We start from the raw sequence: 72,089 nt of genomic DNA, 5'->3' as shown, positions 1-72,089 counted from the left end.
TCAAATCTCTATCCACACTGATGTACCACTTCTAACATCGAGGCTCATCTTTTAAGTAGCCTAATGCGTGGTACCTTATTCAACATCTTCGGAAAATTCAAATATATTACATCCACTACTTCCTATTTGTCTACCTCAACAACTTGGTACCTCAACAAAGAATTACAATACACTTGTCAAGTATGATTTCTCTTCAGGCGAGCCATTCTGACTCTGCTTGATCATATTACTTCTAAGTACTCTGTTATTGCACCCTTTTGGTAGGCTCTAACATTTTTCCAATAACCGATGTTAGTCTAACTGACCTGTTCTTTGTCTCCTTTGCTCCTTTAAAGGTGTCACGTTGGTAGTTTTCCAGGGCTGTAGGTCTTTTCCAGAATCCAAGCATTCTTGGAACATTACGACTTGTGCATTCACTGTTTCTACCCACTTGTTTTAATCTCCTAGGATCCATTCCATCAGGCCCAGAGGATGTATTGTTCTTTCGCCCCATTTGGTTCCTTTAGGAAAACAACAGACTTGCTGAACTCGAGCAAATGACCTAACAAACTGCAACTCCCAGTGTTGCAAATAGTAGTGATGAAAGGCATCAAGGATGTGCCTGTTGCTGTGATACAAATTGACAGCACAAAGATGGCATATTGTAGAAAGAAAACTGTCATTATCCCAAATTAGTTCAGCGGAGAAATGCCACAGTATATCCATGCAAGCCATCATGCAAGCCTATTGAGGCAAGTCTGAGGAAAGCAAGAGATGTGCTCTACTGGCCGTACATGAGTAACAGTATCAAGGATCATGTCAGCCAGTGCAGTGCTTGTAATGAGGACCAAGCTACATTCACTTTAATTTTTTTCTGCTGCCTGTATCCTTGTCTCAATTCATCCTCCCAGCTTTGTGTCATCTGCAAACTTGGAAATATTAATTTAGTTCACTCATCTAAATCTATATATTGTGAATAGCACTGAACCCTGTGGCATACCACTCGTCACTGCCTGTCATTCAGAAAAGGTCCTGTTTATTATTACTGTTTCCTGCTTGCCAACCAGTTCTCTACACTGTCGGTACACTACCCCCAATCCCTGCTTCTCAATTTTACTTGCTAATCTCATGTGGGACATTATGAAAAGGCTTCTGAATATCCAAGTAAACCCCATTTGTGGACTCCCCCCTTATCAATCCTACAAGTAACAGCCTCAAAATTCAAGTAGATTTGCCAAGCATGATTTCCTTTTTGTAAATTATTGTTTCTGAGTAGTAACTATATCCTCAGTGTGTTCAATAAGCAAAACTACTTTTAGCCTGCAAAGAAACAGCACCTAAATCTGTCTCCTCTGTCGAGAAATAACAAAAACTCCTATTAGGTGTTCCGATTCACGTTTTCCTGTAACTGCTCTCTCTTCAAATTCCCCTTTGGAAATTCTCCAAAGGAAAAGGGAGAAAGTAACCTATAGAGGAACTGAAAAGATGAATCCTTAACCAGTGTGAATGAAAGAGCAAGAATTGTTATATCCATAACCTTGTGTTATTAGCAAAGAATCTGAAGGAGTTTAAAGAAATCTGAAATAAAACTTCTTCAATGTGAGATCCAGACTTGTACATGTCTAATTTTAACCCCCTCCCATAATACTTGTCTCATTGCTTGTTTGAATATGTATTGGAATTTTAACATTTGTTAGAGTTTAAATTATAAAATTATGTATTAGTAATTTCTATATCTTGCTATTGGTTAAAAACAGTTAAATTACAATAGTTATTTTCTTGTTATTGGGAAAAGCGTGGTATAGATATTTCTTGAACCTGAGTTAGAGATGTAAAGTTGGGCAAGTCACTGAATTTCACATTTGTGACAACTCCAGGAAGAGTGGGACTTGATTTCCAGTGCACTATGATAATGAGTAATGATAAAATACTATTGAAGAAGCCTCCGTGAATGGCTGCAGTACAACCAGTTGTTAGTATACACTGCATAATCTTTGGGAATTATCTACCTCAAAGAGCTGTGGCTGTGCTGTCATTGTGTATGTTCAGGATTGGCAATGATAGATGTTTAGACTCTTGGGGATAGGATAAAGATTTCAAGAGGAGATACAAGATCAGCTGTGATTTTATTGAATGGCAGAGCAAGCTCCAGAGGTCATGAGGCCTTCTGATCTATTTCTTGTGTTGTTAACAAGCCACTCTGCACTGATGGTGGAGAAAGTGTATTTTCACTGTGATTGAGATATTTGTGGTTTCCGAGGAAGGGTTACTAGGTAGGCACAATACCCACCCTTAGCTGTTCTTATTTTTGGGAGTTCTATGACTTGCACTAGTCTTCCTGGAAAAGTTGGGCTAATGGTCAAATCAGGAATCAAAGGAGTCTACTGGCATCTTGTGGATAAATGTGGTATTGCATGATATATGGCCCAAAGACGCTATAGTTCAGTTCCTGTGTTATGAGAAAAACACACAATACTAGCACCGTTTAAGCCAATAGGACTGGAATCACATAATAGCCAATCAAGGTAAGGAAAGTTTGCATTCTACAAATAATGATGATCTAAATTCTTCAATCACGTTGTAGCCAATTCACGTTGAAGAAACTCATGTTATAGCAGAACTAACTTAACATTGAAAGGAGTCCTAATCTACATACTGGAGGAAGTCATTCAGCCCTTTGAGTATGTCACTACCTACCACTTTAGAATATAGAACATTACAGTGCAGTACAGGCCTTTCGGCCCTTTGTTGTGCTGACCTGCAAATTTAATCTGATGCCCACCTAATCTGCACCATTCCATTATTATCCATATGTATGTCCAATGCCCTTAACGTCAACGAGTCTACTACTACTCTGAGTGAAGAAACTACCCCCGTTATCTGTCCTAAATTTATCACCCCTCAATTTAAAGCTATGTCCCCTCATGTTAGCCTTCACCATCCGAGGAAAAAGGTTCTCCCTGTCCACCCTATCTAACCCTCTGATTATCTTATACATCTCGATTAAGTCACCTCTCAACCACCTTCTCTCCAACGAAAACAGCCTCCATTCCCTCAGCCTTTCCTCGTAAGACCTTCCTTCCATACCAGACAACATTCTAGTAAATCTCCTCTGAACCTTTCCAAAGCTTCCACATCCTTCCTATAATGTGACCAGAACTGCACGCAGCATTCCAGGTGCAGCCTTACTGGTGTCTTGTACAGCTGAAGCATGACCTCATAGCTCTGAAACTCATTCCCCCTACCAATAAATGTCAACACACCATTATTAACAACCCTATCAACTTGGGTGGCAACTTTCAGGGATTTATGCACTTGGACATCGAGAGATCTCTATTCATCTACACTGCCAAGAAATTTACCATTAGCCCAGGGCTCTGCATTCCTGTTACTACCTCTCTCTTTTCCACATTAAACTCCATTTGCCACTTCTCAGCCCAGCTCTGCAGCTTATCTATGTCCCTCTGTAACCCACAATGTCCTTCGGTACTATCCACAAGTCTGCCTACCTTAGTGTCTCTGCAAATTTACTAACCCGTCCATCTACACCCACCTCCAGATCATTTATAAAAATGACAAGCGGCGGTGGCCCCGAAACACAGCCTTGCGGCACACCACTGGTAACTGAGCTCCAGGATGGACATTTCCCATCAATGACCACACACTGTCTTCTTTCAGCTAGCCCAATGTCTGATCCAAACCGTTAAATCACCTTCAATCCTGAACTCCTTATTTTGTGCAATAGCCTACTATGTGGAACCTTATCAAACGCCTTACTGAAGTCCATGTACACATTAGCTGCCTTACATTTATCCGCCTGTTTTGTCACCTTCTCGAAGAACTCTATAAGGTTAGTGAGGCACGACCGACCTTTCACAAAACCATGTTGACTATCCCTAATCAAATTAATCCTTTCCAGATGCTTATAAATCCTAATTCTTATAACCTTTTCCAACACCTTACCCATGACTGAAGTAAGGCTCACTGGCCTATAATTACCAGGTTCAAAGTTTGGGAGAAGATTTGTAGCTCGGGTGCTCGTTGTTGTGGTTCTGTTTGCTGAGCTGGGAATTTGTGTTGTAGACGTTTCGTCCCCTGTCTAGGTGACATCCTCAGTGCTTGGGAGCCTCCTGTGAAGCGCTTCTGTGATCTTTCCTCCGGCATTTGTAGTGGTTTGAATCTGCCGCTTCCGGTTGTCAGTTCCAGCTGTCCGTTGCAGTGGTCGGTATATTGGGTCCAGGTCGATGTGCTTATTGATTGAATCTGTGGATGAGTGCCATGCCTCGAGGAATTCCCTGGCTGTTCTCTGTTTGGCTTGTCCTATAATGGTAGTGTTGTCCCAGTCGAATTCATGTTGCTTGTCATCTGCGTGTGTGGCTACGAAGGATGCTGGTTGTGTCGTTTCGTGGCTAGTTGGTGTTCATGGATGCGGATTGTTAGCTGTCTTCCTGTTTGTCCTATGTAGTGTTTTGTGCAGTCTTTGCATGGGATTTTGTACACTACATAGGTTTTGCTCATGCTAGGTTTTGGGTCCTTCGTTCTGGTGAGTTGTTGTCTGAGAGTGGCTGTTGGTTTGTGTGCTGTTATGAGTCCTAGTGGTCGCAGTAGTCTGGCTGTCAGTTCGGAAATGCTCTTGATGTATGGTAGTGTGGATATCCTAAACGAACCTAGTCCCACCTGCCAGCACCCAGCCCATATCCCTCCAAACCCTTCCAAGTCATACACTCATCCAAATGCCTTTTAAATGTTGCAATTGTACCAGTACCACCACTTCCTCTGGCAGCTCATTCCATACACGTACCACCCTCTGCGTGAAAACGTTGCCCCTTAGGTCTCTTTTATATCTTTCCCCTCTCACCCTAAACCTATGCCCTCTAGTTCTGGACTCCCTGACCCCAGGAAAAATACTTTGTCTATTTATCCTATCCATGCCCCTCATAATTTTGTAAACCTCTATAATTGTAAACCCTCAGCCTCCGACGCTCCAGAGAAAACAGCCCCAGCCTGTTCAGCCTCTCCCTGTAGCTCAGATCCTCCCAACCTGGCAACATCCTTGTAAATCTTTTCTGAACCCTTTCAAATTTCACAACATCTTTCCGATAGGAAGGAGAATAGAATTGCTTGCTATATTCCAAAAGTGGCCTAACCAATGACCTGTACAGCCACAACATGACCTCCCAACTCCTGTACTCAATATTCTGACCAATAAAGGAAAGCATACCAAATGCCTTCTTCACTATCCTATCTACCTGCGACTCCACTTTCAAGGAGCTATGAGCCTGCACTCCAAGGTCCCTTTGTTCAGCAACACTCCCTGGGACCTTACCATTATGTGTATAAGTCCTGCTAAGATTTGCTTTCCCAAAATGCAGCACCTCACATTTATCTGAATTAAACTCCATCTGCCACTTCTCAGCCCATTGACCCATCTGTCCAAATCCTGTTGTAATCTGAGGTAACCCTCTTCGCTGTCCACTACACCTCCAATTTTGATGTCATCTGCAAACTTACTAACTGTACCTCTTATGCTTGCATCCAAATCACTTATGTAAATGACAAAAAGTAGAGGTCCCTGCACCGATCCTTGTGGCACTCCACTGGTCACAGGCCTCTAATCTGAAAAACAACCCTCCACAACGACCCTCTGTCTTCTACTTTTGAGCCAGTTCTGTATCCAAATGGCTAGTTCTCCCTGTATTCTATGAGATCTAACCTTGCTAATCAGCCCCCCATGCTGAACCTTGTCGAACACCTCACTGAAGTCCATATAGATCACATCTACTGCTCTGCCCTCATCAATGGCCCATCCCTAATTAGCCAGAGGACAGTTAAAGGTCAACCACATTGCTGTGGATCTGGAGTCGCATGTAAGCCAGACCAAGTAAGGATGCAGTTTTCTTCCATACAGGACATTAGTGAACCAGATGGATTTTTCCAACAATCAACAACTCTTAATTGCAGACATTTATTGGATTCAAATACCATCTGGAATGGTAGGATTTGAACCCAAGTCCTTACTTGGCTGTCTGGATTAATAGTCTAGTAATAATACCCTTATGTCATCAATTTCCCTTGTCTGTAGCTGAACTTTCTTCCACCCCTCAATATTCTTCTAACAATATCTGTCTTAAACATTCCAATCGACTCCTTGACTGCGCTCTGTCAACATCCACTGGTTTTCATGGCGAAGACTTCCAGAATCCCCCCTACTTGGCTTTGTCTGGAAAAAAGTGCTCTGATTTCATTGCTAAAGTGCTTAGTTCTAATGTTGAAAGTTTTGGGGCAAGTTTAGAACAAAGCAGAAACAGGGAAAATTGTTTCTTTTTTTAATATGAAAAGAAATTATACAAAGTAGGCTTATTTTCTCTAGAATTCAGAAGGTTAAGGGGTGACTTGATCCAAGACTTCAACATATTAGCAGGAAAAGACGATAGATAAGGATAAGTTATTTCCTGGTTGGGGATTCTAGAATTAAAGGAATAGTTTTTTTAAAAAAATAGGGCCAGATCTTTCAGGAGAGATGTTAGGAAGCACTCCTAGAACAAAGAGTGATAGTTGTTTTGAACTCTTTCACAAACAGCAATGGATACACGGTCAGTTGTTAATTTTTAATGAGATTTTAAGGGATATAGGCCAAAGGCAGATATATGAAGTTAGGCACTGCTCAGTCATGATTGAATTGAATGGCAGAATGGGATTGAGGAGCTGAATGGCTTACTCCTGTTCCTATTCTGAAGTTAAAAATCTCACAACACCACGTTATAATCGAACAGGTTTATTTGGAAATGCTAGCTTTCGGAGCGCTGCTCCTTCATCAGGCGGCTGTGGAGCAACGCTCCGAAAGCTAGCATTTCCAAATAAACCTGTTCGACTATAACCTGGTGTTGTGATTTTTTTAAAAAACTTTGTACACCCCAGTCCAACGCCGGCACCTCTAAATCATATCTCTCTTAATGCTTCGATTACAGGCACTCCCCGGGCTGTGAATGACTCCATTCCTGAGTCTGTTGGCAAAGTAAGTCAGAACACCATGCAGGATATTCAGTAATTGGGGATCTCATTTGGTATGCAAGTAGATCAAGGAGTGTGCAACTTAAGTGAAAACGTGGAGTTAGGATACGGATCGGCCGTAAAGAAATTTCCACTGACCAGGAAACCAAACCCAGAAGCCAGCTGTGTAAGGTTGCCACTAATGAATACATTAGTGAGTTGGAGAGGAACTGTTGTTAAATGTGAAATTTGCTAGGCACTGCTCAGTCATGATTGAATTGAATGGCAGAATGGGATTGAGGAGCTGAATGGCTTACTCCTGTTCCTATGCTGAAGTTAAAAATCTCACAACACCTATCCTAAACATCACTGATGTGTTTAGGATAGATGTACTTAAGGGAAAGCTGGCCAAATTCACTAGGGGAAAGAATATAGTTTCAAGCTAAATGAAATGGAAAGTGAAGATCTTCTTGTGAATACATCAGGCGGGCCGAATAGCCTGTCTGCGGGCTGGACACATACTGCTGTAAAATCTAACACGATGCCGGAGAGGCTGAATAGCCTATTCGTGATGCTTTTGAGCCATTTTTTTTTAAAAAAAACCTGTAGCTGCAACTAGTGCACAAATCCCCTCAGAGCAGCTTGTAACAAACAAAAGATCACGTCCAAATTTTATAAGGTGAAGGTGATTACACTGTTTGTTTTTGCACAGACCTCTCCTGGTGACAGTCCTGTAAATTTCAGTGTCGAGCTGCTTAAGCTTCATAACAAATTAAAGCCTTCAGTCTGACAGCACATCGGTCTGCGTTGGCTTGACGTTGATTCCGGGCCCATTTCCTGCCCAAAAACCTCATTTCAGATTTATCTGGAAGGATGACAAGACTTCAGGTTTTCGTCAGTCCCGTGATTTGTAAACTTGTCAGGCTGAAAAAAACAGCACGGCGCGGTTGATTAGGTCAGTGCTCACTGCGACGGGTGGAAATATTCTGTCAGAGCTTTGTACAAATATATAAAGGTTCTCTTCCAATTACCCGCTTGGCAATAGCAGACCCAGCTTTAAGCAACTGGCCAAAAGTTTGCACAGGCCCTCAGACCCCCCTCCCCAGTCCAGTCCACTGAATTTAGTCAGCAGATCCGCTCCCCATTTGGTGTTTGTCGCTGCAGAGTGGAGGCTGGGAAAGGAATTGCATTCGTTTCCTAAATATCACAACCGCACCCCCACTTCGCCAGCTCATTTCCATGTCAACTTATTGCACGATCAACATCTCTCACGTTGAAGTAATTATAATCAGACCAATACACACACAAACACCCCCTGTATCTCAGGCTCACACCCTCTCCTCCCCACCCCCACCAGGGACTCTTGCTGTCAGGTTTGTTTTGGCTGAGACTTTTTTTTTGTTAAAGAAACTGCACCACGGTGTATTTATTTTACAAATATACATGCTGTGGAGAATTCAGAGCTCACGTTTCTAGTGGTCACTTGGTGAGCAGTCAATGCCAGAAAGTTAAACAATGCCATGAGCATAGTGGATGTAGAAATCAACGTTTTCCCCGCTTTCATCCCAAACCTCCTGAGAAGGGCAACATTTTACAATTAGCGGCAAGCTAAGTTCTTTTTTCCCCAATAGACTGTTTTTAACTTTAAATATTTATTTGCAGTCAGGCACAGCGCTTAGTCAGACTTCATACATTGTCCGCATCAAACACTCCTGGAACAGGTACGGGCTGGGGTTAGATACAGAGTAAAGCTCTCTCTGCTGTTAAACTAAAATTAAACCCAAAGTTTCCTTTACACCATCCCCATCAACAATTCGGAACAGGGACAGCACGGGATTAAATACAGAGTAAAGCTCTCTTCCCCTCTTTGAACTAAAAGTAAACGGAGAGTAAAGTTCCTTGACTATTTTACTGAAACAGGAAGTCAATAATAATAACGAAATAGTCCCTACTGGGCCACGGTACTGAAGTAAAACACAATTTAACAGTCAAATGGAAACTTATAGAGCAAAACGGAAACTTACTAAATTAAAATAACGTTATCTGAGGTGATGATGCAAATCTCCCAATGCCTGAGACATTTGTAGCACTGGGTTAGACAAAGATTAAAGATTCCTCTCTACACTGTCTCTTATCAATTTTGAAAACCTTTGAACTATCAATTGTATGTATTATGATGTTAGGATCCAGGGTTAAAAAAGATTCATTGATCAATATATGACTTTATTGACTCATCTTACAGAATTATTTGCATAACTAACAGATGATCGGATGAAAATAAAATGGTATTATACGCAAGAGATCCTGCATTGAGAGCATGCCTACTGAGGGAGGACAAGCTCATGCTCAGGAAAGCTGAGTTTTCTATTCAGCTGCTAGAGCACATTCATGATAGAATAGACCAGGTCTTGCATTGTAATAATAGACACTTCAATCCTAGTGGGCAGAACAATTGCAGAGAAAAGATCGGATGCTCCTATTGTGGAGGAGATCATACAGATGAAAACAACATAAGGGTCATAGAGATGCACAGATGGAAACAGACCCTTCGCTTCAAACTCTCCAGGCGGACCAGATATCCCAACCCAATCTAGTCCCCCTGGCAGCACCAGGCCCATGTCCCTCCAAACTCTTCCTATTCATATGCCCATCCAAATGCCTTTTAAATGTTGCAATTGTACCAGCCTCCACCACTTCCTCTGGCAGCCCTCTAGTTCTGGACTCCCATGGAAAAGACTTTGTCTATTTATCCTATCCGTGCCCCTCATGATTTTATAAACCTCTGTAAGGTTACCCCTCAGCTTCCGACGCTCCACAGAAAACAGCCCCAGCCTGTTCAGCCTCTCCTTATAGCTCAAATCCTCCAACCCTGGCAACATCCTTGTAAATCTTTTCTGAACCCTTTCAAGTTTCACAACATCTTTCCGATAGGAAGGAGATCAGAATTGCATGCAATATTCCAACAGTGGCCTAACCAATGTCCTGTACAGCCCCAATGTGACCTCCCAAGTCCTGTACTCAATACTCTGACCAATAAAGGAAAGCATTCACTAAAATCAAACAACTAGTGATGACAGTGCCAGTGCTAAAATACTATAGCATAAGTGAAGTCACCCTGTAGTGAAACAGAGTTGGAGCAGTCTCAATGCAACAAGAACAAATGATCACATTTGCGTCTAGGACATTAACACAAACAGAATGTACTATGCACTGATTGAGCATGTGACTGACCATTGTTTTTGCTTGTGAACATTTTCATCAACACCTACCAGGAAGAGACAAAGGGACAGTTGAGACCAACCACAGACACTTTCAAAGCTTTTTCCTTCAGTTGCTACAAATGCTCCAAAGCATCTTTAAAGGTTGTTACTCCAGTTATAGTGATACCATCTGGATGTAAATTACAAGCAAGTGAAGCTGATGTATATTGTGCATATGGTCTTGAAAGTAGCACTCCCAATAAAGAAAATAGAGGATACTATAATATGGAATATGAAATATTCCATATTCGACATCAAGTAGATGTTTGTCATACTCTGGAAGACATCAACCTGACTTGAAAATTACAGACGAGCTGAAATCAAGCAAATGACCCAACTGACTCCCATAGTAAATGACATCACCAACCCAAAGAAACTCAAACATATAAATGAAAGGCAGGAATCATCAGCAGTGCTTCATCCAGAGGCTCACTGAAGATGTTACCTAGTATGGTAATGGAACATCTGAAAATTAACCTTCCAGCTCAGCGAGAAAACCTACATCCAGAACCTCAACTTGAGCTACAAATCTTCTCAAAACTCACTAAGATCCATGTGTGGCAGAAACGAATGCATCGGCATGCTGATTGAGGTAATCCTTCAATCGGTGTGTAGCTCAAAGGAAATGTTGGTATCAAGCCAAAGACCAATTAAAGACCAGTGAAAATCCAGACTTTGGATGAAGCTGGGAGTACACACTTCATTTGGGTTGGAACAGATTTTTCTGCCACAATAGACTATTATCCTGATGTATTAGACCAGAACAGCCCCCTCAATATAGTCTAGACCCTAACCTTTTCTTATTTTAAAGATATGGTGTTGTGTTCCAGGTGTAATTTGATTGTTCAAACTATCAGATTTAAAACAAAGCACACTTTATTCATCCACTATAGTTGAAATACAACAAAAGAAAGAAGGAATTTGAACATTTTAATTCTATTGGTAAACTTAACTGAATAATAACTATTACTAATTAACTGTTCCAATATAGTAACACCCCATAAACATAGCCTTGACAAAAGGCAAATTCAGAAAACAGATTATCTTGCATGCAATTCTCCAATCCAGGAGAAAATAATAACAAAAGACAATTCTGTGAGATAGAGGGAGAGCGCCAGCTTTCTGCTGTGGCAGTTTCTCACAACCCAAGCAGCTTCTGCTGAAAGTTAAATTAAAGATCCTGCTTCTGTGGGAGTTTGACCCAACTCCTTCAGGCTGCTTCTGTTGTTTCAATTTTAAAAAAAAGGCCTCACACTCTGTTGCTCTAATGGTTCTTGTAGACTGCTCTTCACCTCTGCCTCAAAATCTCTCTTCAAAAAACAAGACAGGACAAAGTAATCTCTTAGAGCCACAACACCATCATACTGAACACTGAACGGTGGAAAAGTTGACATCAACCTTTGCTGAAACTGTCAAATACCATGAGGGAAGAATTTAGTTGCTCAATAAATGATTGGGAAATTCAACACCACGCATCATCTTCATAGTCAAAAAGTGTGGTGCTGGAAAAGCACAGTTGGTCAGACAGCACCCGAGGAGCAGGAGAGTCAATGTTTCAAGGTAAGCTCTTCGTCAGGAATGAGACATTCCTGATGAAGAGCTTATGCTCAAAATGACAACTTTCCAGCTCCTCGGATGTTGCCTGACTGGCTGTGCTTTTCCAGCACCACACCTTTTGACCTTGATCTCCAGCACCTGCAGTCCTCTCTTGTTCCCACATCATCTTCATACTTTCCCCAGGCAATTGGAAAGATTGAGATGACAGTGAAAGTTGCCAAAAGAATCATAAAGGAATCAAGCAGATCTCATACAGGTGTATGCAAGGCAATCTTCTATTTACTCTGTCCATCCCTCAGATGGTTTTTGAAACCTTTATCAGTTCCCACCTGCCCACCCTCAGCCGCCTTCTCTCCAAGGAAAATAATCCCAACTTCTTCAATCTATCCTCAACTGAAATTTTTCATTCCTGGAGGAATTATTGTCAATTGCTTCTGAACTGCCTCTAATGCATTCACATTTTTCCTATATTGTGGCATCCGCAACAGTTCTTAAGTATCAAGGGTTATGGGGAGGAAGCAGGAGAATGAGGTTGAGAAATTTATCAGCCATGGTTGAATGGCAGAGCAGACTTGATGGGCTGAATGGCCTAATTTCTGCTGCTATGTCTTATGGTCTTGTACCCTATTGCCCCTATTAATAAATCCAAGGACACTGTCCCCACCTGTCCTGCCACCTTTAGTGATCTGTGCACAAATACATCCAGGTCCCTCTGCTCCTGCACCCACTCTAGAATTGTACCCCGTGTGTTACATTGTCTGACAGTGTTCTGTCCAAAGTGCATCACCTCATGCCTCCCTGCTTTGAACTTTATCTGCCCACTCCACCAACCTGGCAATGTCCTCCTTTTGGAGTTTTGTATTGTCCTCTTCACAATATACCAATCTTCCAAATTTAGTGTCATCTGAAAACTTTAAAACTTTCCCCTGCACAGCAAGATCCAGATCATTAATGCATAGCAGGAAGTCTACCTTTGCCTTGTACAAGTTTGACATCATCTGCATGCTATTGTAATCTGTGCCTCTATTAATAAAGCTGAGAATACAGTATGTTCACTAACTGCTCGCTCAACCTGTTGTGCCACCTTCAATGATCTGTGCACATATACACCTAGGTCCCTCTGCTCCTCTACCTGCTTTAGAATTATATGCCCTATCTATATTGTCTTTCAATGTTTTTCTGACCAAAGTGCATCTTCTCTGCTTTGAACTTCATCTGCCACCTATCTGCCCACTCCACCAACTTGTCAACATCCTTTTGGGTTTCCAACTGTCCTTCTCACAGTATGTCATTCTTCCAAGTTTAGTGTTTTTTGCAAACTTTGAAATTGTCCCCTGCACAGTAAGATCTAGATCATTAATATAGATCAGGAAAAGCTAGGGCCCCAATCCTGACCATGGGGAACTCCTCAGACCTGACAAAAATCCATTGACTACTCTCTGCTTCCTATCCCTCTCCCAGTTTTGTATTCACATTGTTACTATACTTGTTTTCATCATGACCTGGAGCTTTTCTCACAAGTCTGTTGTGTGTCACTGCATGAAATGCCTTCTGGAAATCCAAATTCACCACATCAACGTGCTCTCTACCTATCTGCCAATTCAATGATCTGTGCTACCAAGGTCCCTTTGCTCTTGCACCCTCTATTTTAGGTTGTCTTTCAATATTCTGCTGAGTCAAGTGCATCACCTCACACCTCTCCGCATTGAACTTCATCTGCCAACCATCGGCTTTCTCCACCAAGCTGTCAATGCCCTTTTGGAGTTGCACTTACATGCTCTTCACACCATCACAGGTCAACACCTTCAAGCTCTTGATAAAATAAACATCAGGCCAAATGTCACCCAGGGACCTACATAGGGGACTAGTTGTCCAGATCATTTGTGGTGGAATTACAGCGTTTAAAAGGCATCTGGATGGCTTCATGATTAGGAAGGGTTTAAGAGAGTCAAATGCTGACAAATGAGACCAGGTCAGATTGGGATGTCTGATCAGTGTGGATGAGTTGGACTGAAGGGACTGTTTCCATGCTGTATGACTCTGACTCTTATCAATGACCACATATGCCATGCAACCTGGTGAAACCAGTGTTCAATTTCTGGCAGCTAGTCAGGAAGGTATGAACTCATCATGTGCACAGATTAACCAACAGATCCAGAGGTCCCTGGCAACATGACAATGAAAATGGAACAACAAAAGGTACTATGGCAACAACTGAGGACAGAGTAACAACATTGCCCAGTGAAGAAACATTACTCAGATGAAAAGCCAGCAACAACACTCACACACAAAACATTAAGAGACCATGATGATGAAAGAGTATGTATGAAATGCACATGCAGAGCTGATGAGAACAGCAAACTGCTTCTACATGAGAATTGCTCTGTACACAATGGGTAACTTGGGTAACCCAAAATCTTCCAATTCTTTTGTGTAAAAAGGAGGATGTTTGGATTGAAATGCAATTGTGTACAAATTAGTTTGCTGGTTTAATATGGTCATGTGACCTGTACCGTGAGCCACATACTGCAGGCAGCCATCTTCCTAACTCTTCAATAAAGAACTACTTGTGGCCAAATTGCTATTTGCTGAGCTCAGAACAGGTGTCATGGCACATGTCTGATCTGATTAGACTGGTTTTGCATGTCATTGAATCCTAAACTAGTTAGACAAGGAAAGTTACCCAGCAATCTACTGGGCTAAAATTTAACTTTTGGTGGTGTAATCCAGGTAACATTAGGTCAGCTGCCTGTTATGCACTTACCTAATTTTCAGCTCAGTTGACATGAGGCAGCATGATGGCTCAGTAGTTAGCAATTGCTGTCTGACAGCACCAGGGACACAGGTTCAGTTCCAGCCTTGGGTAACTGTCAGTGTAGAGTTTGCACTTTCCCCCATGTCCGCGTGGGTTTCCTCTGGATGCTCCAGTTTCTTTCTCCCACAGTCCAAAGATATGCAGGTTAGTTGGATTGGCCATGGAAATACATGGTTACAAGGATGGTGTGGGTTGGATGCTCTTCAGATGGGTGGTAAGGGCTGAATGGCCTGCTTCCACAATGTAGGGATTTCATCTAGTATTCTATGTTCATAAACACTCCACATTACATAGGATTACCTGGAGAATGTAACACAGACACACATCATTTGGCTCAAAAGTCCTTGATGCCATTTATGATTCTCTCAATTCTGCATCAATCCTTCTTCAATGCTCTATCAACTTAATCCTTTATTCCCTTGTCTCTTGGATGTTTATCTAGCCTCCCCAGAATCTTCAAACTCTGCCCATCGTAGTGAGTGCTGCAATTTAGACATTCTTTCGGTAAACCTTTTCTCCTGAGTCTTTTCTTAGATTTATTAGTGATGGTGTCTTGTTGGTGGCCTCAAATTTAGTTCATCCCTACAAACAGAAATGCTGTCTCTCTCTCTTTCTCTTTCTCTAGGATTTAGAAGGTTAAGGAGTGATCTGATCAAAGACTTTCAAAAGATCAACAGGAAAAGACAGGGTAGATAAAAATAAACTGTTTCCACTGATTGGAGTTTCTGGAACTAGGGGTTGTAGCTGAGAATTAGGGCCAGACCGTTGCGGAGAGACGTTAGGAAACACTTCTACACATCAAGGATGGTAAGGGTTTGGAACTCTCTTCCACAAATAAAGAACAAAGAAAATTACAGCACAGGAGCAGGCCCTTCGGCCCGCGCTGATCCAGATCCTCTATCGAATTCAGCTATCTACTTTCTAAGGATCTGTGTCCCTCTGCTCCCTGCCCATTCATGCATCTTAAATGGTGCTATCGTTCCAGGCACCCACCACCCTCTGATTAGATTAGATTTCCTACAGTGTGAAAACAGGCCCTTTGGCCCAACAAGTCCACACCGACCCTCCGAAGAGTAACCCACCCAGACCCATTTCCCTCTGACTAATGCACCTAACACTATGGGCAATTTAGCCTGGCCAATTCACCTGGCCTGCACGAGGAAACCCATGCAGACACAGGGAGAATGTGCAAACTCCATACAGACCATCGCCCAAGGCTGGAATCGAACCTGGGACCCTGGTGCTGTGAGGCAGCAGTGCTAACCACTGAGCCACCGTGCTATCTGTGTAAAGAACTTTCCATACATATCTCCCTTAAACCTTTCCCCTCTCACCTTGAACTCATCACCCCTAGTAATTGAGATCCCCACTCTGGGCAAAAGCTTCTTGCTATCCACCCTGTCTATACCTGTTCATGATTTTGTAGACCTTAATCAGATCCCCCCTCAACCTCTGTCTTTCTAATGAAAATAATCCTAATCTACGAACCTCTCTTCATAGTGCCCTCCACATCAGCCAACATCCTGGTGAACCTTTTCTGCACCCTCTCCATAGCATCCACATCCTTGTGGTAATGTGGTAATACACAGTATTCCAAATGTGGCTGACCCAAATTCTTATACAACTGTAAGTCTTATATAACATGACCTGCTAACTCTTGTACTCAATACCCTGTCTGATTAAGAAAAGCATGTCATATGCTTTCTTGACCACTCTATTGATCTGCATCGCCACCTTCAGGGTACAATGGACCTGAACACCCAGATCTCTCTGTACATCAATTTTGCCCCGGGCTTTTCCATTTATCATATAGTTCGCTCTTGAATTAGATCTTCCAAAATGTATCACCTCTCAATTGCCCAGATTGAACTCCATCTGCCATTTCTCCACCCAATCAATCCATATTCTGCTATATTCTCTGACAGTCCCCTTTACTATCTACTACTCCACCAACATTAGTATCATCTGCAAACTTGCTAATCAGACCACCTATACCTTCCCAAGATCATTTATGTATATCACAAGCAATAATGGTCCCAGCACGGATCCCTGTGGAACATCACTGGTCACAGGTCTCCACTTTGAGAAATTCCTTTCCTTTCCAGCATTGGATAGGTATATGGAGGATAGTGGGTTAGTATAGGTTAGGTGGGCTTGGATCGGCGCAACATCGAGGGCCAAAGGGCCTGTACTGCGCTGTATTCTTCTATGTTCTATGTTCTACTGCACTCTTTCTCCTATTGCCCAGCCAGCTCTTTATCCTCGTTAGTACACCTTGGACCCCATGAAATTTCACATTCTCCATCAGCCTTCCATGGGGAATCTTATCAAATGCTGCACTGAAGTCCATGTATATGACATCTACAGCCCTTCCCTCATCAATCAACCTTGTTCTTCCTCAAAGAATTCTATTAAATTGGTAAGACATAACCTTTCCTGCACAAAGCTCTGCTGCCTATCACTGATAAGCCCATTTTCTTCCAAATGAGATAGCTTTAAATCTGAGATAGATGTTTTTTGATTAAGCAAAGGGATATGGGCCAAAGACAGTTATGAGGAGTTAGGCCACAAATCAGCCATGCTCATTTAATGGTGGAACAGGCTGGAACAGGGGCTGAATGGCCCACTCCTTTCCTGTGTCCCCTCTATCTACCTTATCAAACCTTGTATGATTTCTGTGACCCTGATTAGCATCTCTTCAGCTTTATCTTTTTAAAACAAAAGAGCACCATTGGGTGAGACACAGTAATAATTATGCTTGAGAAACATCTATGCATGATAGAGTCATACAGCACAAAAATAGACCCTTAGCTCCAAGTCAACCACGCTGACCAGACATCCCAACCTGATCTAGTCCCATTTGCCAGCACTTGGCCTATATCCCTCCAAACTCTTCCTATTCATATACCCATCCAGATGCCTTTTAAATGTTGTAATTGTACCAGCCTCCACCACTTCCTCTGGCAGCTTGTTCCATACACGTACCATCCTCTGTGTGAAAAAGTTATTTCTTAGGTGCTTTTTAAATCTTTTCCCTCTCACCTTAATCCTATGCCCACTAGTTTTGGATCCCCTACCAGGGGAAAAGACCTTGGGTTTTCACCCTATCCATGCCCCTCGTGGTTTTATAAAGTTCTACAAGGTCACCTCCCAGCTTCCTATGCCTTCAAGGCAAAAAAGCCCCAGCTTATTCAGTCCTTCCCTGTAACTCAAAACCTCCAGTGCCAGCAACGTTCATGTAAATCTGTTTTGCTCTTTCTCAAGTTTAACAACATCCTTACTTTAGACGGGTGACCAGAATTGTGCATAGTATTCTAAGTGACCTCACCAATGTCCTATATAGCCGCAACATGGCATCCCAAATCCTGTCCTCAATGTTCTGACCAATGAAAGCAAACGTGCCAAATGCCCTCTTCACCACCCTGTCTACCTTTGACTCCAATTTCAAGGAACTATGCACAGCACCCCTAGGTCTCTTTGTTCAGTAACACTTCTCAGGGCCCTACCATTAACTGTATAAATCCTGCCCTGAATAAAAACTGAAAGAACTGCAAATGCTAGAAAACAGAAATTGCTGAAAAAGCTCAGCAGGTTTGGCAGCATCTATGGAGAGAAATCAGAGTTAAAGTCTCAGGTCCAGTGACTCTGATTTTTCTCCACAGATGCTGCCAGACCCACTGAACTTTTCCAGCAATTTCTGTTTTTGTTAAGTCCTCCTTTGGTTTGTCTCACCGAAATGCAACACCTCACATTTATCTAAATTAATCACCACCTGCAACTCCTCAGCCATTGGCCCATCTGATCACCGTCCCATTGTACTCTGAAATAATCTTCACTGTCTGGTACACCGCCTATTCTACTGTCATCTGCAAACTGCAAACTATATTCACATAATCCTGAATCTTTTGGATTATCATTGTCCTAATTTACCAGTAGGAAAATGCAAGGATTAGGTGGAAATTCAGTGCAGTAAGCAGTGTGCAAAGGACAGTTCTTACATGTAAACCCATTAGTTTCCCAACAGTTGGGTTAAACTTGTTAAACCACCACCCATCGTGTCCTTCAACTCTCAATAAATTAGCACAGTTCCTGAGAATAAATCCAGGAGAAATAAAACAATCCCTGGTTTGTTTCAAATCCAAAATTACTTTTATTTTAAATCAGTGCTTGTAAATAACTTGTAATCTATGATTCCACATGTCAGCGATGAGTGAGAGGACTCAGGTGGGTCCTACTCATATAGCTCAGGGAAAAGGCAGGAAATGGAGTCTGAGTTCCGAGAGCTGAATACATTATGTAAAGAATGAATAAACAAATCCTCATTTCGTCCACCTTTTTCTGTATAATGAGCACATTCTCCTTTTTGCTACAGCGAGTTGAATGCAATTAGTCAAGAAGGTCCGAAGCTTTGACTCATCGCCAGGTCAGGAGTAGGCAGCTTTCTCTTTAGATGATTTTCCTGCAATAATGAAACTCCCCACTTCTCCATTAAAGGTATTTATCCCTGACAACTGTGTGGCCATTTCAGAGACCAATTCAATGTGGGTCTGGAGTCACATGTGTCAATAGTGTGGCTTTAAGAGTTTTGTTTTATTTTACTAAATAAAAACTGAAAGAACTGTGGATACTATAAATCATAAACAAAAATAGAAATCGATGGAAAACAAAGGTCACTCGACTCAGAATGTTAACTACAGATGCTGCCAGACCTGCTGAGCTTTTCCAGAAATTTCTATTTTTGTTTTGTCTTTGTTTCTTTGAGAGAGAGAGAGATTCGGGTACAGGTGCCAAGCAGTCTCAGAGAAGATAAAGAGCTTATGAAGCCTTGGCTGTTTTTTTAAAAGCTGGAACAATAGAAGCAGCCTGAATGGGTGTGATCGAGCTCCCACATATCCAAGGATTTTAGGTTTAGTTTTCAGCAGTTACTGTTGGGATCTTGAAAAAGTGAAAGCTAATTTTCCTTCTCTTGATTACACCCAAAAGCTGGGGGTTTTCTTCCTGTGCTGCTGGATTACATGTGAGATAAATCTGTTTTCTGAATTTGCTTTTGCTAAGGGTGTCTTATGGGATGTTGCTGTATTGGAACAGTTAATTAGTAATAGTTACTGTATCTATTATTCTGTTAAGTTTTCCAATAGAATCGTTATTCCAAGTTCTTCTTTATTTTGTTGTATCTTAACAATAGTATTTGAATAAATTGTGTTTTGCTGAATGCCGAGTAGTTTGATCAATCGATTTGCATCTGGAACACAGCACTTGACATTTACCTTTAAAATAAGAAAATGTTAGGGTCTTGACTACCTCCTTAATATATTTTGAGGGTGTCTGGTCTGGTCCATAACACACATTTAGGCCAGACAAGGTAAAGTTGGCAGATTTCTTTCCCTCAAGGATATTAATAACTTTGATGGGTCTTTTCCCAACAATCTCTGATAGTTTCATGGTCACAGAATCAGAATCACATGGAGTGTTGCAGCACGGAAGGAGACCTGTATATCTGCAGTGGCTCTCCAAGTGAGCATCATGGCTCAATGTCAATCTCTTGCCTTTTCTCCATCTCCTTGTACATTGTTTCTATTTAAATCCTCATCCAATGCCCTCTTGAAGTCTTTAATTGAGGCTAACCCCACCACACTTCCAGGCAGTGCATTTCCAGACCTGAACCATTCGTTGTGTGAAATATTTCTTTTTCACAACACATTTGCTTCTTTTATGAACGTGTTTACATCTGTGGCCTGCTATTCTTCAATTTTACACCTGTTTTTGTCATCCGGACTTTTAGATTAATGGATTGAATATCAATCCTACAAACTCCTAAGGTGAGATTTGAATTCAGTTCCCAAAGCCATTAACATGAAATGCTAGTATTGATTTGGTGACGTTACCTCTACACCATCACTGTCATTGAGTGTGAAAATGGACAAGCATGAACTGACAAATGCCATTTACATTGCACAAGTACCAGGTTAAGTACCATAATTAACTAAATTCAGTGTCCTCCTGATTATCAATAATCCAGTTCCCCATTATTACAGTGTCTTCTGAAAGCCACACTAGACTGCCCTTAGAATCAATATGCCCCCAAAAGCAACAAAGTAAGAGATTTAGAGGGGATGGGAGGAAAACAATTTTTCATTTGGAGGGTAGTGGGAATCTGGAACTCACTGCCTGTAAGAAGGCCGAAACCCCTCAGAACATTTACGAAGTATTTAGGTGAGCACTTGCAATGACAAGACTAAGGGCCAACGGCCAAACAGTGGGATTAGAATAGTTACAAAATATTGCTGGAAAAGCTCAGCAGGACTGGTAGCATCTGTAGAAAGAGATCAAAGGTAATATTTTGGTTCCAGTTACGTGCTTGTTTTGACCACACAGATTCGATGGGCTGAACGGCTTTTTACTGTGCTGTAGACCTCTATTATTCTATGACTATGTTTAACTTATATTTCTATAGCGCCCTTCAAGACTTCAGCATTACCCAAAATGTTTTACAGGCAATTGCATACTTTTGAACTGTCATGGGTACTGTAACATAGGACATGCACCAGCCAATGTTAGCCTAATAGCGGCCCACAACATGATAATAACCTGATAATGTGTTGATTTTAGTGATGACGGGTAAATATTGCCCCAAGTTGCCAAGGTGAACTCCTCGCCTTTAAAAGTGCACCGTGCAATCTTCTAGTTCCACCCGAGAGGGGAGACTTGGCCTTGGGTTAAGGTCTCAGCAGTTCTGACCATTCAGTGCTCCCCCAATAGTTCATTGGGGTTAGCAACCTTAATGTTACGTTCAAGGTGTTTGGAGTTTATGAACTTACCATTTTCTGACTCAGGTAAGAACACTACCATTGAGCTATGGCAAGCAAGTGGTTGGGTAATGTGACTCACCTTTTGATCTTACAAGGTCTCAAGTCAATTTTTTTCCCAACGTATGCACTATTTATAACTTTTGTAAATGTATATTACAAAGCATTTTGAGTTGCAAATTACAGGAGATGCAACAAAGTTCAACTTGATTCCATACTCTGGCTGAAAGCTCCTAGACAGTGCACATTCCCCTTTGTGTCTCTGGTTGTTGCTCCAAGCTCTAGCGTGTCCTTCAGCACGTAGTCCTGGGCCTCAGAGCAAGCCAGTCTGTAACACTCGGTTGGGAGCAACCGGGATGATCAGCAGGTTTGGGGAAGACCAAAACATATTTTTCTCAGTGATATGATCCTCCAGGTGAAGTTGATGTTTGTCTCTGTGTGTCTCCCTCATAACAGCCCAGAGAGAACAAAGTCCTGTGTTGTGGAGGTGCTCGAAATGAACCTCAACATAAACCACGGTATCATTTTCCAGATCTTGCATCACATAAAAATAGCTTGAGTAAGTACAACAAATCTATTTCTCTGGGCTGCTTTTAGTAAGCAACCATTTCATGGTTACAATCACTGGTACTAATTTTTATATTCAAGGTTTATTCAATTTACTGCTCAGTCTTTCATTTGAGTTCATAGTTTCAGATTTAGTCCAGGCTCTGAAATGCTAATCTAGTACACCTCCTCTTCCCTACCCATAACCCTGACCCCCCTCGCTCTAACACCTACTGAGGTTAGTGAAACTGATGCAAAGATCAGGGATTGCATTGTCTACCATGGCTGCAGTGTATTGAATCATCTTCAGGTCTGTGGTTATCCCAATTAAGACCCATTACATTACCATGAAGTCTAGCTCAATCCACTGACCAATATGCTTGCTGAACATGAATCATTAATATTGACTGGCATGTCTCCTGCTCTGTGACTATTCATAAGTCTGCATGTCAGAAGTCACATGACACTGGTTTACAGTCCAACAGGTTTATTTGAAATCACAAGCTTTCGGAGCGTTGCTCCTTCCAGTGGCTTGTGGTTTCAAATAAATCTGTTGGATTAAACCTGGCGTTGTGCACGTCTGACCTTGTTCACCCCAGTCGAACACCGGCACCTCCACATCTGCAGGTGTGTTGGGTTTTGCCCCCAACTCCTCATCAATGCTCCCATTACTGGAATTAAATTGACACTGGTTGTTTCTTCTGCTATGCCACTGCACTGTCCTCATTCACTGACCAAAGTACCCATTGAAGTTGGACTATCCATTGACAACTGAACCCACTGGCTTGGACTCTTGTTCTCATGAATCTTCACTGCCCAATTGTTACTGGTATTTACTAGCCGCTGTACCTATTGGTTCCGGAAGATTCCACATCTCAGCTATTACAAGGGGGCATACCTTTAAATTAAGGGGGGGTAGGTATAGGACAGATGTTAGGGGTAGGTTCTTTACTCAGTGAGTCGTGAGTTCATGGAATGCCCTGCCAGTAGCACTGGTGGACTCTCCCTCATTATGGGCATTTAAGCGGGCATTGGATAGGCATATGGAGGATAGTGGGCTAGTGTAGGTTAGGTGGGCTTGGATCGGCGCAACATCGAGGGCTGAAGGGCCTGTACTGCGCTGTATTCTTCTATGTTCTATGTTCTATGTTCTATTTCTTATAACCTAGGCCATTCACTGCCCACTGTGCCCCCACTCAGTCCCATTGGGCCCAAATCATTGACCAGCTATGGTGACCATTTCCCTGAATTATTTGCTGACCACCTTGCTATTGAACCTATGTTCACTGTGCACTCTGGCCAACTTATTCCTAAATACCATTCCGTACGCATTTCAAATTTTCTTTTCATGTTTTTCCCCGTGGCAGTGAAAACCACATTAAAGTTTACAAGGAGCAAACGCCCTATATCCGAGAAGATCTCATTTCACTCTCCTTTCACCTCTTAAAGTATTTAGAACTATAAATCTGTGCAAGATTGAGTCAGTGCCAAACCACCTCATCAATCACATCCCCATCAAAGGACTGGAAGAAAGTAAAGGAGAGGAAGAGAAAGAAGAGGGAAGGCATGTTTGCTGATAACCTGTTACATTTCTATACATCTAATAATGAGCATTACTTTGCTGACCTGTTTAACATACCTCTTACCACTTGCATAAACACTGAGAAGGTCCAAAGATAATTTAGCCAGCGGTCTTTGGGAACCGTCCAACATCTGAATAACTGAGTGAAATGACCACACACTGCACTGCCCCCTTGCTTTTTTTTTTTTGCTTTCTATTCAGCCATGTGTCCTTGTTGCAGATTATTTTCCTGGATAAAAGGTTTGGATTGTGTTATGTGGAATATATCTTTGTGTCACAGTGAAGTTATGATTCACTGATAGCCAGGCTCCCTGCCTTTAAAGGGTGATACCGCTGATGGTGTCCATCTTGTGTGATCTATTTGGGGGTTTATTGACTTTTTAGGACAATCAGGTAAAAACAATGACTGCAGAAGCAGGTATTCCTGATGAAGGGCTTTTGCCCGAAACGTCGATTTTCCTGCTCCTCGGATGTTGCCTGACCTGCTGTGCTTTTCCAGCACCACTCTAATCCAGAACCTTTTTAGGACAATCACCCAAACGATTCTGCTTTGTGGAAAATGCTTGCTTTTCAAAAAGGAAGTGGGATGATGCATGTGATAGTGGTGCATTCAATGGCACATGTGTATGTCATGGTGTACTTAAAGCCATTGGTATCGATGAGATAAAGAATGCTTCTTCCAGCACAATTAGGTACATGGAGCTACCCCTTGCTTAGATTAGGTTGGATTGCAAAGAGTAGTTTGAGCAGGAGAGGGTCAACCATGATTCTGTCAGGACCACACTTGTCTATAAGAAGGTTCAACAGGTTTTAATTGGCATTCCTGATTCCTGAGCATCAAATTGCTGTCTCAGCTCCTCTGAGGTGCAGGTTAGCAGTGCTAGATAGTCTTCACATATTCTCCATTGGGCCAGATTACCTGCTGCTTACTAGCATGAAGCCCGTGCAGCATTCCAAGTTAATGACCAGATCCACCCCAGTAGCACTGTGCTTCTAAAATCACCTGATAAGGACAGTTCCAGTTTTAGTCATCCATGTGATTTGGGCATCCCTCTTGCCCGTCCCAAGTTGACCTTGAGAAGGTGGTAGTGAACTGTCTTTTTTCTGGCTGGTTCTTCAATGAAACAAAACTGTCATGGCCACAGGAACATCCAATGGCTTTGGTTCATAAACCTGAGACTGAGTATCTGATATAACAGCAATGGTTGACCCAAAGGGGACATGTCACATTTAGTAAATTGTACAGAGATGTACATACACACAACCCCCATATACAGACACAGGTATGCACAGCTGCATACAACATATTTTCACATAAACACATGCACACTCGCACGCTCCCAAACACAGAACATACTCGCTTTCACACACAGACAAACACTTTCACATACAGACATTTCCCACCCACAGGTATATATACACAAAAATCCTGTACATGTACTCCAAACACTCTACACATGTCTTACACACACAAAGACACACCCTACTGTGACCAAACAGGCCGCTCAAAATTATGGATTTATGAGAAATGCACAATAAATGAGGCATGCTGGGAAATTGAGACAAGCCTGGGCCAAAAGTGACTGTGAGAATCCAAACAGGCTGCAGCTACAGACAGACAGTATGCAACTGACCCAGTAGCTGCAGACCGTACGATACACTTGAATTTGAATAGAATGGAATTGACCTGAATGCCATCCCCAGGACAATCGGAAACATGGAGTTGTTTACCAAACACAGGGGCACCTCAAATCCTTATTTGGAGAGTGTTCCCTGACATACGTGTGCCCAACACCTCCAGGAATGAATGTCCAAGGATGACCCTGCCATCGACATGTCATTGCCTGGTTGGGTCCAATCGATCAGGGTGATCGAGCTTTGATCAATCTACTGGTGGACCCGTCCAAAAGGGCGCGAAAACTTCTAAGTGTAAGAACTGCCGCAACACCACCCTCAGGAGGTAACTCGAGACCAACCACTGTGAAGAGAAGACAACTCTGGGACCACCAGGAAAAGACCAGGCAACCATCACCACATGAATCAAGGCCAAGATCTAGTTTGGTGGTAAATGCTCATTCAGAGTTACGTTAAAGCACAAGATAGTTGGTTAGAGTCATAGTGCAAATTGTTAGTTTGTAGTGTATTTTGTTATTATAGTTTTAATTGTGTAAAATAAATATACATTTTACTTTAAATAATCAATAAAACAAAGATATTTATTACGGACCACAACAGTTTGTATTGCTGCCTGCCCAAATGTGACACTATATAACTATGCAGTTGTTCTTTCTTCCCACAGGGCAGGTCAGGTATGCCATTCAACAACAGCTTTCACCTTTGACCCCTGGGGAATAGTTATTATCCACAAGGCATACTTCCGTGAACCCTTGCTCCCTTGAGTCACAATATTCCTGATGGCCTAGCTTTCCAGAACCTTCCCAACTGATCGAACGATAACACCCCGATTCATGGTTTGACCACTTCTGGGAAAGCACCCAGTCCTGGAGTCTCCAGGACTTTTTGCCAGCTCACACATTACCCTCAAGAGGTCCTGTCTCCTTTTCTGACAAACAGAGAAGCTGACCTGCTCCTGAGTGCACAACCCTTCTCCTCCTGAAGACAGCCAGGTCTGAGCTCTGTGAGGGGCATTTTGCTGAGGCTGTTGGTGGGGTAAGGTTAAACAAAATTGGCTGGGGTGTGGAAATCAACAGACGATATCAGATATAGGATCCCATGACACACAAAATACAGTGAGAGACAACACTAGAATAGAGAATAGTCAAAGGGTGGAGTTGAAATAGAATGCTATTAAAGTATTTTAAACCAAGGATATATTGCATGTTATCTAAATGAACCGAAGTATAGTTAAAGAACAGGGGTGAAATACAGATGCAGATTGGTGTGTGGAATTACAATTGAAGAATGTGGCACTGGAAAAGTACAGCAGGTCAGGCAGCATCTGAGGAGCAGGAGAGTCAACGTTACAGGCATAAGCCCTTCATCAGGAATGTGGGGCTTATAGGTAAAAACACTGTCCCCATGACTTGTCCTACCTGCCTATCTTCTTTTCCACCTATCCACTCCACCCCCTCTCCCCCCTGACCTATCACCTTCATCCCCTCCCCCACTCACCTATTGTACTCTATGCTACTTTCTCCCCACCCCGACCCTACTCTCATTTATCTCTCCACCCTTCAGGCTCTCTGCCTGTATTCCTGATGAAGGGGTTTTGCCCGAAACGTCGATTTTACTGCTCCTCGGATGCTGCCTGACCTGCTGTGCTTTTCCAGCGCCACACCTTTTTCACTCTGATCTCCAGCATCTGCAGCCCTCACTTTCTCCTAGTGTGGATTTTCAATGTTGAGGCTATACAGACAGCTGGCTCAGAAAAGAGCGGAATTGGGGTTAAATATTCTGGGATACAAGACATTCAGAAAGGTAGGAAAGGAGAAGGGACTGCTTTATTGGTGAGGATAGCAATGCAGTGCTAGAGAAAGTGACCATCCCAGAGAGTTCAATGATAGAATTGATTTGGTTAGAACTAAATCGACTGGGAGATGCAGTTACATAGTTTGGTGTGATCTACAGATTCTCAACAAGGAGGATGTCGAGGAACAGATCTCCAAGAATTCTGAAGGAAGTGAGTGTAAATTACGAAGGCACTGGAAATAATTTTAAATTTTCCTTGGACTGATTAGACCAATAAGAAGAGACTTTATTGAACTACATGGGATTCTCAGGGAATGTAGATGTGGAGAGTGTATCTCCCTGGTAGGAGAGTCTAGAGTGAGAGGGCATAATCTCAAAGTAAGCGATCATCCATTAAAGACAGAGATGAGGAGGAATTTCTTCTCTCAGAGGATAGTGACTCTAGAAAGTGCTGTTGAGGCTGGTATAAGTAAATCCAAGGCTGAGAGAGACATTTGGAATTAGTAAGATAATCAACGGTGATGGGAAAGGGCAAGAAAGTGCAGTTGAGGAGCACTGGATCAGCCATGATCTCGTTGAATGGTAGAGTAGATTTAATGGGCTGAATGGCCTACTTCTGCTACTCAGGTCTTATAACCTTATGGAGTCAGATGTAGGGCCAGAGGATTAGAGAAGTGCAAACATTACACTGTTGCTCAATACATGGTGCAAAGCGATGCAATACAGGACACACTAAGCAGTGTGCAGGAGCAGAGGGACCTGGGTGTATTTGTGGTCACATTGTTAAAGGTGGCAGGACAGGTGGAGAAAGCAGTTAATAAAGCAGACAGGATCCTATGCTTTGTTAATAAGGGCCTGGAACCCAAAAACAAGTATATAGTGCTGGACTTATATAAGACGCTGATTAGACCTCTACAGGAATATTGTGTACAGTTTTGGGCATCACATGATGGGAAGCGTGTGAATGTATTGGAAAAAGTAGAGGAAAGGTTTACAACAATGTTTCGATGGATGAGAGGTTTAATTATGAAAGGGTTACGAGTGCTTTCCTTGGAGGGAAAATGGCTGAAAGGAGATTTGATAGAAATTTTCAAAATCGTGAGGGGTCCAGACAGATTAGATTGTGGAAACTGTTTTCACTCGTAAAAGGATTAAAACTACGAGGGTACTGAATGAAAGTAATTCGCGACAGAAGCGAATGCAGTGTGAAAACCTGATTGTAGTCCAGAATGTTGCCTGAAAATTGAAGCTTTCGTAAAGGTATTAATGATTATTTGAAGAGAAATAACATGTAGTGGTAGACAGAAAAGTAAGAGAGTGGCACTGGAGAACCAGAACAGAGAAAATGGGACAAATTGCATCTTTCTCCAGAATGGTGATTCCGTGATGCCTCACTCCTTCAGAAATTGAGCATGTTCTTCCTTCTGTCTATGTTTTCGTCGTGTGCTTACACCAATGTATTCACCCTCCCACTACTCTGCTTGTAGCTCTCTTTTGTATCTGCCAGTCACATAGCTTCTCATCTTAACTTCTTTCTGGTTGGTACAGCTTCTAGGTCAAGGGTTACCTGGTTCCATGGGCCAGTACCCCTTATAAAGCAAGAAATATAGAATTGATCCTTGTTTAATTGATCTCAGTTTCAAGCATTCTTGACAACAGTTACAGATTCTATAGACATGTTAAAAAATTAGAGATTTTCCCTGTACTGCTTCTGGGTCAAAGGTTGTTACAATATTTACTTGCACATGAACCCATCCACATAAGCAGACGCATGAATGAACAGCTCCCCTGCAGGTGACCTTATGAAATAACGTAAACACTGACTGTGAGACTATGAGCAGGGAGAAGTACTAGTGATCATGAGTCAGTAATGTGGGTCAGAAAGGTGGGGGTGAGGGAGCTGGTGAGGATGCTAAAATAATGAAAGTTATCTTGTGGAATCCCAACATTACTAACTGATCTTGCACAGACTTGCAGTCCTGATCAAGTCACTCAGCTGTTCAGTCTCCCTGGCTGTCCGAGAAACATTGAAATAAAGGCATCCCTTAAGGGATTTGGGACTAACACTCCAAAAGTGGGACAATCCCTTAAAATATGGGACAACAGGTCACCCTTTTCCCCTCCCCTGACCTTTTATAGGCAGTTGACCATGTGAGCTGACCACTTGCTAGATCTTTAACTGGCTAGAGGTTGGGTGATGGCACCCAGGGAGTACTCACTCCCCTGAATACATCTTACCCCATCATGGCAAAATTATGGCTGGGTCAAAATCCAGGGATTCCTTGCCTGCCAGCTCCTTGGGAGCATCTTCATTGCTTGGAATGCAGTGGTTTTTAAAGTAAGCTTACTATCACCATCTATTATCCGAGCAGGCTTGTATGAGTGTGGATGTGCTTAAACCTGCGCTGATACCCACATGTGTGAGCTTGTGTCTGTGTGTGTGTCTGCGTGTGTTTGTGTGTGTGTGTGTGTATCTGTATATGTCTGTGTGTGTGTGTCTGCCTTTGACTGAGTGTGTATATGTGTGTGTATTTGTGTGTGTCTGTGAGTGTGGTGTGTATGTCTACACTTTTGTTTGTATGTGCGTGTGTGTGCACGTCTGTCTGTCTGCATTTGTGTGTGTGTGTGTGTGTGTGTGTCTGTGTCTGTGTGTGAGTAGGTGTTTAATAATATGTTACCAAAAGTGTGTTTAGGTGAAGTAACACTGGGCTTAGGTATGACTGTCCTGACATTAAGGAGTTGGCTGACATTCTCTGGCCAGGTTTACAAAGGAAAGAGCCTGTGACGCAGTTCAATTTGTACCCATGCCTGATAGTGCAATATTTCCAAAAAAGTGTTCTTTCTGGTCCATTGACAGTTGAAAGTATGAGACTCTGTCGCGTGATCTATTTATGATGAGGTGTGCAGTAGCAGTGGTCTTACAGACTTCTGAGTGGTTTCTGGGCTTCCACACAGGGCCATGAGCAGGGATTAACTTTAAGTCAAGGCTATCAGGCAGCACACACACTGAAAACTAAAACAAACTCCAGCCAAGGCTGCCCTCCCTCACCCTGTCATTCCACAGAACCCACTTTATTATTGTTAAAGTGTTTGATGAATGCTTCATTTCTCAAATTTAGTTGTTTTTGTTAGAAAATATATTTTCAGACATGTTGCAGTGAACCAGTAATATTCTGTAATCAGTGAAATATTCAGCAAATGTTGTGTAGAGAAATTGCTTTGGTCTCTCGGGTGTACTGCATTTCACAAAACGTTCGACTAATGTTTACACTTTTGGTTATGTTTTTTTTTGAACTGTTATTTGCCAGGGATTGTGCCAAGTAACTCCACTGCTTTAATGACTTTCAAAGAACTCATTACCTCCCAAAGGGTCTGAAATGAACCTCAGGATCAGCAAGCCTGAGGGAGAGGGAGTGAATCTAAACTATCAGCGGCCCAGAAAGGCAGCTATGGGCAGAACACTCCAGCAGCCACTTCTCTTACTCCATCTCTCCCTCTGTGTGGGCTTCTTTCAAAATATTCTTTTATGGAATGTGAACATCGCTGCCCATTTATTACCCCTCCCTGATCGCCCCTGTTACTGCTCCACAGTTTGGTTACAAGTCTGTCACATTGCTGTGGGGGCTGGAGTTACATGTAGGCCAGACCGAGGTAAAAAAAATAGCAGATTTGTTTACGTAAAGGGGCATTTATCAACCAATGGGTAGCACAGTGGCTCAGTGGTTAGCACTGCTGCCTCACAGCACCAGGGACCCAAGTTTGATTCCCGCCTCGGGTAACTGTCTGTACGGAGCTTACACATTCTCCCCGTATCTGCGTGGGTTTCCTCCCACAGTCCAAACGTGTGCAGGTTAGGTGGATTGGCCATGGGAAATTGCCCATGGGGTTGGTCTGGGTGGGATGCTCTTCAGAGGGTTGGTGTGGACACTGTGAGTCGATTGGCCTGTTTCCACACTGTGGGGATTCTATGATTCTATCAATCCAGATAGATTTCAAATTCAAGGTTGTCTCACGGTCACTATCTCTGAGTCTAGCTTTCAACTGCAAATTCCCTTCCACTGCTATCCTGCCCAGACACAGTAGTTCCCATAGGGGAGAAAGTTGAAGACAAGCAGGACAGTACTGCTGAAGAGACTCTTCCACAATCTAATACTGGCAGCCATGGCTCAGATGCTGGCTCTGCCTTGGAGGATAGCACCAGGCACAAGAGAGCTGGAGGTAAAGGATGGGTCATTGGCCGCTTCACAGGACGGTGAGTTCACAGAGAAAGTTCAATGAGGCAGAGTGCAGGAGAGCACTGATGAGGATGCATATTGCATGGAATTTGCTCTGTGTTGGTTCTGCTCAATCCCTCTGCAGAATCCTGGGGACTCACATCCATGTGGCCTTTTTGTTCACAGGGTCACCTCCTCCCCCTGTATTTCTATTCTAGATTAGGCTACCATTGGGATTCAAACCCACTTCACCTGAGCATTAGCCTGATTCTCTGGATTCCTAGTCCAGTCACAGTATTATGTCACCACCTTTGCTAGCCCATCATTGAACCAGCTATGGCTTCCCGGACCCGGCACAGGTTACATCTAAGTGAAACCCACTCTGTTTCTCATATATAAACTATCTCTTATTCTACATGTGTTCAATATTGTTCAACCTGAAATGTTAACTCTGTATCTCTCTACAGACCCTGCCAGACCTGCTGAATTTCACAGAATCACTACTATGTGAAATCAAGCCATTCAGCCCATCACATCCACACCAATCCTCCAAAGAGCATCCTACCCAGACCCACCCTATCCTTGTAACCCTGCATTCCCCAGGGCCAATCCACCTAACATGCACCCGGAGGAAACTCATGCAGACTTGAGGAGAATGTGCAAACTCCACACAGTTGCCTGAGGCTGAGACTGAATGTGTCCTTGGGGCTGTGAGGCAGCAGTGTGCTGCCCGGATTTCTCCAGCATCTTCCATTTTCTTGCATTCTCAGCTCAAGTGTGGGAGAGAGGCTGGGGTCTTGAAATTCTGAGGGAATTTGATTCATGTAGTGAGCTTGTTCTCACTAAAATTGACTTTGCCTTCCTCCATTTCACAAGGTAAAGTCGCCATAAGGCTGCTGTCTCATGAGAGAGAGAGAGACAGAGAGATGGCTGGTGGTTAGTTTAATTGAGAGTCACCACACCTTAGGTGAGGGTAGAGGTTGAGAAGGAGAGTCCTTTATGGTAACCTCAGATGGTGTCGTAACTGAACTCACACTGCGTTGCAAACCAGCCATCCAGCCACCTGAGCTAACCACGTGCATTGCTCCTCTGCAGTAATACTGGTTTCCATTACTTTACCAAAACGTGTTGATAATTGTGAACACTCATTGTGGATTCTGGTGTTAACATAGTGATGATATTTTAAGAAGTACTGTAAAGTGTTTTGGGACATTCTGCAGTTGTGAAAGATGATAATGAAATATCGTCTGTCTTTACCTCTGTATGGGAAATATTATTCTTATCACTCATTCATGGGATGAGGGTGTCACTGGGCAGGGTAGCATTTATTTTCATCTCTAATTACCATGGAGACAATAGTGGTGAGCTGCCTTCCTGTACTGTTGTAGTCCTTGGAGTGTAGGTACACCCACAATCCTGTTAGGAAGGGAATTCTAGGATTGTAACCCAGAGACACTGAAGGAACACGTACCAGTATTTTTCCAAGTTGTGAGTATTGGAAGGGAACTTAGAGGTGATAGTGTTCTTGTGTATCTGCTGCCCTTTGTCCTTCTAGATAGTTATGGTCATGGGTTTGGAAGGTGTTACTGGAGGAGGCTTTAATGAATTGCTACAGTGCATCTGACACATGCAGCTCCATGCTTAGGTGATGAAGGGAGTAAATGTTGAATGCAGTGGGTGAGGTGTCAATCAATTGGGTAACTTTGTCCTTAGGAAAGCAAAGTACTGAAGTTGTTGGAAATCTCAAATAGAAGCAGGAAGTGCTGAAGAAATGCAGCAGGTCTGGTAGCATCTGTGGAGAGACAAACAGAGTTCAATATGACTAGTCTTCACGACTAATTCCTTTGTCCTTATAACTTATATAAAGCTGTACAATATAGTGTTAAGATTGTAAAAAAGGAAGGATGAGTCCATATCATTTGACTAATATGCAGTTTGGATCATCAACCATCAACTATTGACAGCTCCGAAGTGTGTAGATCAGGGGATTGACTCTGCTTCCCTGCACTGTAGTGTACAAATGTGTTTACACCTACATCAGAAAGTCCGAGTTGCTGTGTCAACATGCGTTTTTCTATCCATTTCATAGACAGAACTTTCCATCACCCGCATGATCAGCAATCTCTCCCACTCCCACTATTTGGAATTATTTTCCATGAAGAGATTAAGAGGTTCACATCTGCCTTCTCCAGGATAATCCAGGATGGACAACAAATGCTGGCCTAACCAATGATATCCACGGGCGATGAACAAATTGGTTTGGTCATGTCACAGACACACATCATGTTCATCAAGTCCTGGAGTTGGACATGCATGGAGTCTCTGGTTACTCACTGCAACACAAGATCTCCACGGTGGTTCAGTGGTTAGCACTGCTGCCTCACAGCGCCAGGGATCCCAGTTCGATTCCTGCCTCGGGTGACTGTCTCTCTCTCTGTGGAATTTGTACATGTGTGTCTGCATGGGTTTCCTCTGGGTGCTCTGGTTTCCTCCCACATTCCAAAAGATGTGCAGGTCAGGTGAATTGGCCATAGTGTAAGGTGCCTTAGTCAGGGGGAAATGAGTCTGGGTGGGTTACTGTTCGGAGGGTCAGTGTGAACTTGTTGGGCCAAAGGGCCTGTTTCCACACTGTAGGGAATCTAATGTAATCTCCTTGTAAAATCATGGTGTGGATACTATTGGAAGCCTGGGTATGAGGGGAGGGTAATTCCAGAATTTGCTTGTGATTTTCACAAACACTGACAGAGACAATCCTAGCCTGAACATTTAATTTGTAACCTGTTAGTTCCATATGCAGCCAATGACATATAGCAGAAGAGATCTGTTGGGACCTATTGCACCCAGGCTTAGAAATTAGTCTGTTTTCTAGCCCAGACTTAACAACAATAAGGGGTGACCATAAAGAGATTTATAAAATCATGAGAGGCATGGATAGAGTGAATAGCCATTGTCTTGTCCCCGGGGTGAGAAAGTCTAAAACTAGAGGGCAGAGGTTTAAGGTGAGAGGGAAAAGATTTAAAAGGGACCTAAGACGCAACATTTTCACACAGAGGGTGATGCAGGCTTGGAACGAGCTGCTAGAGGAAGTGGTGGAGATGGGCACAATTGCAACATTTAAAAGGCATCTAGCTGAGTACATGAATGTGATATAGAGGTGCTGGAGTTGGACTGGGGTAGACAAGGTCAGAAGTCACACAACACCAGGTTATAGTCCAACAGGTTTATTTGAAATCACAAGCTTTTGGAGCGCTGCTCCTTCGTCAGGTGAAATCCACATCATTTGGGTCACTAGATCTGAAACTCTGATTTTTCTCTACAGATGCTGCTAGACCTGCTGAGAATTTGCAGCAATTTCTGTGTTTTTTTATTTGAACTCATATTTCTGGTTGAGCTACATTTAAGTCCAGAGTGGGTAAGAAATGTGAGTTTCTGTTTCCAAACCGATGGTGGTTTATTTGATAATCTGGAAGTCCCAGGTTCGTATATTATGCACCAGGGTTTTGATTTCTGGACCTATTTAACCAAGCTGACCCCGAGACTGCCCAAAAGGGATCTGACCTCACATTCTGCTGGATTGGTGGGTTTAACCTCTATATCCTCAGTTCTATAACATACCACCTGTACCTGTATATCGCAGTGCACTGCAAACTCCAGGGCTCACCCGCAGTTAGTTATACAGAGCTAGAACATGAACTGGAAAGGTGGCAATTTCACAAATAATTTGAGAAGGGTGGGGTGGGGCTTGGACAGGTTCTTCAGTGGAAAAAACTTGCAGATTATGTACAAGAAGTAGAATTGTGGGACGAAGCTCTTTCAAAGAGCCAGCATGAGGAGGAGGGACCGAATGGACATCTTCTCGGCTATAAATTTCTATGGTTTTGTGACATCTGCTAAGCAGCACTAAATGAGCATCTGCTTATTTTAAGTCCTGCGTAGAAACATAGAAGATAGGAGCAGGAGTAGGTCATTCGGTCCTTTGAGCCTGCTCCTCCATTCAATATGATCATGGTTGATCATCCAATTCAGTACAGTTGATTCTGCTATAATGTGTGTTTCTTCAGAGTGAATTGGCTTTAAAGTGACTGAAGAATTTAGACCGTTTTAGCAGAACGTGAATGTTCTTTACCTGTGTTGGCTATAATGTGATTCCGGCCCCATTTGTTTAGATGGTGCGGCTATTGCATGATTTTCTTATAACGCGAGATTTCAAGAGACTGGAACTATTGCGTTATGTCAGAACTGACATACTCCGTTCCATTTTCCCTTTAGCCCTAAGAACTAATCTAATCTAATCTAATCTCAACTGTATCTAACTCCTTCTTGAAATCATTCAATGTTTTGCCCTTGACTGCTTTCTGTGGCAGAGAATTCCACAGGCTCCCCACTCTCTGGGTGAAGACCCAGAGAGCGGGGCGGCACGGCACTGTGGGCGGCACGGTGGCACAGTGGTTAGCACTGCTGCCTCACAGCGCCAGAGACTCGGGTTCAATTCCCGCCTCAGGCGACTGACTGTGTGGAGTTTGCACGTTCTCCCTGTGTCTGCGTGGGTTTCCTCCGGGTGCTCCGGTTTCCTCCCACAGTTCAAAGATGTGCAGGTTAGGTGAATTGGCCATGCTAAATTGCCCGTAGTGTTAGGTAAGGGGTAAATGTAGGGGTGTGAGTGGGTTTCCTGTAGTGTTAGGTAAGGGGTAAATGTAGGGGTGTGGGTGGGTTGCGCTTTGGCGGGGCGGTGTGGACTTGATGGGCCGGAGGGCCTGTTTCCACACTGTAAGTAATCTAATCAAGACTTTTCTCCTCATCTCAGTCCTAAACGACGTACTTCCTATCCTTAAACTGACACCCCTGGTTCTGGACTCCTCCATCATCAGGAACATCCTTCCTGCGGTTGCCCTGTCTGGTCCTCTTAGAATTATATAAGTTTCTATGAGACACCTCTCATTCTTACAATCTCCAGTGAATATAATCCTAACCAGCGTCTCTACCTACATCAGTCCTATCATCTCTTAGCGTTCGCCTGTACCTGTGTTTTTGTTTTTGCCGCTGTTTACCTATTATTTACATATCTATGCTACTTAACTCTGTGATCTGCCTGTGTTGCTCTCAAGACAAAGCTTTTCACTATGCCTCGGTGACAATAAATTCAATTCATTCAATCTCAGGAATAAGCATGGAATACAATGTTTGTTTCAATAAAGCAGCACTGTGTCTCATTGGAGTAACATCATGACTTTTTTTTATTAACAAAACAAGCACACATACAAAAACGCACATATATATAATATGTATTTATACAGTATTTACAGCAGCCTCAGTCCTCCAGATGGACAAAGTGCAAGATACCAGCCACAGTCTCGAGCTGAGGATGGGTGAATGCTCCTGATCAATCAGTGCCAGTTATCAGCTGTCTGAGTCTACCCCACTTTCCTGGGCTGCTGAAGTTGATTCTCCAGAAGCCTTCCCCACCGGGGCGTTTTTCGAAATTTTATTCCATTTCTGGGAGTCCGACTCCTCCGATGATGATCTCTTCTGCCGCCTCCATTTAGCTCGGCGGTTTTTAAACCAGACCTGAGCAGGGGAAACAAAAGTCAAATAGTATAAAACTTCATTCCTGAGCTAGTGCACTTTATCAGAGATGTCCAGAGGTTTGAGCACAAAACCTAGGTTGACCCTCCGACTGCAGTATTTGAGGCACCATCTTTTAGGGTTACCTCAGGTAGAAAAGGACTCGAGGGCCATTCTTCTAGTGAAGACAAGGCAAGATCTCTCTAGTATCCTGATCAATATTTAACCCTTACCCAATATTATTAAACAGATTATCTGCTCACTGTCTAATTGTTGTTCGTGTGCAAATTGGCTGCCACATTTCCAACATCCAATGTGGGAATATTTGACTAGAACAGCTTTACTTAGAACAGCATTCCTAAGCTGCCTTTGTAAAGAGTTGAGTAACTGTCTTTGTGTGCTGCTGCAGTAAACGATAGGAGCTGCATCCAGTGCTAACAGGGAGGAATTTCCAGGATTTTGACCCAGCAACAGTGAAGGGACAGTAATATAGATCCAATTAAAGTACTTTGGGACTTCTGAAGGCTTAAGAGGCTATATATAAATACAAATTTTTGTTTTACTTAGGTTCTCCAAGACCAGTGCAGAGGGAATTCACTGATATCCTATCAATAATTTGATTTATTGTTGTCACATAACCTAGGAACAGGGAAAAGTTTTGTTTTGTGTGCAGTACAGGCAGATCATACCATTCAAGGATCATTGGGTGATTGAACAGAGCGAGGAATACAAAGTTGCTGCTGCAAAGAAGGTGCACAGAAAGCCAGATGGACAATAGATTTGAAATTTGAGAGATCCATTCAAAAGTCAAGTAACAGCAGGGAAGAAGCTGTTCTTGAATCTGTTGGTACATGTGTTTAAGCTTTTGGATCTTCTGCCTGACGGAAGAGGTTGGAAGAGATTATAGGAGGAAGTGAGGACTGCAGATGCTGGAGATCAGAGCTGAAAATGTGTTGCTGGCAAAGCACAGCAGGTCAGGCAGCATCCAAGGAACAGGAGAATCGACGTTTCGGGCATAAGCCCTTCTTCAGGAATGAGGAAAGTGTGTCCAGCAGGCTAAGATAAAAGGTAGGGAGGAGGGACTTGGGGGAGGGGCGTTGGAAATGCGATAGGTGGAAGGAGGTCAAGGTGAGGGTGATAGGCCGGAGTGGTGTGGAGGCGGAGAGGTCAGGAAGTAGATTGCAGGTTAGGAAGGCGGTGCTGAGTTCGAGGGATTTGACTGAGACAAGGTGGGGAAGGGGAAATGAGGAAACTGGAGAAATCTGAGTTCATCCCTTGTGGTTGGAGGGTTCCTAGGCGGAAGATGAGGCGCTCTTCCTCCAATCGTCGTGTTGCTATGGTCTGGCGATGGAGGAGTCCAAGGACCTGCATGTCCTTGGTGGAGTGGGAGGGGGAGTTGAAGTGTTGAGCCACGGAGTGGTTGGGTTGGTTGGTCGATTATAACCTGGGAAGGGAGTCTTTGAGTACAAGAGTTGGGAGATCATTTTGCGGCTGTACAGGACATTGGTTAGGCCACTGTTGGAATATTGCAAGCAATTCTGGTCTCCTTCCTATTGGAAAGATGTTGTGAAACTTGAAAGGGTTCAGAAAATATTTACAAGGATGTTGCCAGGGTTGGAGGATTTGAGCTATAGGGAGAGGTTGAACAGGCTGGGGCTGTTTTCCCTGGAGCATTGAAGGCTGAGGGGTGACCTTATAGAGGTTTATAAAATTATGAGGGGCATGGATAGGGTAAATAGGCAAAGTCTTTTCCCTGGGGTGGGAGAGTTCAGAACTAGAGGGCATTGGCTTAGGGTGAGAGGGGAAAGATAAAAAAAGAGATCTAAGGGGCAACTTTTTCACTCAGAGGGTGGTACGTGTATGGAATGAGCTGCCAGAGGAAGCTAGTACAATTGCAACATTTATAAGGATGTGTATATGAATAGGAAGGGTTTGGAGGGATATGGGCCAGCTGCTGGCAGGTGGGACTAGATTGGGTTGGGATGTCTGGTCGGCATGGACAAGTTGGACCGAAGGGTCTGTTTCCATGCTGTACATTTCTATGATTTTTTTAACTGTATGGCTACCTTTCCGTGGCAGTGAGAAGTGCAGATGGAGTCAATGGATAGAAGGTTGACTTGTGTGATGGACTGGGCTGTGTTCACAATTCTCTGTAGTTTCTTACAGTCCTGGGCAGAGCAACTGCTGTACCAAGCTGTGGTGCATCTGAATAGAATGCTTTCTATGGTGCATTATGGACGTGCTGAATTTCCTTAATCTCCTGAGGAAGAAGAGGTGTTCTCTTGCCTTCTCAACCATCACATCTATGTGGGAGGTCTAGGGCAGATTAAATAAGGAGAAACTAGCATGAGCAACAGTAACCAGAGATTTAAAGGTGATCGGCAAAAGAAATAAGGAGAAATGTTTTCACCCAGTAAAGTTGTTATAATCTGGGTTACATTACCTGAAAGAATGGTGGAAGCACATTTAAAAGTTGTTTTCAAAAGAGAATTGAATAAATGGTTGAAATGAAATCCCCTTGCAGAGATATGGGGCAAGAGCAGGGGAGAGGCAGTAATCAGAGAGCGGGCACAGTCACAATGGGCTGAATGGCCAATTCTTTGCTTCTAATGTATCTATCACCGACATGAAAAAAAGAATGATTTAGCGGAGATTAAATCCATTGCAAACATCAGCTAATTCTAGACATATTAGTTATTTATGATCCTCTAGATAGAAGGATCTGAATTTTTGAACTTTCAGAAAGTAAGATGACCTGAACTAAGGGCAAGAACTGGAATTTAAACAATTGTAAAAATTATTTCTAATTTTCCTCCGTTCTGAAACATCCTTCAGTATGTCCCAGTTATTTAGATTGTGTCCTTGATTTCATTTTTCAGATGTTGGCATCACTGTCACAGCTGGCACCGACTCCCCATTACAAAGCACACTGGAGAAGGTGGTGCTGAGCTGCTTTCCTGAACTGGTGATGGAGAGAGTGAACGTTTGAGGTGTTTACCCATTCTCCCCCCTCTCTCTTCACACATTTGTAAATCCTACAAACCAAATGCTGCATGTGCTCATCAAAACACACCCTGATCATATTGTCTCTCACCTCACTACACTAAATCTTTTGCTATAAATTCTATGTCCTATGATCTTGCCCCACCTGATGAAGGAGCAGCGCTCTGAAAGCTAGTGCTTCCAATTAAACCTGTTGGACTATAACCTGGTGTTGTGCGATTTTTAACTTTGTCTACCCCAGTCCAACACCGGCTCTCAACATCCTCACTAAACTCACCCACCCCAACTTCAATCCCAGCTATTTCAGGAATTTTGAGATTCTTTGTCAAATTTAGAGTTTAGGTGTGACGCCTCGTTAGTGTAAAAATGTCAGATTGCATGTCTGCTGTGTTTAAATTGTACCCAGTCATTATCAAGTTTTTCATATGTTGCAGTCAACACTGATGATCTGATAGCAATTAACAATTTGACATTGGTCAGAAGTAATATGGAATTTTGGTATCAAATAAAAAAGACTTGGCTCCTCCAGTCAGTTTTGTCCCCTCAAGATATTGGTGGGAGAGGGTTCTGAAGCACCCATCCCAGGACATCATTCACCATTTCAGCGCAGACTCAATGGGTCAAAGGGCCTTGTCTGCTCAGTATGACTCTAATGACCATTCTGCACGAGCTATGTCAGCAAGTTGACCATGGCTCTTCTGAGTCTGACCTGATGTTCTGTCTTGATGTTTGTGTTCCTGAGGCTGTAGCTAGGAACGCCTTCCAAAATAGGCACTTGCACCCATTGGCACATCAGGTCATTAGTGAAATGCATCTCTCGATGTGTACAAAGAACAAAGAACAAAGAAATTTTACAGCCCAGGAACAGGCCCTTCGGCCCTCCAAGCCTGAGCCAATCCAAATGTACTGTCTAAATCTGTCGGTCAATTCCTAAGCATCTGTATCCCTCTGCTCCCCACCTCCTCATGCATCTGTCCAGACGCATCTTAAATGAATCTACCATGCCTGCCTCTACCACCTCTGCTGGCAACACATTCCAAACGCCCACCACCCTCTGTGTGAAGTACTTACCGCGTGTATCCCCCGTAAACTTTCCATCTCTCACTTTGAAAGCATGACTTCTCTTTATTGAATCCTTCACCCTGGGAAAAAGCTTGTCTCTATCCACCATGTCTATACCCTTCATGATTTTGTAAACCTCAATCAAGTCCCCCCTCAATCTCCTTTTTTCTAGTGAAAACAAACCTAACCTACTCAACCTCTCTTCATAGCTAGCACCTTCCATACCAGGCAACAGTCTCATAAACCTTCTCTGCACCCTCTCCAAAGCGTCCACATCCTTTTGGTAATGTGGCGACCAGAGCAGTACACAGTATTCTAAATGCAGCCAAACCAATGTCTTGTACAATGTTAACATGACCTGCCAGCTCTTATACTCAATACCCTCTCCGATGAAGGCAAGCATACTATATGCCTTCTTGACCATTCTATCCACCTGTACAGCAACCTTCAGGGTACAATGGACCTGCACTCCCAGATCTATCTGCCCATCAACTTTTCCCAAGGCTCTTCCGTTTACTGTATAATTTGCTCTAGAATTAGACTTGTCTAAATGCATCATCTCACATTTTTCTGGATTGAAAGCCATCTGCCATTTTTCCACCCAACTCTCCAGTCTATCTATATTCTTCTGTATTCTCTAACAGTCCCTTATGCTTTCTGCTACTCCACCAATCTTTGGGTCATCTGCAAACTTGCTGATCATACTAACAGTGCCCTCTTCCAGATCATTTATGTATATTACAAACAACAGTGGTCCCAACACTGACCCCTATGGAACACCACTGGTCACCTTTCTCCATTTTGAGAAACTCCCTTCAACTACTACTCTCTGTCTCCTGTTGCTCAACCAGTTGTTTATCCACCTAGTGAGAACACCCTGCACACCATGTGACTTCGCTTTCTCCATTAGTCTACAATGGGGAACCTTATCAAACGCCTTACTACAGTCCATGTATATGACAACAACAGCCCTTCCTTTATCTAACAACTTGGTCACTTCCTTGAAGAACTCTATCAAGTTGGTAAGGCACGATCTCCCCTGTACAAAACCATGTTGCCTATCACTGATAAACTCATTCTTTTCCAAATATAAATAGATCCTATCTCTCAGTACCTTCTCCAGCAACTTCCCCACCACCGACGTCAGGCTCACTGGTCTGTAGTTACCCAGAGTATCCCTACTACCCTTCTTGTACAGGGGGACAACATGGGCAACCTTCCAGTCCTCCGGCACCTCACCTGTATTTAAGGATGCCACAAAGATATCTGTCAGGGCCCCAGCTATTTCTTCTCTCGCCTCCCTCAGCAACCTGGGATAGATCCCATCCGATCCTGGGGATTTGTCCACCTTAATAACCTCTAGCATACCCAACACATCTTCCCGACTTATGCCAACGTGATCCAGACTCATCAAACTTCTATCTCTAATCTCAAGATTCATCATGTTCCTCATGTGTGTTTGAAAAGAACCTCTTGTTGGTTCAGCAACAATCCCCTGTGAAAAGTGCAAAGCGGATTCCCCTTGGAGTGTAAAGTACTAACTGTTTTATGTCTAAAAACTCAAAAGGGGGGGTGATTGCACTAAGATTAAGCAAGGGTTGCCTGTGCAAGCTGGAGAAGCTAAATTATCAAGTTCAGGCTGCATCCAACTGCACCCTGCAACTTTGAACACCTCTTAGATTTGAACGTTTGGACACATCAGTTTCCCAATGAGCTTTAATTAACACATGATTTGCTGGTAAATCACCAACTGTTGACCTCTCATTTAGTAATAAATTCACATTGTCCGTATTACTATTAAACACTGATACTATACATGTGCACCTGGAGGGCTTAGACCACAATGCAGCCTTTTTGTCTCTTGGAATACCTGCAGAAACATGCATTTCCATAATCACACATATCTGTGCATGGGACGCTATACTGCCAAGGGGAGAGAACTATCAAGAGAAGGAACCTTGGCCTCACTTACTCTCACTTACCCTTCTCAATCCCAGAAGCAGAGACTTCTGTAAACTCACAAACCATGTGCTGAATACAGGACAGCCTCACTCTGAGAGAAAACCCCATTTTGTTTCACTAAATATGAATTTTCATGACGAGAAAGTCTCACTATATAAGAGATTTCACCAACCCTACCATCCTCTTACAGAATCATTTCTCAGTCCTGAATCACATTTAATAACCCCAGCTTCACTATCCACCTCACTGTACATGGTAGCTAATTTCACAATTACATTGTCTTTTCAACTCCTCAATTCTTTCTTTACTCTTAAAACCCAAACTTAACAAAGGATTAATATAACCCGATTCACACAAGGTACAGGCAGTATCACTGGATTCAAATATTCAGATTAGAGGATTTATCTGGATTATATTTGGGGTGGCCCAGTGGCTCAGTGGTTAGCATTGCTGCCACATAGCGCCAGGGACCCAGGTTTGATCCCAGCCTCAGGCAACTGACTGTGTGGACTTTGCACATTTTCCCTGTGTCTGTGTGGGTTTCCTCTGGGTGCTCTGGTTTCTTCCCACCAAGGATGTGCAGGTTAGGTGGATTGGCCATGCTAAATTGGCCATAATGTCCAGGGATGTGCCGGCTCGGTGGGTTAGCCATGGGCAATGCAGAGCTATAGGGTAGGGGGATGGATCTGGATGTGATGCTCTTTTGAGGGTCAGTGGGGATTAGATGGGCTAATGATCTGCTCCACACTGTCGGGATTCTATAAACCAAATTCTATTCTACAGTTTAAGATTTTATAATCTGTTGTATTAACTACACACATATTGCTAATATATAACATATTGCTTCAATATATATAACACACAGGGAATATAAGGATCAGTATTACCAGCTGAAATCATAATAATCTATTTTAATGACTGCTGAAGAGACTGGATGCAACATATCGGAAGTTTGCTGATGGTACAAAGCTCGGGGAAAGTAAGCTGTGAGAGAGATAAAAAGAGCCCGCAAAGGAGTATGGCCAAGTCAAGTGAGTGCACAAAAAGGTAGCAACTTGAGTGTAAACCTTTTAGGCAGGTCGGGGAGTGGAATTGCACACTTTGTTGGAAAGAATAGAAAACCGGAATACAGTAGCGCCTCGACATACGAACGACCCTGTTCACGAACAAATCAGTTTACGAACAGGATTGTACGTAAAATGTTCCTTCAACGTACGTACGAAATTCAAGGTACGAACGAAGGTACGAATGCAAAAGGCCCGTGTGTGACCACGTGGTTTCATTGTTCTGCTTTGCTACGCGCTTGTTGAACGCAAAAGCTCTCGGGCCCCGCGTGATCTCATTCAGTTCATCTTTGGCACGTGCGCTGTGAACAGCTTCCGTTGCTACGTCCAAGCATTCTTACGCTATCCGAACAATGGGAAAAATTGATTCAGTTCGTGAACTTTTTGGTTCGCGAACCGGGTCCGGGAACGGATTAAGTTCGTAAGTCGAGGCGCTACTGTATTATTTTCACATGTGAAACGATTAGAGGGATTAGAGTTCAGAGAGATTTGTCTATCTTTTTACAAGAAGTGTGGAAAGTTAACACCTAACTACAGCAAACCATAAAAAGGAAAGTGATGAGATAGCTTTTATCTTGAGGGTGCTGGAGTACAGAAAGGCATCTTGCTGCAATGGTACAGGGCTTTGCTGAGAGCACACGGAACAAAGGCAGAATGTCAGTCCCTAACAGGGGGCAACAGTATACGTTCTCTCAATTGATTCCTGAGATGAGGTGATTGACCTGTAAGGGAAATTAAGTCGAATGGGTTGGTATTCTCAAGTTTAGCGGATCTCATTGAAACCTATTAGGATCTGAGAAAGCCTAACAGGAAGCATACTAACAGGTTCGTTCTCCTCTCTGGAGTCCAGATCACACTCACTCACTTGCACATACTCACACTCACAAACTCTCACACACGCATTCTCTCTCTTATGGGACATTCAGTCCTGTTACATATTTTTCATTCTAAAGTACCATGTGGATGAAAAACCTCATGTAATTTTTGGAATCTGATTACCAAGATAATTATCTGAATTAGGAATTTATTCCATTTGCAATGCTCTCGCTTTAACATCCCCAAGTGTTGCTGAACTTTGGAAATGTCAGCATTAGGATTGATTTGTTTATGGAAAGTAAATATACTTTTCTTTCAAATGAAGTGTGCAATTAGATAATTTCTCCCAAGTGAGAAAAAGAGTTTGACCCTCATCTCACATCTTAACACAATCCACAATCAGCTGAGAGGTCAAAGGTCAAAATGGGCTAATCCATAGAATTCTTGGTGTGATTATTTGTCCACCCACAATACTATTTCTGGCGCCGTGTTTGATTTCATTACTCAATCTATTTTTTTTAAATTCCCCCTCGTGTCTGTAAAAGATTTGAAGAAGACAAGGAAAATAAGAGGACAAAGCAACATTCCATAATCTACTTCACCCAAAGGAGATGAATTTGAAATCATCTGATAAAGTTAATCATCCCTGGTATTGTTATCATAAATCTTCTCTGGACTCTCTCCAAGCACTTGAAAAATACGTTGGTATTCCTTGTAAAGCTTCAGGATGTTTCAAACCTTTACGCAGCCAATTAAGTTCTTTTGAAATGCGATGTTGAAGGAAATGCAACAGTTGATTTGCACACAGCAAGATTCCACATTCAGTGAGGGAATGATTAGTTCATCTAAGTGGTAAATAGTGGCCAGGGCACCAGGAAGAACTCTCCACTCTTCTTTGGATCTTCCACATTCATCTGAAAGGTCCAACATGACCACAATGTAATGTCTGACCACTGGGATTGCCAATGTACAGTATGTGGTGAATAGACTTTCCAGTTTAGACAACCTGAGGCTGCACTGATCAAAATCACAATGAGATACGGCAACATGGTGGCTCAGTGGTTAACATTGCTGTCATGTGCCTGGGTTTGATTCAGACCTTGGGTGACTGTGTGGAGTTTGCACATTCTCCCTGGTATGTATGTAGGTTTCCTCCAAGTGCTCTGGTTTCCTCCCACACTGGAAGTGTGTGGGTTAGGTGGGTTGGCCGTGCTAAATTGTCCGTAGTGTGCAGGGATGTGCAGGCTCAGTGGATGAGCCATGGGAAATGTGAGGCTGTGAGTATCAGGTAGGGAGCTGGGTCTGGGTGGGATGTTCTTTGGAGGGTCAGTGCAGACTTGATGGGCCAAGTGGGCTCTTTCTGCACTGTATGGATTCTGAGAGATGACTGTTGTGTCTGACAATGGATCACTTCAACCATCTCCAGTGGCCCTATTTTATATTCCAAGAATTTTCAGCAAAATCTGAACAGGTTGGGGCTCTCTGTTTTTTCAGAAAAGGGACCAAGAAGGTGACCCAATGTAAGTATTTACACTCATGAAGGTATTTTACAAGATAGGGTTAGGAAACATTACCGTGTGAGGGAGAAAATAAATTTGGAGTAGTCACTAACAAATCCCCATTCAAGACTCAGGAGAATCACGTTTACACAGTGGTTAGAATATAGAATTCACTACCACCAACATGGATAAGGAAAATGACAGAGATGCTTTTGAGTGGGAAAGGAACAGAGTTTGGATGCTGGTTGGGTGAGATGAATAGAGTTAGGAGGAAGCTTAAAAAGTGATTTAGGCCAGTCGATTGAATGATTAGTTTATGTGCTGTTAATTCGATGTAATGAGACAGCAAGAAGTGAACCTCTTCCAAAGATAGAGGAGGATGAGGAAACTAAATTGCAAAGAGATCAAAAACAGAGAGATCAAAAACAGAGTGAATGTAATATGTCCTTATCCAGCTTGGGCAAATGCTCAAACATTGGCTTGGCTCACTTGAATGATTAAAGTTAACGTGGCTGCTTCATATTTCTGAATTGTCCAGGTGGGAGTAATCTCATCTCAGAGTTAAAATGTTTCACAATTCAAGCACTACTCCATGACTTAAGTAGATAATCTAGGTTGGTAGCTCAGTGCAGTACCGAGGGACAGAATTGTGTCTCATGGATGCGATGAGCTTGTTTCAATGATTGTGAAAGACTGCATGGCACTTTCTCAATGAAGATTGTGAAGTTCTCTGAAGAGTCCTGGCTGACATCCACAGCTTAGCACCTCAGCAGATTTACTGGTCGTTTGTCATATCTGCTTCCTGTGAAGTCTTGCACTGCATGAACCGTCTGGGTCAACAAAACAAATGTGAATGCCCTTCAAAGGCAAAGCATGTTGGGATATTTCAACAGTGTGACAGACATAGTTCTTTTTTATGGCAAATACAGATTTTGCGTGATCTGCTGGACAGGATACAAGGGAACACTTTGGGAACTGCACCAGACACAATTTTTATGTCAAAAATAGAGTACAATCATACTCGGGAGTCTCAACAGAACACTTTGGGAGGATTTGGTTGTGTATACTGAAACTGCCTGGAATATAGTCTCACACAGAAGTAGAAAACAAGGAATAAGAATGTGTGGGTGAAAGCCAGTTAACAGCAAAATAATTGTGAATAGTTTTAAAATCCAGGATTTTAACAGTCAAGATGGATGAAAATAAAATGTTTTACTATTAACTTAATCTGCAGCAGACATCATTTCTGAATATAATACAAACTCATTGTCTGATCTCTCACTGAATAGCAAGTACAACTAGACTTTCATAAAACAGAGTAGTTCAATTACTGGATAAGATAAAAACTCTGACCGTTGTACAAGAGATCCATTGTCCCATCATTCACTGGGAAAAACCAGAGCTGTGTTGAACAGAACCACGGTTCTGTTAATGTTTACATACAGTTTTTAACACAGACAATAAACAATAGCTCACTGATTTGAGTAAATTTTGTAACAAACCTACTGTTTTATCATTGCTTCATTAAGATCAATAAAGATAACAAGAAAAAATGTAAAGAACATTAAGCACAGCTAATGTATCCCATTATGAACCATACTAAAGTGAGACCTTTTAGAATCTATTTGTCATCAATCCAGTGACTTTCCCTCAGTGACTGAATCCAGGAATCAGTCCACATGTTGGTCACTCTTATAAAGATTGTATTCATATCAGATTGGAATTTACATTTTAGTTGTTTGAGTAGGAGTTCCCTTGTTGTATTTCTGACAATTTAATTTTAAAATAATTACCTTTCCTAACCCGATGTACTGGATCACCTTTCAGATCCCTCTTTCCTGGGTTGAAGAGTCCAGGTCTTTTAACTCCTAGACTTTTAACTCCAGGAGTTGGCTTCATGTCTCTTTTCTGCATTTTCACCAGTGCCTCAGAGTTTCCCCTTGGTGTCTCAGAGACCAGGACTAGATTGGACATATGGCCTGACACGGAGGTTACCTGTAAGCCTCCTTCTGTTTGTGTAATTTTGCTACAAGTTTTCCTACTTAACTTCGAAAAACATGAATCAGATAAACTGTAGCTTGTGAAAAACCTCACTGGTTCACCACAGCCCTCAAGGCCACGTTTTATAGATGCGTGTTGCCAACATAAGGTCTAAACCACCAACAGCAATGTTGGAACTTAGGGAGGCATTGGCTTGTCTCAATGATGTTCCAACTGGAGCTCTGGACCAACAAGATTCCATCAGCTCATCACACCTTGATAGTAAATTCAACCCGTGCTCTTGCATGATCTATATCTCCCATCTCTTTCCCATAACTCAGTTTATTGGAAGGGGCTGAGACATTCCTTTATCTAGTGGGTGGCACAGTGGCTCAGTGGTTAGCTCTGCCGCCTCACAGTGCCAGGGTTCCAGGTTCAATTCCAGCCTTGGGCGATTGTGTGGAGTTTGCACATTCTTCCCGTGTCTGCGTGGGTTTCCACCGGGTGCTCCGGTTTTCTCTCACAGTCCAAAGATGTGCAGGTCAGGTGAATTGGTCATGCTAAATTGCCCATAGTGTTAGGTGCATTAGTCAGAGGAAAATAGGTCTGGGTGGGTTACTCTTCAGAGGGTTGGTTGGGCTGAAGGGCCTGTTTCCACTCTACAGGGAATCTAATCTAATCTTCCATCTGCATGGATTGAAGTTGTTCTGTACCCATTGAGTTTGATATTGATGCCTTGAAAAGTTTAAGTTATAGGATAGGTTGGATAGATTTGGCTTGTATCTTGTGACTACCAAAGACTGAGAACTGATCCAACCAAAGAGTATGGAATGATAAAAAAAAGTTGATAGGGTAGAGATACAAAGAAAATATTTCACTTGGTGTAGGGTCAAGAATGTTACAGCATCAACCAAACACTTCCTTTGTGACTGCAGGGATTCACCCTCTACTGCTTATCTGCAGTATGACACCATTCCTTGTAAGAAAGGTCAGTTAGCTGGACGGCCAGTGTACACTGTGGAGCAATGCCTACATTTCCTGAGGTTACTACAAAGGGCTCCCCTTCTCAACCTTTCCCCTTGCCTGACGTGTCAGACTTTCAGGTTAAATCTATTGAGAGAGTGGTCTTACGGTCTGGTGCGACTTTGCTGACCTGACTTTTATTGACCATTTTAAGTAACCTGGCCAATTTTTAAATTTTCTTTTATCCCTTACCTGTGTTTGTCTATCTTTTGTGTGAATGGCAGCTGAACGCAAATATTTCAGGTTTTAAAGCACAGACATCAGCTTACCAGGTATTTTAATTTTCTCTATGCTAAAACTATTGTGTATCTAACAAAAAAGGTAAATCTTTTGATTAAGATACAAAACCAGTATCTGGAAATTAATTATTTGCAAAGTCTGGAATTACTTATTCAAAAGTTGTATTAGGAGCCATAGGAATGACTGTTTAAGGGTCTTAATTGATTTAATTCGACTGTATTACAAATATGGAGGTAGGAAGGCAGATTTGGTTCTGTTCTCTATCTCCATATTGTAACATAGGGAATACCACTCCACAACTCATCAGCTTTCCAATGAATAGAAATGGGAAACCTACTTTAGATGCTCCGTGGGTAGCCCTCGTGCACTCTGAGCCAGAAGGTTATGCTTCATAACTCCACTCCAGAGAATCGTGCACATAACCCACATGGGAAATAATGGTGTATTTCAAAGGGAGCAACACACTGTCGGAGATGATCAACTTTCAGACCAGAGAATAAACTGAGACCTCAGTTAACCTTTCAAATCCATGTAAAAATAAATCCTGCAACATTATCTTAAGCGCTGGTATGCCTAATCTTTAGGCCTTCAACAATAGTATTAAGAGAGCATGAATAATGTCACATTGCTTTTTCTTTGCAAACATTGCCTCTATATTTCCGACATATTAGTAGTGAAAAGTCCTTCAAAATTCTTCATTGGCTGTTAAGTATTTTGGAGCGTTCCGAGACGGTGCTATATCAATACAGGAAGTTGCCTTTCCTCTTACCTCCACTTTCTCCTCCCGGAGATGGACTCTCCTGGCCAGCTGTTCCCTGGTGCCTACGTCTGGGTACTTGGTCTCCTGGAAGAGATTCTCCAAGGCTTCCAGCTGTTCGTCCGTGAAGATGGTTCGGTGGCGACGCTTCCTCCGGCAGTGGAGCTGGTTCAGAAGCTGCAGTTCAGTGCGGGATAGAGCCCCCAGACTCACATAGGGCAGCACCTGAGGGGCAACTGGGGACAGATAGGCAGAAGCAGCCCCTTCTAATCCTTTCACAACAGGAAAGAAGAAAAGAAAATCAGGTCCCACTCATTTTACATCTGGATTTGTCAATTAGACCATGACTGATAAAGACCAATGATGATAATTTCAACACTGACGTATTGTCAAATTGGGAGCCAATGTGAAAACAGTGCTGGGTTATAGAGTCATAGAGTCATACAGCATGGAAACAGAGCCTTCAGTTCAAGCAGTCCATGCCCACCATAATCCCAAACTAAACTACAGCAACCTGCCTGCTCCTAGCCCATATCTCTCCAACCTTTCCTGTACATATACTTATCCAAATGTGTTTTGAATGTTGTAACTGTATCTGCACCTGTCACTTCCTCTGGCAGTTCATTCCACACATACCAATCTTTATGTAAAAGTGTTGGTTCTCATGTTCTTTTTAAATCTTTCCCTCTCACCTTAAAATATGCCTCCTCACTTCTAATTCCCTCAGCCTAAGGGAAGGACACTTGCTATTCACCCTATCCATGCCTCTCATGATTTTATAAACTTTGATAAGGTCACCCCTCCTCCTCCATGACTGGATTTGGTGCAAGTTTTGTTACAAAGTTTTCAATGAGCTCAAGTTCATGGGGTATGGAATGCTGGAAGTGCATTGGAATTGTCAAATTTAAAGGAGATAAAATCACAGACAAAACTTCAAGTAGCATATCACAGAACTGTTACAGCCACTCGGCTTATTCCAGATGTGCAGAGGCAGGGTCCAACCAGGCAGTCTTAGTGACAGTGTGAACACAAGATCGGATGCCTGTCTCAAGAGTTGAAGTGGTCCAGTAAAGCCCCAGACAGGAGGCAGGAAGAGGGATGAAGTTGATGGCTATGGAATAGGGTTGTTGGTGGGGACAGTTTTGAGAGAATCTCACATCATTCAACTCTGAAAGTCAGGCAAGCAGCAATGACAAATCCAAGACGGTGAAGAAGTGGTGGGATGTGGTGCTGAGGTAAAGTTCAGGAGTAGTTTTTGATGTATATCCCCAGAATGAAAACCCTCATTGCAGATACGGTGGCAGCCCAGCACAGACACTGCATAATTCATAGAATTGACAGTCTGGCAGCTTCTAAAATGAGTGGCTGACTCACAATGCCAATCCCTCTCCTATAAATACATGACAGATGCCTACACTGCCTCCTTCCACGGCTGTAACCTAGAGAATAGCTTCCATCCTTTACTAATACAAACTGGGAGTCGTGATTCAACTTGGAATGAAGTACAGTAAAACTAATTCAGAGCTGTAAACTGAAGTAGTGTATTCTAGTGTGTCCTTACCAGTCATATGCAGGTTAACCATAACCCTCACCTTTCTGTGAATCATCTTCCAGCCCAGCCTCCTAAATAAATAACCATCTCCAGTGCATCTCAATGAAAGCTGGATGACTAACTCCTCATCTTCTGCTTGGGACAAACATCAAGATTCAATATAGAATTTAACAATTTCAGAGCATGAACATCTGTGTCTATGTCTACTATCCAGCCCCACATTCCAGGTCTTGTAATGAAATGGATTGCTTTCAGCACAGTCAACCCATTTGTACCCCCTCATAGTCTCCATTATCACCTATGTAGCTTCTCTTCCTCCCTGCCTTCCATCAATCGCCTTTTTTTGTTTACCCAACTTTTTAATCCCTTCTCTTTTTCCACCTATCTGGTCATTTCTTCCCCATCCCCCCCCCCCCCCCCCCCCCCCTCCCTCCCCCCCACCCAATGCACTGTCAGCAGCATTAATATCACATTTTCCTAGCTGCTACCAGTTCTAAAGGAAGGTCACTGGACTCAAAATATTAACTGTTTTCTCTCCGTAAATGTTGCCAGACCTGTTGAGTTTCTTCAGCAATTTCTGAGCGACCTCCACAAAAAGAAAATAAACAAAGCTGTCATTCATATTAGAGTTAAAAATCACACAAGACCAGGTTATAATCTGACAAGTTTATTTGGAGGCACTAGCTTTCAGAGCGCTGCTATGTTTGTCCATTCCAGTCCAACACCGGCTCCTTGAAGCCATTCTGATCAGAGCAGTGCTGATTCTCTCTGCTCAGCTCTCAACTATTCTAATAGCTTGCTCATAGCTGATGCAGGACAGGTAGACAGAATAACAGAGAGAGGTCAACAAATTTCCTTGCTAGTATCATAATTCTCAAACTTCTGAAAGATTACTTGCTAAAACCTCCATAATTTCCCCACCCACTTCATTTAAAGCCCACCGGGCAGAAATGATCATATTTCTGAAATTTATTTCTGAGTCACAATATATTTTCCATTACTGTTTTGTTATTTAAGTTAAATTAATTAAGTTGCTGCCTTGGATTTATTTATAGTTCCTCTTCTATCACGAGTACCTTATCCTTTTCTGCTGTTGTGGAAATGGATATTGACTTCTCATTTTAAAATTCTTGCATTGCCATCGTGCTTTATTATACAATTATATTTATTGCTATTTAATAAACTCACATCTCTCTTCTTGACATACTTTGCAATATAGAAAACGTATACTTTTGGCTTCTTTATTACGTGGAAGTTTCTCTCTCTCTGCACCCACATCCATTGCAATATTTTCTTTGCACCGCTTTATTGCTTTCTATGGCTCTCCCACTCTCCCAGATTACTATTTTCCTTGCCTTTTCATTAAATCACTTCCACTAAGTCAGAGGTGAAGAGATTGATTTTTCGCTCAGATAGTCTGGAATTATCTTCAGAAGGTAGTGATGGCTGGCTCTATAAATTCATTCAAGCCTCAGTGAGATAGATTTTTGATTGAGAAGGGAGTCAAAGGAAGCTGGAGGTTAGGCCACAACTTGATCAGTCATGATCCTATTGAGGGAGCTTGAAGGGTGACATGTCCCAGTCCAACATCTAAATCCTATGTCTTGTTGCTTTTATATTTGAACTTGCCTCATGTTTTGACGATGATTGTTTAACTGAAGAAGTGGAAGGTTTGTTCTTTAGGATCTTGGGCTCTATTAGACCACAAAGTAAAGGATTCTGGATCAATGGTGCTGGAAGAGCACAGCAATTCAGGCAGCATCCAACGAGCAGCGAAATCTACTTTTCGGGCAAAAGCCCTTCATCAGGAATAAAGGTAGAGAGCCTGAAGCGTGGAGAGGGTGGGGGTGGGGAGAGAGTAGCATAAAGTACAATGGGTGAGTGGGGGAGGAGATGAAGGTGATAGGTCAGGGAGGAGAGGGTGGAGTGGATAGGTGGAAAAGGAGCTAGACAGGTCGGACAAGTCCGGACAAGTCAAGGGGACAGTGCTGAGCTGGAAGTTTGAAACTAGGATGAGGTGGGGGAAGGGGAAATGAGGAAGCTGTTGAAGTCCACATTGATGCCCTGGGGTTAAAGTGTTCCGAGGCGGAAGATGAGGCATTCTTCCTCCAGGCGTCTTGTGGTGAAGGATCGGCGGTGAAGGAGGCCCAGAACCTCCATGTACTCGGCAGAATGGGAGGGGGAGTTGAAATGTTGGGCCACGGGGTGGTTTGGTTGATTGGTGCGGGTGTCTCGGAGATGTTCCCTAAAGCGCTCTGCTAGGAGGCGCCCAGTCTCCCCAATGTAGATGAGACCGCATCGGGAGCAACGGATACAATAAATGATATTGGTGGATGTGCAGGTAAAACTTTGGATGTGGAAGGCTCCTTTAGGGCCTTGGATAGAGGTGAGGGAGGAGGTGTGGGCACAGGTTTTACAGTTCCTGCGGTGGCAGGGGAAAGTGCCAGGATGGGAGGGTGGGTAGTCACGGAGGGAACGGTCTTTGCGGAAGGCGGAAAGGGGTGGGGAGGGAAATATATCCCTGGTGGTGGGGTCTTTTTGGAGGTGGAGGAAATGTCGGCGGATGATTTGGTTTATGCGAAGGTTTGTAGGGTGGAAGGTGAGCACCAGGGGCGTTCTGTCCTTGTTACAGTTGGAGGGTGGGGTCTGAGGGCAGAGGTGCAGGATGTGGATGAGATGCATTGCAGGGCATCTTTAACCATGTGGGAAGGGAAATTGTGGTCTCTAAAGAAGGAGGCCACCTGGTGTGTTCTATGGTGGAACTGGTCCTCCCGGGAGCACATACGGCGGAGGCGGTGGAATTGGGAATACGGGAGGGCATTTTTGCAAGAGATAGGGTGGGAAGAGGTGTAAGGAGCAGATTTGGACAATTCGGCCCATCGAGTCTGCTCCACCATTTGATCATGGCTGATATGTTTCTCAACCCCATTCTCCTGCCTTCTCCCATAAGCTTCAATCCCCTTAAGGATCAAGAACCTATCTATCTCTATCTTAAAAGACACTTAATGACACTCTGTACTGTAACAAAATGCCTCTTGTTTTTCTGTAGATTTATCTGTTAAAAGCTCAGCCTAGTTAAACCTGACCAGTTTGTGTCTGAGAGGCACCATCACCAATACCTGGCCTTCTCTGAGATCTTTCTCCATCGCTTGCTTCACTCGTTACTGCCACCAGATTGTTGACAATGCTGGACCTTTCTCACAATTATTTCTGAAGTGGCCTGTTCGCCTTTCATTTTCTAAAAAACATTGTTTCAGGAAACTCTCCTGCCACCAGCAGATTCCACACACCCCAGTCTTGCCGAGTTAATCGTCTTTCTCAAGTGAACATATGAGAGAGTTGGGAACAGAAGAAGGTGGTGTGTAGTGTAATGTCGCTGGGTTAATAATTCAGAGACCGCAAAATAAATGCTTTGGGCACCTGGATCCAGAAAATGAAATTTGAATCAATGAGAGTCTGGAATTTCCTAGCCATTGTTGATTGGGTCAGTGAGTATGGATGAGTCTGTGTGTGATGGTATATGCCTATGTCAGTGACTGTGTCAGTGGGTGTGGATCAGTCTGTCTTTGTTTGTGTGTGTATGTGCCTGTGAGTGTAGGTGAGTCTGTGTGTGGGGATGTTACTATGTCAGTGGGTGTGGGTGAGTCTGTGTGTGTGGGGATCTGCCTATGTCAGTGGGTGTGGGTGAGTCGGTGTGTGGGGATGTGTCTATGTCAGTGGGTGTGGGTGAGTCGGTGTGTGGGGATGTGACTATGTCAGTGGGAGTGGGTGAGTCTGTGTGTGGGGATGTGACTATGTCAGTGGGTGTGGGTGAGTCTGTGTGTGGGGATGTGTCTATGTCAGTGGGTGTGGGTGAGTCGGTGTGTGGGGATGTGACTATGTCAGTGGGAGTGGGTGAGTCTGTGTGTGGGGATGTGACTATGTCAGTGGGAGTGTGTGAGTCTGTGTGTGGGGATGTGCCTATGTCAGTGGGTGTGGGTGAGTCTATGTGTGGGAATGTGACTATGTCAGTGGGTGTGGGTGCGTCTGTGTGTGTGGGGATGTGACTATGTCAGTGAGTGTGGGTGAGTCTGTGTGTGGGAATGTGCCTATGTCAGTGAGTCTGGGTGAGTATGTGTGTGTGGGGATGTGCCTATGTCAGTGGGTGTGGGTGAGTCTTTGTGTAGGGATGTGCCTATGTCAATGGGTGTGGGTGAGTCTATGTGTGGGGATGTGACTATGTCAGTGGGTGTGGGTGAGTCTGTGTGTGTGGGGATGTAACTATGTCAGTGGGTGTGGGTGAGTCTGTGTGTGTGGGAATGTGACTGTGTCAGTGAGTGTGAGTGAGTCTATATGTGGGGATGTGCCTATGTCAGTGGGTGTGGGTGAGTCTGTGTGTATGGGAATGTGACTATGTCAGTGGGTGTGGGTGAGTCAGTGTGTGGGGATGTGACTATGTCAGTGGGTGTGGGTGAGTCAGTGTGTGGGGATGTGTCTATGTCAGTGGGTGTGGGTTAGTCTGTGTGTGTGGGGATGTGCCTATGTCAGTGGGTGTGGGTGAGTCTGTATGTGTGTAGGGATGTGCCTATGTCAGTGAGTGTGGGTGAGTCTGTGTGTGGGAATGTGCCAATGTCAGTGGGTGTGTGGGTGAATCTGTGTGTGTGGGGATGTGCCTATGTCAGTGGGTGTGTGTGAGTCTGTGTGTATGGGGATGTGCCTATGTCAATGGGTGTGGGTGAGTCTGTGTGTGTGGGGATGTGCCTATGTCAGTGAGTGTAGGTGAGTCTGTGTGTGGGGATGTGACTATGTCAGTGAGTGTAAGTGAGTCTGTGTGTGTGGTGATGTACCTATGTCAGTAAGTATGGGTGAGTCTATGTGTGGGGATATGACTATGTCAGTGGGTGTGGGTGAGTCTGTGTGTGGGGATGTGCCTATGTCAGTGGGTGTGGGTGAGTCTATGTGTAGGGATGTGACTATGTCAGTGGGTGTGGGTGAGTCTGTGTGTGGGGATGTGCCTATGTCAGTGGGTGTGGGTGAGTCTATGTGTGGGGATGTGACTATGTCAGTGGGTGTGGGTGAGTCTGTGTGTGGGGATGTGCCTATGTCAGTGGGTGTGGGTGAGTCTGTGTGTGGGAATGTGCCTATGTCAGTGGGTGTGGGTGAGTCTGTGTGTGTGGGGATGTGACTATGTCAGTGAGTGTGGGTGAGTCTGTGTGTGTGGGGATGTGCCTATGTCAATGGGTGTGGGTGAGTCTGTGTGTGTGGGGTAGTGCCAATGTCAGTGGGTGTGGGTGAGTCTGTGTGTAGGGATGTGCCTATGTCAGTGGGTGTGGGTGAGTCGGTGTGTGTGGTGATGTGCCTATGTCAGTGTGTGTGGGTGAGTTGGTGTGTGTGGGGATATGTCTATGTCAGTGGGTGTGGGTGAGTCTGTGTGTGGGGATGTGCCTATGTCAGTGGGTGTGGGTGAGTCGGTGTGTGTGGGGATATGTCTATGTCAGTGGGTGTGGGTGAGTCTGTGTGTGTGTGGGGATGTGCCTATGTCAATGGGTGTGGGTGAGTCTGTGTGTGGTGAAGTGCCTATGTCAGTGTGTGGGTGAGTCTGTGTGTGGGGATATGTCTATGTCAGTGGGTGTGGGTGAGTCTGTGTGTTTGGGGATGTGCCTATGTCAGTGGGTGTGGGTGAGTCTGTGTGTGTGGGGATGTGCCTATGTCAGTGCGTGTGGGTGAGTCTGTGTGTGGGGATGTGCCTATGTCAGTGGGTGTGGGTGAGTCGGTGTGTGTGGGGATGTGTCTATGTCAGTGGGTGTGGGTGAGTCTATGTGTGGGGACGTGCCTGTGTCAGTGTGTATGGGTGGGTGTGTTTGTGTGTGTCTCTCTCCCTCAGTGTGTGTGGGTCAGTGTGTGTGTCTCTCTCTCTCTGTGGGTGTGTGCCTGTGTCAGTATGTGTGGGTCAGTATGTTCGTCTCTCTCTGTGAGTGTGTGCCTGTGTTAGTGTGTGTGTGGGTGAGTGTGTGTGTCTCTCTGTGGGTGTGTGTCTGAGTCAGTGTTAGTGGGTGAGTATATGTATCTTTGTGTGGGTGTGTGTCTGTGTCAGTATATGTGGGTGAATGTGTGTGTGTGTGTTTCTCTCTCTCTATAGGTGTGTCTCTGTGTCATTGTATGTGGGTGAGTGTGTGTTATCTGTCTGTGGGTGTATGTCTGTGCCAGTGTATATGGATAGCTGTATGTGTCTCTCTCTGTGGGTGTGTGTCTGTGTCAGTGTGAGTGGGTGGATGTATGTCTCTCTCTCTATGTCTGGGTGTGTGTGTGTGTGTCTACGCGTGTGTGTGTCTTTCTCTGGGCATATGTCTATATCAGTGTCTCTCTCTTTCTCTGTGGGTGTGTGTCTGTGTCAGTGTGAGTGGGTGGATGTATGTCTCTCTCTATGTCTGGGTGTGTGTGTGTGTGTCTGCGCGTGTGTGTGTCTTTCTCTGGGCATATGTCTATATCAGTGTCTCTCTCTTTCTCTGTGGGTGTGTGTCTGTGTCAGTGTGAGTGGGTGGATGTATGTCTCTCTCTATGTCTGTGTGTGTGTGTGTGTGTGTCTGCGCATGTGTGTCTTTCTCTGGGCATATGTCTATATCAGTGTCTCTCTCTTTCTCTGTGGGTGTGTGTCTGTGTCAGTGTGAGTGGGTGGATGTATGTCTCTCTCTATGTCTGTGTGTGTGTGTCTCTCTCTGGGCGTATGTCTATATCAGTGTCTCTCTCTCTCTCTTTCTCTGTGGGTGTGTGTCTGTGTCAGTGTGAGTGGGTAAGTCTCTCTCTCTCTCTCTGTCTGTGGGTGTGTGACGAGGGTACAAGAAATGAAAATCTCGTTCAACATTCAGCCTTAACACGGCAACTCTCTGACAATGCATCATTGAAAGAAGAACATTAAAACCTTGATAAACATCGAATCACTTTCACAAACATTCCAATTCCCTGAAGCCATGAGCAGATTACAGAGCCTCCTTACCTGGGGGAATGCAGGAGCAGTGCTGACTGGTCAGAGGCTGGCATGTTGGTACGGTACTACAGCAGGACACCCTGGGCGACCCGGGAACGTAGTAATAATTGTAACCCATCCTTGAGGCACCGACCGCCAGGTTGGGGTGTTGAGGAGGTGCAGGAGGAGGAGGAGGAGGCGGAGGAGCCACGGCTGGAGGGTAGAGACTAAGATAGTCAGCGGTGGCGCACAGCGAGTCAGCGCCGACTCCCGGGTAGGTGGGCAGCGGAGCGGTGGGCAGAGGCGCCGAGCCCTTACACCGAGAGGGCACTCCTGCTAAAATACTCTCGATGCTGAACATCGCAGCCGGCATTACCACTTCAACCGGAGCACCAAGGGAAAGGATACATGCATCTACATCCAAAACAAAACCACAGAATCACTTTCCAAAACAAACCAACTGCAGCGTTCGAACTGAGGCTAACACCTGACAAGATACAAAGTTGAGTCTAAGTTAGTTCACGCACCGCGCTCTGTCTGTCTGTCTCTCTCTGTCTGTCTGTTCTCTGGATCAGGCTTGTTCCCAATGCTTTATACAGACAGCCCGCGTCATGAAGCTCGTCCTCCCCACCACCAGCACCCCCCCCCCCCCCCAATCCCCGCCACTCTATGTCATTGGGAAGGGAAAACAACGTCTCTAGGCTTGTTTTCACATCCCCCTCCCCTCTAATTTACACACACACACACACACACACACGGGATCCAGTCCCGGAAATTCGGTATTGTAGATTAAAGAAATTAAAATGTAATCTTTCCTCTCTGTGTCTCTCTCCCCCAACCCCACAGTAGCTTTAAGGCTTTGTAATCGGGTGTTTTTAAATTGATTTCCCCCCACCCCCACCCCCGCCACTGGCCAACAGCAAGTTAATTGCAGCCTCTAATCCGATTAGTGGAAGGTTGTGGTAAAGGCCGGTCCGCGTGAAGCGGAGGGCTTGGGGGCGGGGGGGGGGGGGGGGGGGGAGAGAGAGAGGAGGTGTGGGTTTAAAACGCGGGTCAGTTCCTCTCCTCGGCTCTTGTGTGGGGGAAGTGCCCCACAAATAAATCACTTTTTTTTTGTTCACCCTTCCCGAAATTTAGACAGAGTTGCCCACAATCTCGCTACAGGGAAAACACCACACAAAGTGTTAGAAAGTGTCTCTCGTCCCTAATTTCCTTCATCTCCAGTTGAACCAGCCTTCAGTTTTACCCCGCGCTGGGTGAAAAAAAATCTTGCTGTATTAAAAAAAAATGCAAATTCCTTTTGCCTTTCGGTTTGTCTATTTCTCTCTCTGTGCCTGTCCACGTCGCCTCCAAAATGTATCTATTTTTGGTGTTAACTCTTAAAGTATCGATTTACGAATGATACATTGAATACACTGTATCAATCTCTGTCTAAAATGTATACAATTGTTTATCCAAGACAAAATAACGATTCACCCGAAATAACCACAAACATGTGTTTGTCAATTTCTCAGTGTCCGGAGTTTGTTATGTTTTATTTAGGCCCTTGACATTATTTTGATTTTAATTCCGTGAACGGCTGCGAGCAGGCAGAGTCTCGGCCCCTGAAATAATATTTAAAGTTTTGTTTTGGTTAAGTATTTAATCTGATTTCGATCTTGAAGAGAACTCGCAATTTTCAAATCACGGCTCGATCTGGTTCAATAAATATCGCGGAACGAAATCGGAGATAATATAAATGTAGGGAACAGATAGAGCGCGTTTGGTTTGATTTTTGTCGTAATTATTATTTTTTTTTAAAATGATACTTTTCGGCTGCTACTGAATAATGAGTTAATTTGCACTGGTGGGGGTTAGTTATTTACTGTGTATTGTGAAGAGGTGAGGGGTGACCATCACAAGGGTGAAGTGTAAATAATCTGTTCTGCTCCAATCCACAAACCGGAGAAAAGCCCGGGACTGGGATGGGTTTTAAACATGGGGGTGGGGGTGGGAGGCAATTAAAAGATTTTAATTTCCTGCGAGCAACGGTTACTGTACAAACAAGTGACCCATTAACAAACAAACTAATTCAGTCTGAAAACGCATTCAAAACAGTGACATTGAAAATGTTGTGAAACCGTTTCAAATCACCAAACCCTGTTGAAATGTTAAACAAATTCTCTCCAGCCGTAAACCCACCCTCACCGAATTCCCAATAAACTGACATATCTTTGGAATTCAAGCCTCCTCCGGTAGCCGCTTCCTCACTCATCCCGGAGTCTCGGCGAGAAGCCGTTCGGTATGTGAATGGTTCTGGGATTTTCCGTTTCGGGTTAAATGATCGGAATTCTTTTTCTCTTTTTTTAATATTAGGATTTGGGGAGAAAGATTGTCGGGTGGTTCGAAAACCTGTTTCAGAAAAGCTCTCGATATACCCTCATGGATGGGAGTTCGAGAGAGAGAAAGAGGCAAAGAGTTCTAGCTCTATGACTGCTCATGTACATGATCACTGTCACATCATATATGCATACATTAACTCTCATATATATTGACCTTCATATAAATGAACAGTCATGCCATATATAAATACATTATTCTTCGTACAAATTAACATAGTCATGCCATATATAAATACATCATCTGTCATATGCATTAGCACAATCACACCATATATATATAAATTGCCTGTCAAATACATGAATACAGTCATACAATACATAAATACTTTACCTGTCATATATAGTAACACAATCACACCATATATAAATACATTACCTGTTATATACATGAACACAGTCATATCATATATAAATACATTACCTTTCATATATATTAACAGTCACGCCATTTATAAATACATTACCTGTTATATATGTGCACACAGTCACGTCATATATAAATACATTACCTTTCATATATATTAACACAGTCATGCCATATATAAATAAATACTTATCGTAGACATTGACACAATCTCACCACATATAAATATATGCACACTCATATATGTTAACAGGTAACACCATGTGTAAATGCATTAGTTCTCAGATATATTAATAACAATCTCGTCATATATTAGAACATCAACTTTCATACACATAGGTCTCATACATTCATGAAAAGATACACATTAATGTACTAACACACACAGACAAATATGCATTAGTACATAAACATTCATACATAATAATATGCTACCTCCTATGCGAGCACTAATACACATTAATGTATTATCAATAATATTTCTATTTCTATCTTGTTTTAACATAATGAAATATTTCAAAGCATCTCACGAACATGTTATAAAACAAACTGAGATTGATCCTTACAGAGATATTGTTTGGTCAAGGGGGATATATTTTAACACTGTGTCTTAACACAGTGAATGTAGAGAGAGGAGAAGACATTCAGGAAGAAACTTCCAGAACTTGGGGCTGAAGCAATTCACAGCTGAAGTACAAATTAGTAAAACTAAGAAACCATGGATGTGAAGAAGCCGGAGTTCGAGGAGAGAAAGGTTGTGGGGCTCTTATAGAGAGAGACGGGGGTGGGGTGTCATGGAGGGGATTTAAAAAAACTAGGATGAGGATTTGAAGCCAAGATGTAGCTTGACTGAGAGCCCATGGAAGTTAATGAGCATTAAGGGCGAAAGCTGAATGGGCATTGGTGTGAAGAAAGACATTAACAATAGAGATTTGGAGAGCAAGTTTTCGGAGGGAAAACTGTGGGAGAACAGCCAGCAATGTATTGGAACAATCTTATTGTAGCAAAACCCCAGATGTGAATTTCAGCAGCAGATCAATTGTAAAGTCATAGGATCAATAAGTTATCATGGGGCACAAAGGAGGCCATTCCGCCCAGCAAGTTTAAGCTAATTCTCTGCTCAGTCCCATTTCCCACTTTCCTTCTCCTCAGTTCCTCACTGAAATTGCTAATAAATTTGTTTTCACAACCCTCATGACGAGTGAGTTTCAGCTCATTATCACTCGCCGTTTTAACAAGTTCCTCTGCAGATGCCCTTCCAACTTTGGCCCCAAACCTTTGCCATCTGCTAAGGGGAACAGTTTCTTTTATCTCCCTTTTCTAAACCCCATCATCTTCTGATATTCATCCGCCAAATGTCTCCACACTCTGGCTTGCTCCAAGTAGACAAGTCTAGCCTCGCCACTCTACGTTTGCAGCTAAAATTCCTTGTCCCTGGAATTATTCTGGTAAATCTCAGTTGTCCCTTGCTAAGATGTGATGAAAAGAACTGGGCACAATACTTGACCTGAAACCCAAGATCCCAGAACTGTGTAAACTTCTTTTAATTATGTCCTGTCATCTCCAGTGGTGTATGCGAGTGAACATGGCCAAAGTTAGGAATTGGTGGTCTCAGTGATGCTGTGGGTATTAATCAGAAACTCACGTCAGGGTCAGACATTAAGATTGTAAACAATCTAGTTTAATTCCTTTAGAAGACTAAACTTAGGGAATCTAATCTAGTCATAATAGTCACGCACCATAGAGTCATAGAGATGTACAGCATGGGTTGGACCGAAGGGTCTGTTTCCATGCTGTACATCTCTATGACTCTATGACTCAATGGTGCGTGACTATTATGATTAGATTAGATTCCCTACAGTATGGAAACAGGCCCTTCAGCCCAACAGGTCCACACTGACCCACCGAAGAGTAACCCACCCAGACCCATTCCTCTACCCTATATTTACCTTTGACTAATGCTCCTAACACTATGGGCAATGTAGCATGGCCAATTCATCTAATCTTTGGACTGTAGGGGGGAAATCGGAGAGCACTAGTATGCTCATGTACACTGAGAAACATATAGACAATAACAAAGCTAACTCATATCCATGAATATTTACTCAAGTATAATAACACGCCCACATAGTAATACATGTGTACCAAACACGCACATACATATGTAAATATGTATGCACAAAATACTGTGTTTCAGTTGTTTGGACTTCTTCCCTCAAGACCAAGTGGTTGTGAGTTTGTTTCTAATCAACTGACATTAAAATGAAAATCTGTGCTGACCCTTGCAGCACAGTACTCAGGGTGTGCCGCACTATCGGAGGGTCAGTAGTGAGGGAGTGCCGCACTGTCAGAGGGTCAGTGCTGAGGGAGTGTTGCACTGTCAGAGGGTCAGTGCTGATGGATTGCTGTGCTGTTGGAGGGTCAGTGCTGAGTGAGTGCTGCACTGTGAGAGTGTCAGTAGTGAGGGAGTGCCGTACTGTCAGAGGGTCAGTGCTGATGGATTGCTGTGCTGTTGGAGGGTCAGTGCTGAGTGAGTGCTGCACTGTGAGAGGGTCAGTACTGAGGGAGTGCAGCACTGTCGGAGTGTCAGTACTGAGGGAGTGCTGCACTGTCAGAGAGTCAGTGCTGAGGGAGTGCAGCACTGTCAGAGAGTCAGTGCTGAGGGAGTGCTGCACTGTCAGAGAGTCAGTGCTGAGAGAGTGCTGCACTGTCCGTGGGTCAGTAATCAGGGAGTGCAGCACTGTCAGAGAGTCAGTGCTGAGGGAGTGCTGCACTGTCAGAGAGTCAGTGCTGAGGGAGTGCTGCACTATCAGAGAGTCAGTGCTGAGAGAGTGCTGCACTGTCCGTGGGTCAGTAATCAGGGAGTGCATTGTCGGGAGTGCTATGTTTTGAATGAACTATTAAGCTAAAGTCTGACTAACCTCTCAGCTGCACTGACAGATCTCGAATTACTATTGTCCTGCTATCTCTGTGCATCCCTCAGTTCATATCGCTATGAGGATGATCAGGTCAGCAACACATTGCTGATTTGTGGGATCTTGCTGTGTGTAAATGGCCTGCCGCATTTCTGATATAACAACTAAAAAAACTAAAAGGTTTTGCGGCGTCAAGAGAGTAGAACAAACCGGATAGAAATACAAGTTTATTTTACTTCGGATATTTTAAAACGGAGACAGCACGCCGCACACAGACAGCAATACACCCTCAGAGACACAGACTGACACATTCACTGCGCTGGTTACTCTCTGGTCACACACAGACACATCTCATTCACTCACTGGCACATTCACACTGACATGGTTTGAAAAACATCAGTCCTGTATGAAGTCAGGTTCTGGGACTCAAACCTCCTTTTGCATTGAAAGTATAAAACTCCAGCTCATTATTCTAGCAGCCCAGTCCCAGCCCTAGAGGGAGAGGGACCCCACAGAGTGCCTCAGAGTTAAAGGCCCGATCTGAACAGTGCAACCGCGTCTCAGCCGGCATCTGAGCCAAATGGACAGTTGCAAACTCTGACACAAACACACACAAATACACACACACAAATACACACGCAAACATGCACAATCACACACAAAAACACACAATCACTCACACCCATACACTCAAATACACACACATACACAAATATATATACACAAACATATACACACAAGTACACACACAAATAATACACACATACATACACAAACACACACATAAATACATACACGCACACATATATAAGCACACGCAAAAACACACGCACACACACAAATACTGAGACAGAGTTGAAAAATGTGGTGCTGGAAAAACACAGCAGGCCCGGCAGCATCAGGGGAGCAGGAGAATCGAAGAAGGGCTTATGCCCGAAACGTCGATTCTCCTGCTCCTCGAATGCTGCCTGGCCTGCTGTGTTTTTCCAGCACCACATTTTCAGCTCTGATCTCCAGCATCTGCAGTCCTCACTTTCTCCTAATAAATACTGAGACACACAAACACACCAATACAAATGCATGCACACATAAGTACACATCCACAAATGCACGCAAATACACATAGAAACACACACACAGGGACACACGCACACAGACAGGTACGAATACGCACATGTACGCGCACGCAAATACACACTCAAACACACGAACACATACACATACATAAACCCAAGCCGATCTAATGTACACACTCCCATTCACTGTCACCTAACGTGAAACTCAACAGCATCAGGCGTTAACATATCCTAACCAGACTGTAACAGTGACCGGGGCTGAGGGAGCAGAGATTGGGAATTGTGAGAGTTAGTTGGGAATCTGTGTCCGACACCATCTTCCGCATTCCCAATTCCCGAGTGATTCTGGTGTGTTTGTGTTTTTCAGTAAAGCCTGTTCTCACTGTGGGGGGTGCGGTGGACCCAGGCAGACTGCCCCCCGCTTCGGGCCCGGAGCCGAGCAGCGGGATCTATCACTGAGAGGGAAGCCCCTGAGTGTCCCGGTGCTGGAGAAACTCAGCCGGTCTGGCAGTCAACTGTGGAGAGAGAAACAGAGTTAACGGGCCGAAGATAACATACCGGACCCAAAAGCATTAACCCTCTCTTCAGTTCCTCCAGCAATTTCTGCTTTTGTGCCGGACAACACAGTGATCTGGCTGGCGGAATGGGATAGTCGGAGGAATGTGGACCGCCTGTGCTCGGGTATCTGTGGACAGTGTAACACTGAAAGTGTGGTTATCTCTATTCAGGGGAGCCCTGTGTGTTCCAGTTGGATCGTGTGCAGTGCAAAGCCTGGTCTGTGTGATTGCCTCCGGACCTTTTCATTTTCTATGAGCTGTCAGAAATACTGAGACAGTGGTCGCTCTCTGCACGGCAGACCCTGACCCCAGGCTCGCACTGGATGTATTCATATCCAACTCCTAACAATGATCCAACAAAGGGTCCCGGAAAATTTTTAAACTTTCAGGTATATTGTACACCCCGATCCCAAACCTCTCATTGCACCTCATTAGTGACACAAGAGTGAGGCAGGTCAGATTAAAGATCTCTCTCTTTCTGTCTCTTTGTGTGTGTGTGTGTGTGTGTGTGTGCCACACCCCAGAGGATACCGGGAAAAGGGTGCTAAAAACGCAGGAAGACAGCGGTAGTGTCCCTACCTCTGAACCGGGAGGTCTGGGTTCAAATCCCATCTGTTCCTGAAGTGTGTAATAATATCTGAACAGATCGATGAGGGAGAACAGGAAAAATGAAAGCCCAAAGCTGATAATCTGAAACAGAAACTGCTGGAGAAACTCGGCAGGTCAGTTCTGAGGAAATGTCACCAGATTCTAAACACACTAACTCTGTTTCTCTCTTCATGGGTACTGCCAGACCTGCTGAGTTTCTCCAGCACTTTCTGCTTCTGTCACAGGGATAACCAGTTGTTTGGTGCAGACCCGCGCTGTAACAGTGGCGAGGTTTCACTAGAATTTATGTAAAGTCCCGTTGGAGCGGGAATGCTGCGCAGGAGATTCCCCAGAATTGGCGATTAAACAGGGACAGATTAAACAGGTTTTCTTTAGAATAGGCGAGGCTGAGGGAAGATTTAATTGAAGTGCATAATAGAGGAGACTGGAAAACGTAGATAGGGAGAATGAATTGCAACTCGCACAGAAACCAAACAACCAGGAATTTAGATCTGAAATAATTCGTGGAAGATTTACAGGGGAAACAGAGACTTTGTTTTCAAGGGGATAGCGAGGTTTGGAGCTATCTGCCTGAAGCCTGAAACATAATTTTTTTACATTGGTGGAAAAATTCAGCAGGTCCGGCAGCATCTGTGGAGAGAAATCAAGAGTTAACGTTTCGGATCCAGAGTTTCTGAGGAAGGGTCACCGGACCCGAAACACTGATTTCTCTCCACAGATGATACCAGGCCTGCTGAGCTTTTCCAGCAGTTTCGGACCTTGTTTCTGATTTACAGCATCCTTAGTTCTTTCGGTTTTGATAAATTTTTTTAACATAACTGAAGTGGCCCAATCTTTCAGTAAAACTCAAAGATGTATTGTAATTGCAAAATTAGGTGACATTAAAATTCTGATCGCTTCACTTTGAAGGCTCTGGGGAGAGTGCAGTGAGGCTGATTCCAGGAATGAGGAATTTCAGTTATGAAGATAAGTTGGAGAAGCCGGAATTGTCCGACTTGGAGGTGGCTGTGGGGAGATCTGACTGAAGTATTCAAAATCAAGAGAGGCGCAGAGACGATAAATAAGAGGAAACCATTCCCCTCATGAAAGGATGGAGATCATGAGACCACAGAACGAACGTGCTTACTAACAGAAGGGATGATATTTCCACAGAGAGTGGTGAAAGTCTGGAAGCACTGTGTGAGAGTGTGGGGAAGGCAGATTCGATCAGCCTTTCAATAGGGAGTGAGATGATTACTTGAAATCTAGCGAGAAAACAGGAGAATGGAGACGGTGCTCATTTTGGAAAGTCATAGAAGGTACCGGCTCACCCTCTCCTGTAAAATTCCTGTGAATGTCTGTCTAAGAGCTGGCGAGTGGAATGGGGCTGGACAGCTCTTCTGTAGCTAGTATAGAAACAATCGGCTGAATAGTCTCCCCTGCGCTGTGATTCTGTGGAGTTTCTGTGAGTCTGTTATGGGTATGTGTAGCTGTTTATGCATTTGGTTACAGCAAGGCAACGGACCATTGTGGTCCCTTATGTCCATGATAGCTCTCTATAAGCGCCACCCAGCATGCCTTTTCCCACATCCTGGAATTGTTTCTTTATTTTTGGTCTGTTCAAGAGCTAATTCAATTTGCCCCTTCAAAGGCTGACATGTACCCCCCACTCCACCGCACCCATAGGCAGGTCAGTCCAAACCCCAACTAAAGCTTTTCCATGTCACCGTTTCAAATGTCGCCAGTCACCTTAAATCCATGCTGTCTGCTTCTCAACCCCTCTACTAACGGGAACACTTACTGACACCAGAGTCTATACTGTATGCAATAGAATTGTTTAAACCAATCCGTTCAGTGATGTTACTACACATCCTTGGAAACAGGCGGGACTTTAAATGTTCATGTTGATCTTGCCTAGCGCACGCCCTGGGCGGTGTAACCTGAAATCCTTTGTCCAAGTTTTTTTTCTACCCTATGATCTGTATGTCCTTGCTTACTATAATCTGCTTGTACCACTAGTGAACAAACCTCTTCACTGTACTTCGGTACATGTGACAATAAATCAAATCAAACCCAGGTCTGCTGGCCAGAGGTAGGGACACTACCACAGTGCCACCAGAGCCCCTGTCTGTGGATTGTATACCTGCCTCTGTGAGGAGGGTGGAGGATTGGACGTAGATCTGTTGGTGTCGAGATTAAAGTGGTGCTGGAAAAGCACAGCAGGTCAGGCAGCATCCGAGGAGCAGGAAAATCGACATTTCAGGCATAAGCCCTTCATCAAGAATGAACAATTCGTGTGTAGACTTGTTGGTGTCTAACATGAGTTTGTAAATGTGATTCTGCAAAGTGTGTTTGATTATATAGTTCATGTATCTGTTGTGCCGCCGTGTGTTTGTCACTAACTTGAATTTGTTGTGTGTGTGTCTGTATGTGTGTCTGTATGTGTCTCTGTGTGTGTGTGCCTGTGTGGCATTGTGTGTGTCTGTGTTTGTGTGTTTCTGTGTGTCTATGGGTATGTCTGTGTGTGTTTGTGTGTGTCTGTGTTTGTGTCTCTTGTGTGTCTGCCTGCGTGTGTCTATGTGTGTGCGTGCGCATGTGTATGTGTCTCTGTGTGTGCCTGTGTGTGCCTGTGCCTGGGTGTGTCTGTGTGTCTGTGCCTGTGTGTGTCTGTGTGTGTATGTGTGCAACTGTCTGTGTGTGTGCCTGTGTATGTCTGTGTGTGCCTGTGTGTATGTCTGTGTGTGTGCCTGTGTATGTCTGTGTGACTGTGTGCCTGTGTATGTCTGTGTGCGTATGTGTGTGTGCCTGTGTGTGTCTGTGCATGTGTATGTGTGTGTATCTGTCTGTGTGTGTGTCTGTGTGTGTCCGTGTATGTCTGTGTGTGTGTGTGTCTGTGTGTGTGTCTGTGCATGTGTGTGTGTATCTGTCTGCGTGTGTGTATCTGTGTGTGCCTCTGTATGTCTGTGTGTGTGTATGTGTGTGCCTGTGTGTCTGTGCATGTGTATGTGTGTGTATCTCTGTGTGTCTGTGTGCGTGCCTGTGTATGTCTCTCTGTGTACGTCTTTGTGTTTGTGTGTCTCTGTGTGTGTATGTCTGTGTATGTGTATGTCTCTGTGTTTGTATGTCTCTGTGTGTGTATGTCTGTGTATGTGTATGTCTCTGTGTTTGTATGTCTCTGTGTTTGTATGTGTGACTGTCTCTCTGTGTGTATATCTTTGTGTTTGTGTGTCTGTGTATGTGTATGTCCGTGTGTTTGTGCGTGTGAATGGATTCGCATTCCTGGGGATGTTCGTTCTCGTACTCTGGGCAGTAGTCTACGCGGAACTCTCGGTTTGAGGAGACTCAAGGCGGAATGTAAACTAATTTTAAAACAATCTGCAACACATTTCCAGAAATGAGATGCGAATTAGTTTTTGTTCTCAGTGAAATCGCAAAATAAACAAACAAAAGTTGCAAGTCACACAAACGATCAGATCTGGAGGGCAGTGAGTGTGTGGAACTGAATGAAGAATATTATGAATGTGGATTGGTCAGATCTCTTAAAACTCAATAAAATCAAACAAAAGCAGCGGATGCTGGAAATCTGAAACAAAAGCAGAAATTGCTGGAGAAGCTCAGCAGGTCTGGTAGCATCTGTGGAGAGAGGAAAAACCGAGTTAACGTTTCGAATCCGGTGACCCTTCATTAGAACCACAACCGTGTACTCAATCTTTTCAGAAATCTGTTTAATGGAATTTAATTTATAAGTTGGTAAGTATCGAGTATTCCAAAAACCATGTTTTCTTTCCCCAGGAATTTTAACAGGAGGAGCGAGCCCGATATTTCGTTTGAATTAACACTCTTTAATGTCGGAAAGAAAGTTGTGGGGGATCGAAATTACCGTCAGAGTTTGTAACCGCAGCTTTATCGGGCGGCGCGATTCGACAATTTTTAAAATGCAATTCGGGGCGTTTGGGCTTCTGCGTAAATCTCACAGCTGAAGATTTGTAATGGAGATTGTGTTTAATTTTCAATATCCTCGATTATATTATGATTAGAGGACTTGCTTATGATTAGGGGGCTATGCAGGTCAGTAGAGGTGAGAGAGAGAGGCGAGCTGACATTGAGAGCTGGACAGAGCAGGAGAGAGAGAGAGAGAGACAGAGAAGACGGGAAACTCTCGATAAATTTCCACATCGCCCCTGAATGCTCAGGGAAAGGGTCCCACCGAAGCAGCTAGTTCTGACAAACTGGGATTACTGGGAAGTTTGAGACAAAATATTTGACATTGGAGTTCTGTACAAAGGCACCTAGGTCAGTTTCGTTTATTCAGCCTGTTTACAATAAGTATATCAACACCGAGTTTTTTTCAAAAAAAGGGCAGAATTTTCTAACCGAGGGGAATAATTTGGAGCTGGCTGACAGAAAGTCTGCACCAGGAGAGGATGAGAGCAGGAAGAAAATTCAGCTTAAACTGGACACTGGATTAAACAGACAATTGACCAACCGCTAAGATACAGCAGAATTTGACACTTACCTCACAGGCTGAGCTCGGTGATGCAGAATTGAGGAGTGCTCGTCCTCATTTACTCCCTCACAGGGAACTGAGCAGACTCTTAGGGAAGAGTGGGCCCTGGTCACAGTCCCCCCCCCCCCCCCCCCCCTCTCTCTCTCTCTCGCTCTCGGCGGACTGAGAGCAGTCTGTTCCTGCTAGAGGCGTGAACACGCTGGCGGCGAGTTCGATCCGATTCTGTGGAAGTGGTGGCGATTTGATTCAGACGGAGTTGGAGGGAGGGTGTTGGAGGGAGGGGAGGGGAGGGAGGGGAGGGGGGGGGGGAGGAGGGTGTGAGGTGTCTTGGCAATTCCTGAGGGTGGGGAGGGAGTTCAGGGGCGAACGAAATCTGAGCATGTCGCCCGGGTTGACGAGCAGCCACGCTCAGAGAGACACCACACAGCCGCAGGGACCTGTGTAAAACACACACACACACAATTCGGGGAGATGTAAAATACGGCCACAGACACGCAGAGTTGCAGATGTAAACTATGAATAAGATGCAAAAATAAACCCGAAAAATCTGAACGTGCAGATAGACCATAGGATGCAACTAATGTAAAACAGACAAAATAACATTACCAACACTGACAGATATAAGCAAACAACACAGTAATGGAAGGAACTTTATTGTCATTCAAGTTACAATCTCTGTAAATAACTAGTCTTTTTTATCTGAACGGATTTTTCATCATTGATTTCATGTTTTGATGTTCTAAATTTCTGAAGGTGCTGTTACAATTTGATGTTGGGATCAACGTGAAGTGGCTGAAGAAGCCCTCAAGCCCTGAAGAAGGGCTCATGCCCTAAACGCCGACTCTCCTGCTCCCCTGGATGCTGCCTGACCTGCTGCGCTTTTCCAGCAACACATTTTCAGCATCAACGTGAAGTGGTCAGTTCTGAAGGAGGGTCACTCCGCTCGAAACAGCACTCTCTTTCCTCCCCACAAAGGCAGCCAGACCTGCTGAGTTCCTGGTTTTGTTTGCTTCAGTGTACGTTTGCTTCGCTGTCGAATCCCTAAAATTCTCTGCCAGAC

General features: G+C 43.7%; 1 protein-coding gene across 2 annotated transcripts; it reads right to left on the bottom strand.

The window, feature by feature from the left end:
* Positions 1–36,394: 36,394 nt before the first annotated feature.
* On the bottom strand, positions 36,395–71,148 carry gsc (goosecoid). Of its 2 annotated transcripts, none has more exons than XM_087989465.1 (4): positions 71,039–71,148; positions 58,672–59,055; positions 50,159–50,418; positions 36,395–36,743 (listed from the first exon to the last, which is right to left on the bottom strand). In XM_087989465.1, exons 2-4 carry the CDS (start codon positions 59,012–59,014, stop codon positions 36,576–36,578), a joined length of 771 nt encoding a protein of 256 aa, XP_087845591.1. In that variant the 5' UTR covers positions 59,015–59,055; positions 71,039–71,148; the 3' UTR covers positions 36,395–36,575. The 2 variants fall into 2 exon arrangements, with proteins under 2 accessions (XP_087845591.1, XP_087845592.1); XM_087989466.1 differs by lacking the exon at positions 71,039–71,148 and adding an exon at positions 62,894–62,942.
* Positions 71,149–72,089: the final 941 nt, after the last annotated feature.

Source organism: Chiloscyllium plagiosum, unplaced genomic scaffold, assembly GCF_037043375.1.
Source record: "Chiloscyllium plagiosum isolate Xiang-an unplaced genomic scaffold, Cpla_swu_hap1 HiC_scaffold_8, whole genome shotgun sequence".
Taxonomy (NCBI): Eukaryota; Metazoa; Chordata; class Chondrichthyes; order Orectolobiformes; family Hemiscylliidae; genus Chiloscyllium; species Chiloscyllium plagiosum.
Note: the sequence above shows the minus strand (reverse complement) of the source record. Positions and strands in the feature narration are given on the sequence as shown.

Excerpts from the sequence above, each read along its gene's own strand:
- gsc (XM_087989465.1), bottom strand. The coding sequence starts at position 59,014 with ATGCCGGCTGCGATGTTCAGCATCGAGAGTATTTTAGCAGGAGTGCCC. Across the intron at positions 50,419-58,671 it reads CTGCTCCTGCATTCCCCCAG|GATTAGAAGGGGCTGCTTCT; the intron begins GTAAGGAGGCTC and ends CTGTTGTGAAAG. Across the intron at positions 36,744-50,158 it reads TCCGGGAGGAGAAAGTGGAG|GTCTGGTTTAAAAACCGCCG; the intron begins GTAAGAGGAAAG and ends TCCCCTGCTCAG.